The following is a 68,538-nucleotide window of genomic DNA, read 5'->3' as shown; positions in this document are numbered from 1 at the left end:
TAACACTGTGCCTCAGTTTCCCCACAGGGCTAGTAACTCTGGTTTGCTGTGGGCATTAATTAGTTCATTAACAGACAGAGGTTTACAGGTGCAAATGGCAGCACAAGTCGTCTTTCGGCATTGAAAACATGCCAGTTATTAGTGGGAGGAGATGGCTCAGGCACTAATGGAATCGGGAGATTATTTGCTGCTGGATCACCAGCGTGGAACCAGGCCAGGACCCTGCAAGCCACTTCCTGTGGGTGGATTCCCGCGCCCACACTCAGCCCTATTTAAGGCGTGATATTACCAGGGATCCTGCTGTCCACGATCAATATCGGCCTCTAGCAGCTGCTTGGCCATCAGTGAGTTGGGGGCGTGCTGGCCCAGTGGGCCAGCAGCCCCCCCCCAAAGCTGCCATCACAATAGCCGCTGACTGGCCACCACCTCGGGACCCTCCGCAGGGAGCCCCAACTTGGAGTGAGCCTTGGGGGCGGGGGCATGCTGCCCCCAAGGCTCGGGGGATGGTGCCCCGGCCCCTTTCACTGATGCCCAGTCCCTTCTGCAGGGCAAGGACATCTTTGCACTCCCAGAGCGGAGCTGGGAATCCCGAGCACGCCACACCGGACCTCGTCACGGCTGGAACCCGGCGCAGTGATACGGCCACCATGGAAGGGAAGCTGGTGAGGAGCTGTTTGGGCCAAGCTGTACAGTGGCCATGGAGCCACAGAGGATCCTCGGAGGGGGGGAGGGAGGGAAGCCGGGGAGCCGTTTCCTGACTAGGCCGAAGCCTGAGACTCAGCCACGGGTCGTGAGTCTCCTTTTGTTGGCCCCACTGCGCTGCAGGGCCTGGGGCCAGACTCCTCCAAAGTCCCGTCAGGCACTGTGCTGGCTACTTTCCTGGCGCCAGCTCCATGCACCCACCTCCCAGGATTTCCAGTAAGGCCGGGGTCAGGGGGAAGAGCGGAGGAGGAGCTGGAGCTCGCCCTTGTCCTACAGATGGGGAAACTGAGGAAAAGACCCGCCCAGGCTGAGTCAGCGCTGGAGGTGGGGACGGAACCCTTGTCGCGGCTCCCGCTTCTGACCTCGCCCCCGAGCCACCCCGGCATCTCTGATGTCAGAGGGCAAAGGTCGTGGCACTCAGTTCTGAAGCGTGGCCGCCCACGTATCAGAGCGAAGTTCCCAGCTGGCTCCACTGCTAATTCCTCGCCCGTTCGGTCTCTCCAGAGCCCCCTTCTCCATCGGCTTTGCCCCAGCTGAGGTGGAGTGACCAGGACTAACCAGACGGCTCCAGCTCAGGCCACCCCATCGATCCCCATCTGGGCTTTAGGATATTCTCCGAGCTATTTCCTAGCCTGTTCCTCATGCCCCTTCACATCCTGTTTGCATTCCCAACTGCTGCTGTGTTTCCACTGAGTGATGTCCAGGTCACAGCCCAGCAATGCGTATGAACGGCTCAGACTGGTCCTTCCAAGGCTGAAGGTCACCCAGTCGGCTGGGCATTGCTCTTGCACTGGGTCTCAGATCCTCTAAGTCCCAGCGGACGATGCACGCGTGCACACACGCCCCTTGTGATCAGTCACTGGGGAAAACAGCCATTTAACACACACACACCTTGTGACACAATTGGGCCTTTAGTTGAGTTTATTTTCCTTGGCGTTCTCCAGGGAAGGCCTTTTCCTTGTATTTCATTGGCCTACCTGTGTAGCTTGGCTGGGTCCTGGAGTCCCCCCTCCACTGCCCCACTGGCCTAGAGAGGTTGGAAGCCCTAATGCTATCTCAGTTAACAGAGGTAAAGTCCTTTGTCTTTGGAGCGATAGATTCACTTGTGACTGGGATGTCTCCAGCCTGTAGCACAGACATCCCCATCCCCTGACCTGTGCTACACACTTGACCCCCTCCTGCTTCTCCAAGCCCCATATCTCCTGATCTGGAGCTCTGCTCTGGTTTGTTCCTCTCCCTCAGGTCGTAGAAGATATCGAAGAGCTGGATATAGAAGAGGACAAGCGCATGGAAATGACATCAACTGACAGCCATGACGACAGCACTGGGGTGCTGGTGCTAAACCTCAGTGGAGAGGAGGAGGAGGAGGCCTCGCCCGGAGCAGGCCAGCCCATGGGGGTAACCATGGTCCCAAAGGCTCCAGGGGAACATCCGCCCTGGGTCCAGAACGACGACAGCCAGGAGCGCCTCGTGAAGCTGATGTGCCACCTCTTGAAGGCCGCCCCAGTGGACGTGGTGTGGACTTCGGGGGAGCAGATCAAAATTGTGGCCGCCAAGCAGAACGCCGGCTCCGACTCGCCCGCCAGCCACCGGGGTTCAGAAGGGGGAGTCCCCGAGGCAAAGGGTGCAGAGCCGGCCACACGCTCGCCATCTGTGACCTCAACCAAAGAGGCCCTGGTGGCCACAGAGGATGAACTGCAAGCCAGCCTGGGGAAGACCCTAGAGCCCAGGATCAGGGACCAGAGTGGCTACAACATCATCAGGTGCCTGATAGGGGGAAAGAGCCCTTCCAGAGGTGAAGATGACACAGAGAGTGGGTATGAGCGGGACCAGGAGGGGGCGACTCCACAGCAGGGCCCAGCATCACTCGGCGCAGATAAGAAGATTTTGCCTGAGAACGATTTCAATCAGTCGAGAGAGGACGGGGACCTTCTGCTGCAGGAGGGATGGGGCAGCCCGGGAGTTAGAGTGGAGGAAGTGCCACCCTCATCAGGCAGGGCTTCCCGGTCCTTCTCTCCAGAAAGCGTCACCCTCTCCTGGCTGACCGGCTCTCCCAGCTTGGATTCCCCTGGAGCACTGCAGTGCAATCCCTCGCCTGAAACCTCTCATGAGACAAGGACAGAGCCTGAGCCCAGCTGGTGGCTTCATCCCAACCCTGCCTGTCAGCTCTGCAGGGGGGGCCTCAGGATCTTCGGACCCCCTGACTTGAAGGGGCTGGAGGAGGAGCTAAGGCAGCTCAGCCGCTGTCACAAATGGGGAGCAGATGCACATGGGGCCATCTTCTCCAAGGCAAAGAGGCTGTTTTCCAATTACCGCCTCTGCCCTCCTGAGGACTCCAGGGCACAGGCCTTAGCAAGAGAGGTAAGGAAGCCACTACGAAGGCTTTTCGGCATCCGCATTTCGAATACGGCCATCACCATAGAGTCTGGGCACCCTGTACAAACGTAGAGGGACATCATTCTCTCTCTACAAAGAAAACCCCTCCCTCCAGCTGTGTCAGGCCTTGGCTGTTGGCAGTTCTCATCCCTGACCAGTAAGAAGAGGAGGGGAAAGGCTGGATTAGACAGGAATGATGGCCTTGTGGTATAGGCTGGGGATCTGGATTTAATTCTTGGCTCTGCCCCAAATTCCCTGTATGAGCTTGGCCAAATTGCTTAAGCTCACTCTGTGCCTCAGTTTCCACACTTGTAAAATGGGGATAATAATCCTGCCTTTCATCCACCCTTTGTCTTGTCTATTTAGCTTGTGAGCTCTTCAGGGCAGGCACTTTCTCTTATTCTATTTACGTACTGCGCCCAGCACAATAGGATCCCCAGTCTGTGTGCGTGCATGGAGGGCTTTTGTGCCTCAGTTTCCTTATCTGTAAAATTGGGATAACAACTCTTCCTTTGTCTGTTTTGTCTGTTTAGGTTGTGAGCTCTTCAGGGCAGAGAATGACTCATAGTCTATGTCTGTGCAGCACCCCGCACAACAGGGCCCCAGTCCCTGCTGCTGCTGCATATAAACAATAATAATTCCCACAGCAGGCTGAAGAAGGGGGACTAGGAATAACATTTAGTGCTTTCACAGCACCGCCCATCCAACAGTCTGTGAGCCCTTTGCAAACACAAATGGATTTCACCATGGGGTCGGGGCTCAGTGATCACCCCCATTGTATCCAGGGGGAATTCGAGTGCCTCACATAGAAAGTCAGTGATGGGACCAAAAATACAACCTAGAAGTCCTTGCTCTGTCTTGTCGCTTCCAAAGTGAATTAAGCTAAATCCAGAAAAGGCATTTTTATTCCAGAATAGGTGTCCCACATGGGGAGCTATTGCAGAATAGTTATTCTGGAGTAACTATGCCAGTGAATTTCCCCATGTAGACAAGTCCTAAGGAGTCTGACTTTCACAGAGTCCCAGACTTTAAGGCCAGGAGGGACCATTCTGATCATCTAGCCCAACCTCCAGCCTAGCAACAGGCACCTCCCTCAGTGCATCACGCTTGTGGTTGAGCTACAGCATAATGATTGAAAAGGCATCCGGTTTTGGTGTGAAGGCTCCAAGTGATGGGGAAACCCCCACATCTCTAGGTAAATTGTTCCAATGGTTAACTCCCCTCATTGTTAAAAATGTCTTCTTTTTAGCCCAAATTTATCAGCTCCCAGAACCGGTTATGCCTCCTCTGCTAAAGAGCCTATTGGATATCTTCTCCCCCTGTAGGTGCTTGAGCCACCTCTTAACCTCCTCTGGGACAAAGTAAAATAGTCTGATCTCCTTTGGGCTTGTGAGCAATTCAGCCTTCCGAGCTGTAATTGTCTTTCCTCTGGGACTTCTAGGCTGTTCTCCAGGAGAGCGCAGCGGCTGCCCTTCAGAAGATGACGCTGGTCAGCACCAGGCCCTCAGCCCACCTGAGATGCACACCCACCCTCCAGGCTATGACCTCTCAGCACAAGCATGGTGATTTCTCTTCATCGTTCCTCCAATGGGCTCTCCGGAAGCTGAAGATGTTGGTTAAAAAGACAGCCCCCAAATCCTAGCTGAGACTCTCCTCCCCACAGATGGCTGCCACCTCTATTAAAAGATCAGCCCTACCATTAAAGTGAATGATCTCCTGTAGCACGGGGCTATGAAGTCTTGGCTGCACTGATCACAGCAACTGCGACACCAGATGAAACGTTCTCATTGGCTTTTTGCCTCCGGGCCACTAATGGGGGCAGAAGAAATCATTATGACCCACCCTACGCATGGTGCTTCAGGACGCACAGAGCACCTAAGGGAGCTGAAGAAAAGCTGCTTTCATGTAGGCAACCTGAAATGTTATTGTATTGCCTTAGAAAATAACCTGACCTGGTCAGTGGAAATCTCCTGTGCAGGATGCAGAGGGGTGGAGGAGGAGTTCCCATAAGCTTTCAGCGAGGGGAAGAATCTGTACTCACATATAACTTTCCTCCAATGCTTCAGAGTTGAATGTTTAAAAACCTAACGCTGGGGTGCCGAACTCCCACAGCTTAGGAGTTGTAGGTGCTGATCCTCCTCTGAAAAACAGGCCCAGAGTTTTATGGGCTGGAAAAAAAAAAAATCACTTCCTCCCCAGTCATGTTTCACTGTTGCTCTGTTTCTGTAATACAATAATCTCCATAGTCTTAGCAGACACATGACCTGAATATTTAGTGGCAGGAAAACAGGCAGATTTGAAACACCTTTCCACCATTCTTTCCCTGAGCTGGTCACCCCCAGGGGCCATCTCTAGCAAGCCCAGAGCAACACCCTGATCTTTGCCGCACCTGCTTAGTCTCTAAAATGAAGGTCTCCGACCCTGAAGCTCCCACAAGAGGCACTCCCATGAGTTTGCAGGATCAGACCTATGTTTATACTGTACACACCTTAATGGCTGTTCTAGTTACCATTAAATCTAGGCCATCAAGTGCTTACAAAATGGATCCAGCCACAGCGGACTGCTGCATGTTGTCGTACCAGGCTGCATTGCAGAAAGAGGCAAAGATGGTTAATTATATTTGATCTCACCACACGCCCACTTGGCTTTTCCTAGGGAGAAGTCTTGCTACTTTGAATTCTCAGGGAAAACTCTGGTTGAAACTGAACAGTTGTAGTTTTGAAGACTAATATTTGGGATGCATAATATGGAAATCAAGGCAGGTGCACTGGGAAGCGCATCCACTGCCTTCCCCAAGAACGTTCCTAGGCCCTTTCACTTTCTTCCCAGGGTAGAGGCGTACCAACCATGCAGTCATTGCAAGGAGGAGCTTGGCTAGCATGTCCCATCTGCTCTGCATGGATAGCAGTGATCTCATGTGTTACTTGGGACTTTGCCCTAGTACCTTTTCCCAGCATTCCCTCCCCCACAGTGAGACAAGGGAAACACCACTCAGTGCCATGTAGCCACTGCCCCCTTTTCTGAGACACTTGGGATTCTACAGTGTGGAACATAGACTTTCCAGATGCCTGTGAAAGAGCATCGCACGCTGCACAGGTCAGAAATATGCAGAGCTTTTAAAAAAGAAAAAAACCCATGAGTACCAGACTGCAGAAGTGGTGTCATCTGACTAGAGAGCTGGGCTGAGCTCAGACCCAGCTGGAATGGGTACTCTGCACATTTAAAGCTCCTTACTCAAAACTATACCTCTGATTTCTGTCTCCCTCACACTGCCATGCTTTCAAGGTCAGGTTAGGGTCCAGAGAGAAAAGTTACATCCTTTGCATTGAGCTTTGATCCTAAAGTTCTAACCATGGCAGGCTGGGATTTCTAAAGCTGTATTACTCTCGTGCTCACTAGATGGGCTACAGACAGCCCTGCCAACTGATGTGCTCCATTTATGCATAAAACAAGTTTCCACATGCTGCCCTACTAGCTAGGGCCTAAAAGACATGAGAAGAGATTGTCCCTGGCCTCTAATGAGATTGTCAATTGGGGCAATTTGTGATGTAGACACTTCTCCATAGATCAAGACCTGATTTCATACGGATCTCTCATCCAGGAGAGGGGGAGGTACTTGCTCAAACTTTCAGGAATGTTTTAAACATTAGGGTACTTGCTTGGACCTTTCTCCCCTCCTCCCACAGAAACCAGCTCTCCCCACCTTTCCTCCCTGTATATGGCCAAGGGGGCCACTGCCCCCCATTGCACCTATAACACCTATCCCCAAACAGGGAGAAGGGAAGGATCAACCCCAGGAAAGTTGCCCTCTGCCATATAGAGCCCTTAATTATGGTGGCTTGTCATTGGCCTGGCCCTCCTTCCCAGGATGCTCTTTCCTCCTCCGCTGCCTCCTCCTGCCCCTCTGGCTTCTCCTCCCCTGCAGCATGAGGGTCCGACAGGAGACAAGCTGCAGCGATAATTAGTGGGGCACTGGATTCCCTGACCAAGCCTCAGGCTGCAGGTTGTCCACTAGCTGCCCTGCACGGACCGTGCCGGTGCACTCTAGGTACCCAGAGCATGTTAACATAGCCCAGCAGGGTCTACAAGGGAACTGAATCTTGGGCAGGGAATTCAGCAGCACCCCAACCCCTATAGGCAATTGCTGCAGCTTGCCTCCTATCAGACCCTCACTGCAGTCTGAGCATGTGCCACGGGGGTGGTGGAAAAAGAACAGCCCCCCCATGGCCAGTGCTATATGGGGTGTTCATTGGATCCAAGCAGTGGTGTGACACTTTTGCGTGCGCGCACACACACAAAATTAGCTTTGCTTGAAGCCTGAATTAGTAATTTTGGAATTACATGTAAACAAGCAGGAGGATTACTGAAAATGTAGGGAGGCATCTCTGCATGTGTGGTCATGTCTGGAGCGGGGTGGTTTTACCTAGATGTGTCCTGCTGCTTACTGAACACCAAATGCTCACAGGCCAAGTGCACGTCTGAAGCAAGCCCGTTGCCCCCCGTTCCTCAAGACAATCAGGCCTGTAACACTGTGGGTACAGATTCTTAACACTTTCCTTTTCTGTGTATCCTTTACCAAAGTTTGGGGCTGTTACAGGTACCCATTCCCAGGCTTTGGACAAGCTGCCTATGTTCAATGAAACGTTTATCCCCTTGGATCATGCCATGGATAATGAATAGCTGCTTCCCCCTGCCCCCCAAACAGGATTTCCACACACAAAATCCCAGACTGACCTTTGCTTATGAAGGTGCCACTTGGCTCTAACTTTTCTACCTGGTCTGAGATACTACACTGCAGGGATGCAACACTTCCATGGAGGGACTGCTCACACGGGTGGTTTCTACTGCATCTTGCCCCCAGGGTGATCTACAAAGACTTCTCCTTTGCTTTCACCCCCAGCTCAATGATCTTCCTCTGGCTGTGAGTCCCTTTGCCCTGCTCCTAATCCAGAACGAGTCGCTGTACGAACAAGATGCACCCCATAGCGTCCCAACGTTCAGTGCAAGTTATGAGTAACCTGTCCCCAGACCTGTCAAGTAGAAAGTCTGTGTCAGAAGTTTTACTGTATCACAGGAGGCACTTGTACCCAGATGGCAAAAACCCCTCAGCGCCCTGACACCCTCAACTAAACCCTATGTAGGCCAAAGACTAGGTTTGGATGTGGAACGTTTATTAATTCCCTTTGATGGAGAGCACTATGTACACAGAACAGCCACAGAAGGTTACTTCTTGGTTTCCTCCTCCTTGGAGAGAGTCTTGATGATCTCTTCCTTCTTGGCTTGCAGACGTTCTTCACGGCGCTTGCGAGCTTCCTTGGTCTTGGACCTGCGAGCTTCCGCCTGGTCACTGAAGATGAAAATAGTTTTCATGAACATACATGGCCTCAGGCTCAAGTAACCCAGATAAACCCACCCAGCTTTTACCCCCACCTCTATTTTTCTCCAGCCGTAGGAAGCTGTGGTAGAGAGATGAGGTGTGAACACACATTTCACAAACACCTCATGCACCATCAACTACTTTACAGCTGCTGTTTATCAGGTTACTAAGCCCATACACTTCCTCACTAGCGCTTTGCAATGTAACAGAGACATAAGTGCAATTTAGTATCTTGTTCAGTAACACCCCACTGGCCTACTAAGTAATATAGGCAGGCATGAATGGGATCTACCCTTGGCCAGGATTGGGACTGAAACAGGTCCTTGGACCAAACGACAGCACATGGGCTTGCTGTTGTCTTTACTCCTTCTCCAAGGACACCACACAGCAAACTTGTTTGTTAGACAGTGCCCTTGAGATCTTGACAAAACTGGTCAGACCAGTGACTGAAGTTAGAAAGGAAAAGTAATGCATGATCTGCCAGAACCCATTTGTCCTTCAATTGTCTTAACTTCGCCTCTTCTTGAGAATGGATCCTTCAATGGCAGGGTCTTTGGACAACATTCTGCGAGGGAACTTGCCCATCCCCTGAAGATGTGTGTTATTTCCTGGGTGTTTAAGTCACACAGAAGGGCAAAGCTTGTATAAAGGGGGCATTCAGGTCATACTTGGATTTATTTACACCATTAAAACCAAGCCATTAATATCCAGATCTGTCAACATTTATGAAGTATTATTTTGTATTCCACTGAGCCTTAGGCCTTGTCTACGTTAGAAAGTTTTGCTGCTCTAACCATACTGGTATAGTAGAACACTCCTAATGTGAATGCAGTTATACTGATATAAGAGGGCTTATACTGTTATAAGTTAAGATAGTTTGCACCCATACCAAACCTTAAACCAGTATAGCTATAGGAGTAAATAATCCCCTAATTGACAGAGCTATAGCAACATAACTATGACCAGGCTTGGATAGTGAAGAGATGTTAGTGAATTTCATTTGTTTCCAGTCAGTTTCACTTTACAGGATGCCACAATAAGAGAATCAATGTCTTTGTAACCAAGTGCTGAAAGCTCATGGAATCACTTAAACTAGTACTGAGCACTTTTAAAAGCTCACTTGTGCAAAACTTAAGTTTCGGACCTGTACTGAGCTCTAAATCGCTTTAATAATCAAACACTTACGCCAGGAGCTTCTTGCGAGCCTTGTCTGCTTTGAGTTTGTGAATGTGCTCCATCAGAATCCGCTTGTTCTTGAACACGTTACCCTTGACCTTCAGATACAGGCTGTGATACCTAACAAAAGAGAAGGGACCAGGTGAGGTGAGAGAGCTCACTGTGTTGCAGGAAGCAACACTCATTTGTTTGATGGTGCAAAAGAGGAAATACGAACTGTGCAGCTTCCAAGACATCTTGAGTGACTCAAGATAAACAGCAGTTGTGTCTTGTCTGCAGTGGACCACACAGTGACCTTTGTGTCCCAGAGTTTTAAAATTAATTTAACCATTCTTCAGCATCTTAATCTACCACCACACACGACTCCCTTGTCCTGCCCTCCAATTTCAGCAGAGGAGCTAGTCCTGAGAAGCACTCGCTAACATCAAGATCATTCTGCAGCAGCTTTCCAGTGCCCTTACCCACTGCAAGGGATTTATCATTTATGTAAAAGGTGTGTTTAATCTCTCTTAGCTTTCCCCTTTGGCATCTGTTGGTTCAGGTCTAAGGTTATAGAGCCTGCTGCAAAAGCCTTGAAGAGCAGAGGCTGGTGTATCCAGGTGGATGGGGACCCTGTTCCCCACCCACACACACCCACCAGCAAAGAAGAAGCAAGGCAGGATTCATTTGGCTCTCAGACTTACATATGGCGGTCGATCTTCTTGGACTCCCTGTATCTGCGAAGCAGACGTCTCAGAATTCTCATTCTCCTCATCCAGGTCACCTTCTCGGGCATACGAGCATTGGCTGTACCCTTTCTCTTACCTGGAGGCAGACAGAAAGATGTTACAGAGCTGGAACACAGCTAATTACCAGTGAGCATCCTTGCCAGTGTGCTTAACACCTCTGCTTGCCTCAAAATCCAAGGAGTATGATTAACAGCCCAGCTGCTTTACAAGGCCCCTCTTTGGTACATAAGGCAATCTATAAATCCACCCTCAGCAAAGGTCTCTAGAGTTTGACAGACGTTTAACCCCAGTTATCTAGAGCGAAGCCAGCCATCACTTACCGATGCCCATATGCCTGCCCTTTCGGCGGGCCAAGGTATTTTTCCTGCATCGGGCACGGGAGTGAACAGTCACAGGCTTGCGGATTATCAAACCATCCTTGATCAGTTTCCTGATCTGCTGACCTGGAAACCAAAAGAGATGTTCCACGTTGAAGACATCAAATGGAACAGAAAATGGACAGTCTCTTGCCTTGCTCATGCTAACACGAACAAATTTTACTTTTCAAAAGGAGTTTTTGGGATGGATTACAACAACATTTAAGTCTAAAGGAATTTAAGAAGATTTTGACCTTCTTTACAGAGGCCCCTTAATTAAGTTTGTTTTCCTCAGGCAATCCTGTTGCAGTCCACCACAGGCCTACATGAGAAACATTCTCCCAGTCACTGCAGTGTGGACCTGAATGGAATAAACATATTTTATAAAGATGTCCTTTGGGTCCAGCTTCTGCCTCCATTCTACCTGCTGGATCTGCCAGCTCAGTTAACACAAGAGGAAGCCTAGTCCGTGAGAAGGGACAAACTGTCTATTTTTCAGTGCTCGTAGTGAACTGTATCTCATGTATTTCTGCTCTTCCCACTTTTCAATCGTGCATCTCACCTGTTCACCACTAGATATCCCTGTGGTTGGTGTTTGACTAGATAGTAGTAACTCCCGTCCCCCCAAAGAACATCCACACTTGTCATCACATTCTTGTGTGAATTCTTTCAGTGTGGGTTTAGCCGAATTCTAGAATTTGGTCATTTACTGCTTCCAGTTAACAAGGGAAGGCAATTGCTACACGCCTGTAAGTCAGCAAAACCTTTGAATATAAAAAGGCCCAGGAAGAAGGCAATTCGGTTAACTACTATTAAATTAACCTTTCTACTACCGAGCCTGTAACAAAGACAAGCTGAGAACACTGCCTCTTCTGCAATATTCAATAATTAGCAAGGCCCACAAATCATACCAGAAGATAGCACTAGCAAGTCACTGAATTGCCCAATGCCCATGTGGAAGAGAAATGGTTACTTACGAGAATTAGCATTGGCAATCTCATTGGTCTCATTAGGATCCAACCAAACTTTCTTCTTGCCACAGCGCAAGACGCTGGAGGCCAGCCTCTTCTGGAGCCTGAGCATACTGAACAAACCAACACACATGGCTTAGAACAGGCAGCCCCCAGTTTAGTGCAATGGAAGATCACAAAATTTTTCACTGTTCCAGGAATGCTCAAATTGCAGTCTAGCTTTATTTAAATGTATAAAGGGTCTTTCATTGGAGAGATTACAAAGCCTAATGCAAGTTAATTACATATGGCACTGCTGAAATGTCGTCACCTCTGAAGTGAAAGGCAGCAATCACGTGGAAATCCAGCATGTGGCAAAACAGTGTGAGTGGAGAAATTGCGGCCAGTGATGTTGACCAGATCAAACTCTTATTAAGGAGGTTTTCACTTGTGGCAAAAGCTCAGAGCCGAAGGTGGCGGGTGACACATTAAACAGAAGATGGGATGAAGTTTCTAACAGCAACTAGTGATTCTGGGCCCCCGCCACTTGCGGTGCCTCATGCTGGCCACCCAAAAGTCACCGTCACTTTGGGAGTCAGGCCCAGCTCTCAAGTGCCCAGCGGGATCCCCCTGGGGTGGGAACAGTGGGGAGATCCAGCAGAGCGGGGCCTTTACTGGGGCACCAACCCCAGCACGCGCGCGCCCGCGCAGCCCCCCCCGCTCCATTCCAGCCCCCCCAGCGCGCGCCCGCGCAGCCCCCCCCGCTCCATTCCAGCCCCCCCCAGCGCGCGCCCGCGCAGCCCCCCCGCTCCATTCCAGCCCCCCCAGCGCGCGCCCGCGCAGCCCCCCCCTCCATTCCAGCCCCCCCAGCGCGCGCCCGCGCAGCCCCCCCCGCTCCATTCCAGCCCCCCCAGCGCGCGCCCGCGCAGCCCCCCCGCTCCATTCCAGCCCCCCCGCTCCATTCCAGCCCCCCCCAGCGCGCGCCCGCGCAGCCCCCCCGCTCCATTCCAGCCCCCCCAGCGCGCGCCCGCGCAGCCCCCCCGCTCCATTCCAGCCCCCGCAGCCCCCCCGCTCCATTCCAGCCCCCCCCAGCGCGCGCCCGCGCAGCCCCCCCGCTCCATTCTAGCCCCCCCCAGCGCGCGCCCGCGCAGCCCCCCCCCGCTCCATTCCAGCCCCCCCCCATGGCGCGCAGCCCCCCAGCTCCACGCCAGGGGCGCCCCTTATCGCCCCGCTATCCATCGCCCGGGCTGAGGGGACGAGCGACGCCCCGGATGGGGGCAGGGGAAGCGGCTCCTCACAGCTAGGCCTAGGCCCAGGCCCAGGCCCACTTGCAGGCCCGGCACCGGCCGCTCTCCTGAGGCGAGGCGAGGCCAGACGATGCCAGGCCAGGCCAGGCCAGGCCCGGCCCGACGCGCCCAGTCCCCGCCGCCCCGCGCCCCGCTCACCTCATGGCGGCAGCGGCCCTACCGCTGAAAGGAAAGGGGGACAGCAGCGCCGGCCGCTCCCACTATCAGCGCGGGGGTAGCTGGGTGGGACGTACCATATCACCCCCTCCGCTCACAGCGTCTCCCCTCCCCTCCGATCCCGGCTCGCTCCACCCCTGAACGGGGAAGAAGGGGCCAGAGCTCGGTTCCGAAGGAGAAAGTGCGGACGGAACCGGGAGTCTGAAACATATCTCTCCACCCCCCGCGTCTGGGAATGGTACGGCCCGGGGCGCAGCGGCGCCTGCGCAATGATCGCGGAGGCGTGCTGCCCGGACTAGTCCGGCGGAGCGTGCGCCTGCGCAGTGGAGGGAAGCTGCTCAGGGCACCACGTGGAAGGGGGGTGTTGGGTGATCTGCGGTCTGGGGAGGGCTGGGCGCACGGAGGAGCGTAAGGGCAGGCGTGGGGTGGTAGGTGCTAGGGGCCTTGGGGTAGATCAGGGCTGGGGGGCAGTCAGGGGGGCAGTCAGGGGGTAGGAGCTGAGTTCATGGGGTCAGGGGGGGAGTCCTGGGGCATAGAATATCAGGGCTGGAAGGGAGCTCTGGAGGTCATCTCGTCCAACCCCCTGCTCAAAAGCAGGACCAATCCCCAACTAAATCATCCCAGCCAGGGCTTTGTCAAGCCTGACCTTAAAAGTATCTAAGGAAGAGATTCCACCACCTCCCTAGGTAACCCATTCCAGTGTTTCACCACCCTCCTTGTTAAAAAGTTTTTCCTAATATCCAACCTAAACCTCCCCCACTGCAACTTGAGACCATTACTCCTTGTTCTGTCATCAGCTACCACTTGCTGATGTTCTGTCATCAGCAGGCTTAGGGGGTGACAATGGATCACAAATTGAATATGGATCAACAACCTGATGAGCTGAGGAAAAGGCTAGAATCATTCTGGGGTGTATTAACACGCATGTCCCTGTGTAAGAGGTGGGCGGTCATTGTCCCGCTCTGATCGGCACTGGGGAGGCCTCCGCTGAAGCACTGCGTCCAGTTCTGGGCACTACGCTTTAGGAAAGATGAGGGCAAATTGGGCTGAGTCCCGAGAAGAGCAACAAAAATGATCAAAGGTTTTGAAACGCCGAGGCGCTTCCACGGAGGAAGGTTAAAAAAATTGGGTATATTAGTCTTGAGAAAAGAAGACTGAAAACAATCTGCAGGTAGGCTAAGGGCTGTTATAAAGAGGCTGCTGATCAATTGTGCTCCATAGCCACTGAAGGTAGGACAGGTTTCAGAGTAGCAGCCGTGTTAGTCTGCATTTGCAAGAAGAAAAGGAAGAGTTGTGGCACCTTAGAGACTAACCGATTTATTTGAGCATAAGCTTTCATGAGCTACAGCTCACTTCATCAGATGCATGTGATGTAGCTCAGGAAAGCTTATGCTCAAATAAATTTGTTAGTCTCTAAGGTGCCACGAGTCCTCCTTTTCTTTTTTTGAAGGTAGGACAATAAGTAAAGGGGCTAAGCTGCAGCAAGGGAGATTTAGGTTAGAAGTTAGGAAAAACTTTCTAACTATAAGGGTAGTTAAGCTCTGGAATAGCTTCCAGTGGATCTTGTGAAATTCCCATCGTTGGAGGTTTTTAAGAACAGGTTGGACAAACACCTGTAAAGGATGCTGTAGGTTCACTTTGCCCTGCCTTCGTGCAGGGGGTTGGACTTGTGGTCCCTTCGAGCCCTACATTTCTGATTCTGTTCTAGGCTGGAGGATAGCTATGTCAGATTGGAAGTTAGCCGTGGGGTAGGAGCTAAGTTAATGAGGGACAGTAGAGAAGTTATGGGATAAGGTGTGCTAGGCTGGGGGCCTGGGCCAGATCAGGTGTGGGGGTAGCTATGGGATAGGCTATGCCAGGTTAAAGTCCGGCCATGAAACAGGAACCAAAGCTATGGGGCAGGCCATAATCACAGCTTTGCAGGTAGCCATTGGGCCTGTATGTGCTTGTCCTTGACCTGTAGATGGTCACCACTAACCCAAACTCATACAGTGAACCAATGTTAGACCTTGGAATGGTACCCAGGAGTCCTGACTCCCAATCACCTCTTATCCCTGCCTTCTGGCGCTTTGCAAACATTAATTAATCCTCACAGGCCCCATGTGAGGTTGGTAAGTATCAGTGTCACCATTGTCCAGCTAGGGAAACTGAGGCACGAGGGGGCCTAACTCCCCCCTCATGCCATGTCAACCAGGAGCATCTCCATGAAAAAAGGGGTAATGTAAAACCAGAGTCAGATTCAGGCCCAGAGAGAGTCACTGATTTACCCCATGTCCAAGAAAGTCTGATCCAGAAAGGGGCTGAAATTTGTATGAATTTGGGGTGTTCAGAACTTCTCCAGGATCTCAAAGCTTAAGACTTCTTGGAACAAGAGGAGAGACTAACAAAAATATAAATGTATAAATGGTCCTGTTTCTTTAAAAAGTGATTCTCCAATTGCCTCGTTTGCAAAATATAACTGAAGCTCCACTTTTAAACTGATACAAATTCCACTCAAGCAAAAATGTCACTTTTTTTTTTATAAACTAAAAGTTGAAAAGCACCCAAATCCCCACTTTTTGCAGCGTTTAGGCATATTTCCTCCTTTGAAAGTCATGTCTGAAAATTGCAATTGGCTAGAAAATCAGACCGAAGGCTAAGGCTGCTTGTTAAATACTCAGACTAGATTCCATCTCATGGCTCATTTGGAATCTGGCTGGTGTAAAATGATCAACATATGGTAGGAGAAGGAGACCTGACAGGAACAGATTCTTGGTTCATTAAGCGAGAAAAACACAGATAAACACAGATTTAGGGAGTTTAAAAACCGAGTTGTTGTTTTCATAAAACAAACTCCAAACCTGGAAATACCTGCTAAAGGAACGTGTGTTGGAAACTTGGCTCAGACCCACTGGCTCACCAGTTCCAGGATCCTGCCTCTAGCATTGGCCACACAGGCTGATGCCAAAGAGAAAGGCAAATAAAAATACATCCCCATAACACATTTGGTCAGACCCCTGGGTCTGTACAGGGGAGGGGAGATAGTTGCTTCCCAGCTCCTGTGGAAGAATCATGTTTTGCCCTATGCTCTCCAGGGGAATTCCCCTAAACTGGAGGAATTCCCAGGTGGGGAAATCTGGCTGTTTTCTCACATGGTGCAAAAGCACCAGAATGAAGCCTAGAAGTGGGGTTGCAGCATTTATAGAATGCTGCGGGGGTTGGTGTGATATTGTTTATGCCCTTATCTCTCCTAGGAAACAATGAAATTTGCCAGAGGTTCCTGTCTATGTGTTTTCAAATGTCTTCCTAAGCATCTTGCACTGGGTTTTGTTTTCCAGTGGATCATTGCTCACAAAAGGTACTCTGCTCCGCCCCAGAGGTGGCTGCATCTATTTGTAAAGAGCGCTATGGGGGGAAGGACATCTTGAGGTAACACCTTATATTGCTGGCATTTAGGATGGGCCTGAGGCCATCCCTTGCTGCCCCACAGCAGCAATCCACCCAGGGGCTCCACTGGCATTCCACCATCTGCTCGCAGTGTTTACTACTAAAATGTGGAGGTGGTGATTAAGTGCGCCTGGCGGGTGGAGAGGCTCTGGCCATGTAAAGGGAGATCTGTAATTGTGTTATACTCCCATGCAGCTGCCTGCTGTCTGTGTGTTCACCTTCCCTCCAGCAGCTCTTTCCCTTCTGCTCCCCCCCCCCCAGCCCCATCTCCCAATCTATGGCTCCCTCTGCTCACCCATCATCTTTCTCCCATCCCCCCACTCCCCTCTCCCTCCCACTCTTCCTGCCCAGCTTCTGTTCGCTGCCAGGGTCCCTGGGGGGGATTACGGTTGCTGGTGGGTTGTGGGGGGAGGGAAGGGGGGAAAAGCTGGAAAAACAATATCCAGGAAACAGCTGCAGCTGTCCGAGATGCTCAGTGAATTGCTCCTCTCAGGAAGGTTAGCTGGATGGTGTCTTCACAAACAGGCCGACATGGGAGAGGGGAGCCTCCAGGCTAACCCTCCTGGAGAGGCTGCTGCACTGAAGCCCAGGTAAGACCATCTCCCTTGTCCTAGCTGGAAGCAGGATATACAAGGAGTTTCTGGTCTAGAGAGGTCATTTCCAATCTGGCCTGGCATCCCCATGTCAGGAGAGGGGGATGGGTGGGAGTCACATCTGGATGTGTGGGACTGCTTAGATACGGGTTTTGGTCCAAGCCCATCTCTGGGGTCTAGTCTGGCAGGGAGGGGAGAGATGAGAACACAGCCTGCTCCATGCACTGGGAGGGTCATGTCCAGGGGGAGACTCTGAATGGTGGTGGGACTATGTCTGCATGGCCATGATCTCCAGCCTCCCATCTGCCCTTAACTCGGGATCCCTAACTCGGGTGTCTCATGACATCATGAACGTCGGGGAAATGCTGGAACATTGGGATCCTTCTGCAGATGGGAAACCTTGGGAGAAGTCGCGCCCTCTGGGGACTCTAGGATTTTCTGCTTCCAGCTGGGACAAAAATCAAAGGAGAGCAGCCTCCCACCTCATGGCCTGGATGCTTCACTGCCAACTGGAAGCAGGAATGGGACGTGCGGTGCGATGGGTGGGAAGAAAAACAAACCAACCAACCTTGTATCGATTCAGGGCTTGGTTTGGAGTTTGGGACGAAGAGGCCGGGGCAGTTCTGATGTCACTGGGACATTCTGGGCCCAGTGAGGGGTTCTGTCACTGTCTGCCTTAATGCGACAGTGCTGTGTCTCAGAGACCTGACACCATTAGCCAGCACACAGGCCAAAAGTCTCACCCTGGCTTCCAGCAACTTAGTCACTCTTTGCAGGGCCCTTCCAGTCCCAAGTCTTCCCCATTCCATCTACCCCGAGTTCCTATCTACCAGGCGCTCGGACTTTTCCCTTCTGGTTTGTCACCCCTGAAGGTGTGGAAAGAGCCCCCAGGTATCAGTTCACTTTGGCGGACCCACTCCACCCAGTTCACGCACCAGAGACCTGCTGGGGGCAAAAATTAACAAAAAGCGTATTTAATAGGGAAGAAAAAGTCACAGATTCAAAAGTGAAACTGGAAAAGCAAACGCAGACCAGTCACACAGAACAAAAAGAGGCAACTTCAGACTTTACCCTTCTATATTAGACAAATCCCCTTTTCTACTATAAAGTACCTGTTGCCTCCGAATGGTTTCCCAGCATGCCCTGGCCATCATAGAAAGACCCAGCGGTTCAGGGACAGCTTTGCACTTAAAGGCAGCCCTTCAATTTCTGGGAAAAAACCTCAGACATAAACCTGGTTTTAAAAGGCTTTTTTTTCTTTCTTTTCATTCCTGGCATGGTGACTCTTGGGTATTCAGAGTGGGGGGAATTCCCAGTTGTCTCCATGTCTTTCCATTAACTCTAATGGTCCACCATTGTCTTTTCCTGGTTGGACAATGAAGGGGTACTTGAAGTTGGTTTCCTGTAAGCAACTGGCTTGGTGCCCCTCCCCTCTCTGCCTGATCCCTTCACCACCTGTTGCGAGGTGACGCTGTAGACGCACCACAGTTACAAGGTTCTACACGTATACACATGCGATGACACGTACCTACAGTCATACCCTGCATGCAGCTCTCCTGGTGCTCCGCAAGTCCAGAACATCACAAGCTTTCATGAAAGACCTTCCATGATGTATTCATCCACCATCACATTGTATAGAACCAGGTGAGTCAATTGCATATTCTTTGGGGTTCAGACCCCCTTTTCGCCCCTTGGGGTGTCTGGACCCAGATTGTCACAGTCATCCAAGCTGGATCCCCACCCTCCAAAGCTGGGGGAAGGCAGCGTGGTCTAGTGTGGCTAGAGCCTGACCGGATGCCCGGGTTCTATTCCCGGTTCTGCCACCAATTAGCTGTGTGACCTTGGGCAAGTCATTTCTCTCTGTGCCTCATTTTTCCAGCCTGCAAAGTGGAGATTAAATATGATTCAGTGCTTGGGCACTGCCGTCACACCTCAGCCCGTCAGTGATAGATGGGTTCTAATCATGGAAAATCTCCCTTGCATCGGGTGTCCCGTGTTCTTGGACAGTTTGTCTCCCAGCTGCAGAGGCCAGGAAGGAGCCAGCTCCCTGGAGTGAATCCACAGCTCCCTGCAGAGAGGTTCATTTTTAACCTTCTAGGGCCTCCGTGCGGCTTGGGATTGGACCTCCAACCTCCACCCTGGCAGAGGGGATGTGGGTTGATCTGTCCCTTCAGATCCACCCCCTCACTCTCCAAAAGCAAGGAGACAAGACTCCATAGCCACCTCGGGACAAAAGCAAGCTGAATGGGACGGGACACAGGGACCTTCAGCAGTCTGCTCAAATCCAGTCTTGGGCAGTTGTGGTTGAAGCCGATTACTGCCTAATTGCTGAGGTGAGATGAGTGCCATGGATCTCAGCTCAATTCTAATTGGACACACGGGCACTGGTCAGTCTCAGTGTTGGCATGCTCAGGAGAGAAGACAAGCATTGAGTAGGTCGTTCATAGGGAGTCAAGTCAAAGTTCCCCCAGCCAGGGGCTCACTGAGCTCACCTGACCAAGCCGCGTCAGTTTCACAGCCAATGGTACCCAAGGGAACAGCCCATCTCACCACCTTTGCTGGCCCTGCCTTGATGGATCAGGCCCTCGTTTTGAAGCTAGGTGGACTGGATGCATCTTTTCAGTGTGAGATCAAGGGAGACTCGCTCACCATTCAGCCTCCACACCTTATAGGGCGGGTTGAGAGCCACAGACGGACCATGTGGCCAAGGGGAGGATTCAGGCTCTGGGGCTGCCCAGTGGCCCCCTTTCATCAAGCTGGACACAAGGGTTTATTTGCTGCACTTTGGTTTCCAGAGCTGTGCATGTTATCTGGGTAGCCAGCCCAGCCCAGACCTACGTCCCTCTCCACTCTGGTGTTGGCGCATCCCAATGCTCAGGCAAAGCCGCAGCCCAATTAGGAGTGAGACCAGGGAGGGGATGGGGAAGCGCAGACTCAGGTCCCCATGCTTCATTCCTAATTAGCCACAAATCCCACCAGCCATGTGGATTTTCTCCCCTATCGTCCCAGGGACATTGATGCAGCCCCATTTGCTGCTTTGCCCCTGCCATGGTGCCCCCTCTGTGCTGGGATGTAGAGACTGCATGGCATGCAGTTGGCTCTGAGGATCATCAGGGCCTGTTGGGAGCCCCCAATGAGCCCTGGGGCAGGTGGGTTCTCAGGAAGGATCTGGTGGGGGAAAGGGGTTGGGGTGAAAGGAGGGTGCAGAGTGAAGTGGGAGCGAGGTGAGAGGGTTAAGAGCCACAGGGAATCTTGCACTGAGGAACAGTCCAGGAGAAGAGCATTGGAGACCCAGGCCAGCCATCGCTGCACAGTAGGGCCAGCTAAGCAATACAGCTGGTCGCTTTCCAGCAGGCTGTTGAGGCAGGGCTCTGGGAGGCTGTGACCTATTCCCAGCCAAGCTCCCCTGGCTGCAGTCACATCCCGGCAGCGTGGCACCCATGCCTGCACTGACCCTGTGACCTGACGGGAAGCAAGGCAATCCGGCCCAGCGGGGGATCTCCGCCTTGGTGCCCAGAGATCTCTCTCAAGCCACACCAGGTTACCACATGCCTTCCAGCTGGGGTGTGGGTTGGAACTGATATGTCAAGAGCCCCCCCTAGGCACACTGCCTACTAGGGGCAGGGACAAGGCATCCCAGCCCTTTGTGGGTCTGGAATAGCTGCCCAGCAGGGCAGTAAAATACCCATGGCCATATCTGAGCAGGACCTGGGGGAGTCCTAGGGCAGTGGTGTCCTCAACCGCCCAGAGCAAGCTAGAGCCATCTGGGCAACAGGGAGGGGACTGATCGCTGGAGCCCCCCGCCCAGCCATCGCCCTGGACTGAGGGGGCTTTGTGTGGGGGAAGGGAGGCATAGGGCCACCCCCCAGCCAGTCCTTCACCCCCTGGGAGTCCCCACTCCAGAGCTGACCTTCCCTGTCATCTGCCCCCCCCCCGGCACTGCTGGGCAGCCAGGCCCCTCAGTAGGGGGAGATGGGAATCGGGGTGTGTGTGGGGGGTCTCCTGGCTGTATAGGGGCTGGTTGGAGGGGGGGGGGTTGTCTCTCCTTCCAGCCGCCTGGGCGCTCCCTTCTCCAGCCCCTCCCATCGCTCAGCCCCTCTGCTGGGGGAGGGGGGCGCTTGGACCACACCCCCCCCCCCACGGGGGCCGGCGAGCCCCCGAACCTCGCCGCGCCCCCCCTCTTTCCGCCCGCCCCGCCTGCGCATTGTGTGGCCGCCGGGAGGGGCCGGCCGGCGGCCGCCCCCACACGCGCCCCCGCCCCGGGCTCCTCCTCCGCCGGGGCTGGCTTGGGACACGAGTCCGGTGCGAGCCAGGCCGAGACGCCGGGAGCCCGATGGTTCGGGAGGGCGGCATGGCCCGGACACCCCGCAGCTCGACCCAGGAGATCCAGATGGACGTGTTCGACAACCCCGGCCTCCAGGTGGGACCGCGGGAGGGGGGATAACACCCCCCCTGCCACCGCCGCTGGGGGGGCGTCTCCCGCAGCCTGGGGGGGGGGAGCTTTGTAGCCAGAAATAGCGGGGGTGGGACTGGACCCGATCGGAACCGGAGGGCGGGTGGAGCCGGCCAATGACTCACTGCTCTCTGCTTTTCCCGGGGTCGGGGTGAGTCTTGCTGGGGGGGATTGGAGGAATCTCAGCCTGGCTGCTGCTTTCCGCCCTCCCCTCCCCGGGGATCAGCCCTTCCCAGCTGCCCTCGGCTTTCAGTCTTAGCACAAAAGCCCTGTTGGCCCCACCGGGCTCCTCCTGCCCCAGCCAGGCCAAGCGGGGTCCCCCCACCCCATGCCCTACATCCTGCAGGTGTCCCCCGCATGCCCAGAGATCACAAGGGAGGCGACCCCCAAACTTTGCAATGGGTGCCAAAGCTAGCCGAGAGGAGATGGGAGTGGGGGTCCTAGGGGTGCCTCCCCCGGAGCTGGAAGAGTGCGGTCTCCTAGTTAGAGCAGGCAGGGGACGGGGCGTCCGGGCACCTGAGTTCTAGTCCCCGCCCTGCTGTTCGGTTGCTGTGTCACCTTAGTCTCCCCAGCTGGAAATGTGGGGAATGATCCCGAGGGGTTTGTGGGGCTGGATCAGTCCCGCTGCGTAGGGTGCCCTGGGCTGCTGCCATGAACGGCAGCTAGCGAAGGGCAGGTGTCGCTCCGGGAAACTTTGGAACATACAGGATAATTTGGGAAACCCTCTCCGGAGTCACCACACCCCTTTCCCGCCCCATCCCCTTGCCAGTTGGTACCAGGGGACTTTGCCTCTGCTGGAAACAGGCCGTGAGCCAATGTAGCAGGAGGTGGGGATGCCAGCACAGATGGGCCATTGCTCTGATGTACTCAGGTGGGGATCCCAGTGGCAGGTTGGACCTGTTGGTCAGGGCTAGTGAGCGGGGTGGGGAGGGGGACAGGATAGCAGTGGCAAGATGGACCCACTGGTCTGACCCAGCTCAGCACATCCTCCCAATCACGTTGCTGGGTGTTGTCCACACGCAGCCCCTTTGTCCCCCAGCACCAGGCGATTTGGAGAGGCAAGTGGGGAGAGGCTCCTGGTAGCACCCAGACACCCTGGCAGTGCCAGGCCCTCAACACAGGGCTGGGAAACACCGAACCAGCCTCCACCAGCTTAGGATCTGGCTCTGTAAATGGCCATGATTAACCCTTCCCCACCTGGAGAGCCACCAACCCAGTGCTTAATTTGTGCCAGGGCTGAGCCCGGACCCCTCTAGGCTTGGCAGGTTGTAGCCCCAGCACCTCTGAGCTTGCAGTGTCGGTACCTCTTTCGTTACAAATTATGCCCTGCACCAGCCCTCTGGATGGGGGATCCCAGCCGCCCATGAAGGCACAGTGAATGTGACGGGGGAGGGGCCCTGATTGGAAAGATGGGGGTGGGGAAAAATCCTAAAAATACCAACTCCTGCCCTGCTCAGAGACCACGTGTCTGTGGGTTGGGCAGCAACTGGGCCCAGCTGTCCCTCTGGGATGCGCCTGGCTCATTCCGAGACCTGCCCCAACATGTCCTGACCGCTTGCCCTGTGCAGAAAGGCCTCACACTCACTGGGAGCTTTGGGAGGAACCGGTTGGAAAAGGACTGACGCCCCCCGGGCTGTGATGACCCTGCCCGCATCGGGGTGGAGGGAAGCAAGCCTGGGCCCTCAAGGACAGCAGCAGAAGGGTCCAGCAGCAATTGACCTTCTGTAGGGAGCACTGGCTGCGGGTGGGGTGGAAATCTTGGCTACTCCAACCCCAGCCTCTCCCAGCAGGAGGTGCTGTAGAGGATGGTGCAGGAGCGCGGGCTGTAGGGAAGCTCCCAGCTGCTAGCTCCTTCTGTCTAAGTCTTTGCCACCAGCCGGGTATTTGGAGCCTTTGCCAGGCTCTGTTGGAAGAGGAGCCGCTAGGTCATGGGATGACTCAGTAGCAGCAGGTGTGTTGTGTGTGCGTTTGCATGGCTGCTGGGGCCTGCGTGGGTGGGAGGAAGGAGAACACCAGAGCCTGCGCACTAGGGGGAGGAGTGGAGGTGAGCGCATGGGTCACTAGGGAGGTGTTTGGAGTGTGTGTGTGTAGTAAATCGAGTCTGTAGTAAGCTCTAATTGTGTGGGGGTGGGCGTGTGTATAGTAGGTTGTGTGTGTGTACGCAGCTCGTTGCACGGAGATAAGGGTGTGTGTGGGTGTACACAGCTCTCATTGCACAGAGGTGGTGTGTGTTTGTACAGCTCGTTGCAGGGAGGTAGGGGTGTGTGTACAGCTCCTTGCACAGGGTAGGGGTGTGTGTGTGGATCGCAGCCCCACCCTCTTCATCTCTGGCAGCTGGGGGCCTCCCCTGGAGGGTCCATAAGCCTGGGACTGGAACCCCTTCCCTGGGATCAGCCTCTGCCCCTGTGGATCCCACCCCGCCCCTGGCACAGAGGGGACGGCTCTGGGCAGCAGCAGGGTGATCTCTGGAGCCCACACTGCCCCCACCCTGGTTGTGGGGCAGGGAGAGAGTTGAGGGGGCACAGACTGGCTGCAAATCCAATCAGCCCCACATCCTCTCTCTCCCCCCCTCTCCCTGACAACCAACCTGCTAATTCAATCCGAGGCCCCTGAGGATGGCCCGAGAGCTGCTCCATGCTGAATCAGTTGCCTTTGCTAGGCCCAGTGGGTGTGATGTGTTAAACACCCCACACCTCTGCACGCAGACTGAGCCCCACCATTACCTGGGCACAGGGGGAGCTCTCCGGATCTCACTGGAGAACACAGCTCAGGCCCCCACCCCCTGTACATCTGTCCGGAGCTCGGCCCCAGCCCTGCAGCGCCCATGGGGACAGGTGGGCAGACGCCTCACCCCGCCCATCGACACGGGGCAGTAAAGCTGCTCCCAGGCTGTCTTCCCCACAGGGGCCTCTGATGGGCAAGCCACTTCCCTCTTCTGTTCCTTGGTTTCCCCTTCAGCTAGCTGAGCATTTAGCTCCCGCCCCCCCCCCCCCCGAATATGCCATGTGATCGATGGTTACCCTATAAACATGCTGCTGTCTGTGGGGTAGGAGGGTGGGGTCCCCCCCACAGTTCTTGAATCCTCCCCAGAGCAATATGGGGGGGCCCCGGCAGCGGCTGCAATAAAGGCCCACCCCGATCCAGTGCTGTTTGCCCTTGACTGGCGCGCTTCCCTGTTTCCATCGGGGTGAGCTGACATGGCCGGCATTGCAATTAGCTCCCCCCCAGTGATTAGAGCCTGGCTGTGACGCCAGATTGGTTGGGAACCCAGCGAGGCTATTAAAGCCCTGGAGCTGCCTATTGATTGGCACCCGCATCAGGTGACCGTGCGGCGTTCGGAGCCAGCTGCTTCCCTGGAGGGCGACCCCTCCCTCCAGCCCTGCCTCCTGCACTCCCAGTGTGCCGTGTGAGTGCCAGGGACCTGTGGGGGTCACTGGCTCCTTTGTGGGAGACTCAGCAGCCCCATAGGGAAGGGGATCCCATAGCCAGGCCAGGCCCAGGTGGGTGTTTAGATGGGGACATGTCCTAAGGGTCTGCGATCCGAGGGATTTTCACAGTGGAATAGACCATCTCAGACCATCTCAGCGGGATGTGTAGCCTGGGGTCCATCTGTCCCCAGCCGCTGGCCACAGGGGAAGGCAGCCTCCTTGTGGTGTGATATGCTACCGTGAGGGGAGAGATTCCTTCCTGACCTCACGAGCTGATGACCTGATGCCCTGAAGCATTAGGCTTGTCATCTGTATTCAAGCAGCTCACTCTATTCTCAGCCATACGGATGTCTAGTGTGGTCATAGGACTGTTTATAGGCTCAGTTGGAGTGGGGCTCCTGTGTTCTGCTCTCCGCTTTCCCATTGACTTGCTGCGTGGCCATGAGTAAAGCATTTTCCCTTTTTGTGCCTCGGTTTCCCCCCAGCGGTACAGTGGGGGTAATGATACTCGCAGGAGAGGAATGAAGTTTAATTAATTTGTGCTTGTAAAGTACTTTGAGATCCTCCGATGGAAGGCGTGGCAAAGCAGATTTCAGGGTAACTCCTCCATTAACTTTAGCAATGTCCCGCAGCAGGGAGTTCCACAGGTTTCTGGTATGCCATGCAGTTGTCTGCTCCCGCCCCTCTGTAAGCACCTGCATGCTCATTAACCAGGCTGTCCCTCCCTCCTCCAGGGGAAATACAGCAAGCGGAAGAGCAGGTTTAAACGCTCTGATGGCAGCACCTCCTCGGACACGACTTCCAACAGCTTCGTCAGACAGGTAAGGACAGCGGGGTGGGAGCTCCCATAGCCTCGGCATCCCGTGTTCAGGAGAGGGGACAGAGCCCCAGGGGTCCCTCGCCATGAGATGTGGGATTTAACTTGCTTTGCACCATTGATTTGGCAGCTGGGAGTGTTGGAACTAGATGTAATACAGCAGAGTAGGGCAGGTGGTCCCATCGCCCCCTAGTGGCTAGCCCCAGTTGCTGTAACAGTCTCCTCCTTGCTCTCAGTTACTCCTTTAGCTTGAGCAACAGGGTCTTGAGGGTTCAGTGCTGAGGATCCTGGGTTCGATCCCTGCCCACAGCCACAGCATCGTGTTCCCAGCTCTTGTGCTGTTCTGTTTCCATCTGCCAAGTGCCATGGCCGGCCCCTTTCAGTCTAAAGCAGCTACAGAGTGAGGAAAGGAACAAGAAAGAACTAACGTCAAGTGCCCATGGGAGAGAATGGGGGGTGTGTGTGCAGGCCAGTGGAGAATCCACCCTCCCGCCCAAATCTACAGTTCGGTTTAATCTGCTGTGTTTCTTTAAGGGCAGAAATGGCATCTTAGTAAGACCGGTTTGTACCGCTGGAGGGTGATGGAGTTGGGGACGCAAGAATTGCACGGTTCCCTTCCCCTTTGGTACACTGACTCTAGGCCTGTAGGAGAGGAACCTGGGCATCTAGGGGGAGCCCCAAGTCAAAGCTGCCCCTCCCCCCCCGAGTGGGGGAAAGGTCACAGGAGGGCTGGGATCCGTGCCCATGCCCACACAGCGTGGCCATAACCCCTTCACTGCCAGGGATGCTGCCCGCACACATCGGGGGGGGGGTGGCAGGGCGTGCTTGGCTGGGGGAGGAGTGGGGTGGGGGGCTGGCTGTAGCTGGCAGGGTCAGGGGAGGGAAGGGGTTAATGTGCCCCCTTTCCACTGTACAGCACAGCTCTGCTATGACTCTTCTGATGCTTCTCCCATCCCGTTCTTTCTGCTCCTGCCCTGATCCCTGCAGCGCCCCCTGCTGGGGAGACCAGGGCTGGAGTCGCCGGGAGCTCCTCCAGCCAGCCCTCTGGCCCTGTTCCCCACAATGCCCCCCACACCTGGCAAAGGCTCCCCACAGTGCCCACCCCACCCCCAGCAGAGGCCAGGACTGGACCAGCTCTGGTTTTCTCCCCATCCATAAGATGCACAGAGCCAGCGCTCCTCCCCCTTCAGGGCAGGGAGGGGAGCTGGCTATCGATCCAGCAGCGTGGGTGGGACTGGAGTTGACAGCTGGGTAGATCCTGCAGCGTTGTCTTCCCCCAGTCCCTTTGCTGTCACTCCCCCCACCCATTCCAGCCACCATCACTCTGCGTCCCCGTCCCTCCCCATCAAACAGCCCAGAAACATCTCCGAGCCGGAAGCAGCGTGGTCTCCATAGCAACCCCCTGTGCGGGAGGCGGTGGGGGGGGGGGGGGGCTGGAATAGACATTAACTAATGAAACAGCTGAGTCCCCGTGAGATGGATGGTTTGTGGGGGGCAGCATCCCGGGGCCAGGCCGCTGGGGGGAGAGTGGGGTGGTCGGTCCAGCTGGCGCCTGTCTGTCTAGAACCAGAACCCAACGGCTGCATCTGGACAGGCCCCCAAGGACCCAGCATCGAAAGCTTCAGCCCCTGGAGCTAACGGGGTGATCGCCTGGCAGCCCCCCCCCCCCCTTCCCCGGTTCTGCCCTATGGGGAGCCAGCCAGTGGGGGAGACTCCGAGAGAAGGCACTGGCTGGGCTGGATGGAGCTCGATCTCAGGCGGGGGCGAGGTCGTCACCCCCAGGGGACGGGACAAGGCCCCAGTGCTTGGGACGTTAGATTTTGCACTGGACTGAGCCCTACACTGGAGGGCGGGGGGCTGGAAGTCTGGGCTGGGGTGGGTGTGGCTTAATCCCCTCCAGCGCCCCCCCCATGTGTGAAGGGGAAGGGGATAAACAGCTGGAGAGAGGGGTCCTATGACCTGTCCCCCCAGTAGGGGGGGGGGTGAATGGTTCCCATGGCAATGACATGGGAAGATGCTGGAGGTGGCAGTTACCCTGGAGAAGGTTCCTGGAGCGAGGCCCCCATGCAGAGAGAGGATTTAAAGGGCCAGCTTGCCTTGTATTTCCACCCTCCAGAGCGAGAGGGAGAAGGCTGGAGAGGTGCCCTAGGGAAAGCTCTGGGCCTGGCCATTTCCCTGCTGCCCCCTGGGGCGATGATGAGGCTGCTGGGGTCACAGACCTGGGGCCTGGGGGACACGCACCTGGGCTAGCGGGATTTTCCCTGTGCCCTGGGCTCATTCACGGGCTCCCGAAAGGCCCTGAACCCTCCATCCGCCCGAGGGAGGGCTCTCCGCCTGGCGGTGGGCCGAAAGCGGAACCTTCCACCCAAAGAGACCGACCCAGTACCCATCGCCCCTGGATCAGAACCGGCCAAAACCCAATGGAGGCACTTCTCAAACACCCCAGAACTGAGTGGGCCCGTTCTCTGTGGTGCTATCATGCGTGAGCCCCCGCAGTGAGGCTGGGAGGGCTGGTGGAGGGTGGGCTGAGTGGCTGCCTGGGGCGGCTCAGGTCGCCTGTGAAGGGGGTGGGATAGATCTGGAATAGAGGTGGGAAGGGGCGGGGGGGATCTCCAGCTCAGAGGTTGAGCCCCGCTTCAGAGAAACAGCCTCCGGTGGTACGTTATAGCCCCAGCCAGGGAGGCCATGAGGGTGAATCCAGGGGCTACATGCCTAGGAATATCTGATGGGATGAATCTCAGCCTGATTCCCACATCTTGGGGTCCTGGGGGTGCAGGTCCTTTCGGAGAGCCCTTCCTAGCCTTGCCCGGCAGAGGGCAGCGTGGGCTCATTCATGGTAGTGGGGTGGGTTCTCAGCTGCCTGCCCCACCCAGGAACAAGCCGAACCCGATGAGGAGGGAGAACTCCCTGCTGGCTGTGGGGCTGCCCACTGACAGCTCCCTGCGTTGGGGGGCTTGGACCTGGCTGGCAATAACACAGTAGCTTCTGGAGGCTAGTAAGCGTGGAGGGTGATGGGACGGAGGCTGGAATGGGGTCAGCACCTTGCTCCAAGGTCAGCTGAGGTTTGGATGGGGGCGAGAGAGGCTGGTACCTTATGGGGCCCCCAAAGAATGTGGAACCAGGGTCCCCCGGAAGCTCGCACTTTGTGGGGAGGCTGGGAATTGGGTGCAGGGACTGCGGAGGCCCGGGGCAGGGTCTAGCTCTATTTGGGTGTTAGCAGTTGGGTCATTCGTATCTGATCTCCCCCCAGGAGTGTTAATTGGGGGGGGTTCCCAGCCCCCCTCCCCCCCAAAGTGTGTGTGTGTCTGCCGGGCAGTCGAACCTGGCGCTGTGCTGCCCTCTGCTGGCATGGGCTGTGAATAGGGGGTACAGAGCTGTGCTCTGCAAACCCACCTTCTCCCCTCTTCCGGCTTTTCCTCGGGGCTGAGGTCGGTCCAGGCCATTGTCGGGGAGCCAGGACACCCAGGTCCTGCAGCTGAGGGGATCAAGGGCAGGATCCCTGAAATCAGAGGCGCCAGAGGGAGCTGGTACAGTTGGGGGGCAACATATAGCTCAGCTGGGGGCTGCTTTGGCAGGAAGATCAGGGAGCGGGAGATGGGCGGGAGAGGGGGGGGCTGGGCTGGGAGGAAGGGGCTGCTGAATTGGCCCAAAATATGCGGGTTACAGACCCCATTTAGCCTTAACCCATCCCAGAATTTGACCCGGGTCAGAAAGCAGCCCCAGAGCCCTGCTCAGTGCTTCGGTCTCAGACAGGGGTCTGCAAGGATCAGGAGGAACCTTGGCCCTTTGACAGCTTTCCCCCCACGCACCTCACGAGAGGCGTGCTCTGCATGTGCTCCCTGCAGTGAGCGTCTGCACCCCCGGGGCTACGCAGCGTGCCCCTGACTCTCCAGCCGGGGTCTGCTGTGAGGAGGGGGCTAGTTTTGGGGTAGCAGGGGGAGGACTGTGGGTCAGGATGGAGGGGCATCGGCACAGCTGGGGGGCCTGGAATAGCAGGGGGCAGAGGGGCACCAGCACGCGGGTGGGGGTGCCTGGCTGTTTTCAGTCCCCTCCGGACCCCCTGAGATCGCTTGTGAGCAGAGAGTGTGTGCCCAGGGTGGCTATACCCGAGGCTGACCCTTGGCTCAGGCCAGCCCCCCTCGCTCGCCCGCCCCTTGCACTGGGCTAAATATACCCTGGCAGGTTGCGAATGTTGCACTGTTGGTGAAACATGATCCCTGGCAGCCCAGCAGAGCCCCCCCCTCCGTGCTGCCCACTCGCGCCCAGGCCCAGCCAGCGCCGGCAGCATGGAGACGGCCAGCAAAGGGCACCGGCCCGTCTTGGTGAGCGTCCCCCCACCCCAGCCCTTGACAGCTCTCACTCTCTCCGGGGGCCTGGGGTCCCCCGGCCGCTCCCCAACCCTGACACTCTCTGGCAGGCTCGCTGCCCTTCATCCCTTCCCTTGTGCCCCCCCCCCAAACACTTGGGACCCCCCTCAGTATGGGGCCACCCATGTAGCACCCAGCCAGCCCCAATCACAGTGGTTCCAAGGCCAGCTGAGCTGGCAGGGGTTCCTGCACCCCTCCACAATCCCTCCCTCCTGCACCCCCTGCTTCTGCCACCCCCGCAACCTTCTTCTACTCCCTGCTTCCTCCTCGCTCCATTCACAGCCCCCCCCAAGAGCCTCGCTTCCACCTCAGCCCATGCCCCCCCACCCCCTGCTTCTTTCCCACCCAGAATTCTCCATAACCCCTCTGCCCCACTCTCCCCCCAGATGCCCCTCTGCCCTCCCCTCCACATTCCTGTCCATCCATGATCTCAGTACAGAGAACCCCCCACCCCACCCCGGAGCCAAGGGTCTGGTGGGGGTGTTTCTTCTGGGAGGTTGAGGGCTGAGGCTCCGGGTGGGGGAGGAGCAGGATGCGCCATGGCGGGGGGAGGCACTGGGGGGGATTCCTGGTTGTAGGGAGCAGGCTGGAGTTGTCCCTTCTCCCAATGGGTTGAGAAATGGTTAACTTGGGCATCAGGGAGTGAGAGGTGACGGGGCGCTCTTCCCTTCTGGGTCAGTGCTGACCCCAACACCCCAGGGTGGCGCCATGCTCCGGGTGAGGGGCTCAGTAGGAGCCATCCTGCCCATGGAATCAGGGCTGACCCCAGTTCCAGCTGGGCGCTAGGGGGCGCTCTGCTGTTCGAGGGGCTGTCTCTGGAGATGTAAAACCTAGTTCCTGACCACTCATGGCGGGGTTCAGACTCCCCCGTTGCCTGTTTGTTGCTGAGCGCTGTTAAACAGCTGCCTCGTTCCACTCCGAGGTGGCTGCATGGCGGTGGGGTGGCAGGGCTTCCAGAGAGCTTGTGAAACACGTTGGGAATCCTGTGCTGTCAAGGTATCCGTGACCCCTCCCGCCCCCATGAATTTGTGCTGATCTCTGTGTTTCTTCTCTGAGGGGGTTCTCTGGTCCCAGACCAGCAACAGACTGTGTGCCGGCTTCACATTTACAAAGGAATTAGTGGGGCGAGGGGGAAGTTCTTGGAGGGCTGGGAGCCAGGAAAGGAAGGGTTGGGGGTCTAGGCCTCAGGAGATCTACGTTCGAATTCCGGCTCTGCCGCTGAATCTCTGCGGGACCTTGGGCCTGAATTTTCAGGGTGCAGCACCCATGCTGGGGGAGGATTTTCCATAGGGCTATGCACTTGGAAATCTGGTCCTGTGGGGGAGGTGCTCTGTGCCTCAGTTTCCCCCACTGGGTCCTGACTCACCTCTTGGAGTTCATTAGCATGCGGCAGGTGCTCGAATACTCTGGGTCGAGGGGCTGGAGAAGCAAATAAGGGCCGCTGGGGAAGTCTGGATCCAGACAGTTCTCCCTCCCCCTCTCCCCCGTTCCCATTTGTCTTGGCCCCAAGCACAGCACCCAATGGCACAACCAGGGCTAAGTGCCATCCCTGGCCCCCGATCCAATGCCTTTGCTCCGTGGTACATCCCACTAGCTGCTCGCTTAAACCCCCATGTGCCCAGAAATCCCTCTCAGCTGGGTGGGTTGTTCCCCGCCCCCCCGGGGCAGGGCTCCCTCCCAGCCCCCCAAGCACCCCCTGTTCCACTTTGCAGGGCTTCAGAACAGCGTCTTCATTCTGAAAGGGCTGCGACCCCCCGCACACGTACCCAGCTGGGCCACATGCCGGCTGCACTCATATCTGACACTCGCTCGGTCACTGAGCCAATTGCGTCCAAGCCCCACGTCATCCGCTCCTGGCTGCCTGTCTCTCCGCTCCGGTCCGAGGCAGGGGAAGCCGGGCAGCCGTGCCTCATGAGCTTGCCTCCCCCAGCCCTGAGCCAGGGCGGATGGTACCTCTGCGAGATCACCCCGAGGGCCTCCCACCCAGCCCACCCTGGGGTGCTGATGCCCACCCCTGAAGCCCTTGATACTCAGCAAAACTGCGTTGTGGCTTCCCCTCCTTGCCTGCTGGCCTCGTCTCCCGAAGCCCTCCGCCCCTCTGCCTGGGGTCCCCCCTCCCAGCCGGGCTGCCCCCCTCCCCTGTGCGCCCCGCGCTCACGGCCGGGATGTATCTGTATTGGCTGGACGACTCGGAGGAGGTGAGTACGCTGCTACCTTGGCTTCGAACCCCGTCTGTCTGGGTGAGCTGCCTGGCCAGAGTTGGGGGCCAAAAAGGGGAGACCGGAAGGGGGAGGGTTTGCATGTCTCTGCGGGGAGGTGGTCCCCCCTCCAGCCGGCTCCAGCTGAATCATCTCCACTCCTGACTGAGGTTAGCCCAGGCTTGCAAAGATCCATCCATCCTCACACAGCACAGGCTGCCCCCCTCAGCAGGGGTCCCCCCTGCTCCACGCTGCCTCCCTCTGGGGGGGCTCCTCAGAGGATGCCTCTGTGTTTGATCCAGTGAAACCTGCTGGTGTGTTTAAACCCAGCTGGGACCGAAGGGCACCTGGAACGGCCCTGAGAGGAGGCTGGCACGGTTTGGGAGAGGGAGGATGCTCTGTGGGGCTCTGCAGCAGTCCCTCTGGTTGGCCTGAGCATAGCCCCCTGCCCTCAGCTCCTGGCCCCTTGGGGTCGTTCAGTTATTGGGATTGCGGAGAAAGCAGCAGGTTTGATTTAGATCCCGAGCAGTTGAGTGCAGAGCCTGTGATTAAAGGGGAACCCCCATCAGTTCCCCGATCCCCTCTGAGCTGCCAGCCATGGGATGCTGCTCCCCCCATTCCTGACACAGCCGGGAAGGTAGATGAACTCACTGTGTGGGATGAGAGCTGACTAATTAGCGCTGATGTTTCTGGGGCCCGGGCAGAGGCAGCTGAGGGCTGCCATCTCTGTCCCCGGGGCCCGGAGACTTGGAAGCGAGCTGGGAACCCCGCTGCAGGACTGGAAGGGGAGGGACCCCAAGAGAACACGGAGTCCCCAAGCCAGTCAGGGAAATGAGTTTGCTAGTCCTCCCCTTCCCCTAGGATCCCAATACCAACCCATTTGGTGATGCAGGGTCATTAGCAGGCAGTCTCTGCTTTGCGGGGAGCTGGGTCATGATTCAGGGCCTTGGCAGACCTGGGGGGCAGGAATTGGCACAGTGGGGCAGCTGCGGGTCGAGATTGAGGGGAGTTAGGAGAACAGTGCAGGAGGCTTCTCTAAACTGCCCTTCACGGTCAACCCCCCCTTCCTTGGATGCCCCGAATTCCTGAACAAACCCGGCCCCTGAGCCCAGTGCCCACGCTCTATTAGTGTGACTAGGCGAGGCTGGGGCAGCGCCAAGCCCAATGCCCCATGGCAGCAGCTGGGACGCCTTGCACTGATGCCACCCGGAGCCCTCGCCTTCTCTCTGGGCTCCTGCTCCCGCGTTCACTGCCCTGCCAGGGCTCTCCGGTGACTAGGAAGCTCCATTCGTCACAGGCAGGGCCGAGAGCCCGCACACTGTCCTGTCTCCTCTGCACTGATCCCCAGGGGGATGTGCGTCAGGGTCCACCAGAATGCAGGGGCCTGCCCCCACAGAAGACAGATGCCTCCCATCCCCATGTGGTCTCTTTGCCTCCTCCCTTCCCTGAGTTCACTGCCAAGATTGGTGCCTCAGTTTCCCCACCAGCATCGGAACCCCCGAAGCAGAGGCGCCGGGTGGGGGCAGAGCACTTTGACTGCTTCATTAGCAGGCCTCAGCCTGCGGGTAAGCGGCACATGCTGGGGATGTGGGACAGGCCAGGGATCGTAGCCCCACTGGATCAGACAAGATCAGGCCCCTGAGTCTCACTCACCACCCCACTCCTTGTTGGTTCTCCTGCCCCTGCTCCATTTCCTCTCGCTCACAGGCTGCTCCCCATTAAGGATGTGGGTTTCCAGGCCCCTCACCCCAGGGGGACTGTCTGTTTCTAGGTGCCCCCCCTCCCCGCCTGTGGCCCTGTTTCTCTTGCCAGTGCTGGTGCTTTCATGGGGTCTGATGCCACCCCCCCAGCCTGGCACTGCCCTGTCCCATCCCCACTATCACGTTCCATCCCAGAGCGGTGAGAACAGCTGCACCTTGTTCCCTGCCACTCAGTTTAACCCTCGCCGCACTAGGGGGAACCGAGGCACAGAGAGTCAGCGGCAGGGCCCGGAATGGAACCCAGGAGTCCTGACTCCTGCACCATAGCCGCTACATTGGACCCCTCTCCCCTTCCAGAGCTGGCAGAGCCCCAGAGTCCTACAAACCCCTGTGCCCTGCAGGGGCCTAAGGTCCCTTAGGGGCTCGTCTCTCTAGCTCACACCGTGGAGGTTTTACCCCGTGCGCCAGAGGCGGGGGTTGTTACAGCCCGGGATGGGCTGTGCTGGTCAATGGTTTGTTTCTAAAGTGCCCAGAGGCCACGGTGATGGGTCCATAATGAATGACATCCAACCGCCTCTAGCATGGCGGGCAGCTGGGCCCAATGCCAGGCTGCCTGGCCAGCCCCTGTCCCCGCGGTTTCACAGGGTGATCAGTGCATGGGGAGGTGACAGCATCCCCCTGGGTATCTCCTGCAGCTCTAAATGGGCTCACTCGGCTGTGTGGCCATGGCTCTGCCTCCACGGGGGAGGCTGCAAAGCCCACCCGCCTCCGATGTGGGTGCTTGCTCCTCCAGGGCTCCGCGGATTCCTACACCAGCCGCCCCTCGGACTCAGATGTGTCTCTGGAGGAGGATCGCGAGGCGCTGCGCAAGGAGGCTGAGCGCCAGGCCCTGGCGCAGCTGGAGAAGGCCAAGGTAGGTGCCAGGGCTTGTGCTTGGGGGTGGGTGGGGAGGTTCCTGCACTCCCGTTCTGTCTCTGAATCCTCTTGTGCAGGCTGCAGGGACTATGGGTCCCTTTCTGTACCCAGCCCACAGGGTGGACGCTGATCGAGAGGCTGGGGGGCTACGCAGGGAAACACGGGCTGTCCAGCAGCTTGTGGCTGGCACTTTGCCTTCCCACCTGCTAAGCCAGCGTGGGGGGCGGGGGTCGGTTCAACTTCTCCGTTCCCAGTTTCGCCTCAGCCCCACCCCCCAGCGCCAAGCTGCCCTGGTGCTAGGAGTTCATCCCCCAGCTTTCTGGCCTGGCCCCTTTCCCGTCTGTGACGGATCAGGTTGCATTGCTGTGCGGATGCCCTGAGTCGCCACCCCGTTCCAGAGAGCCCCGCTCTGCAGGGGGAGCCCAGTGCCAGGGAACCCTGGCTGTTCCTTCCCTCCCCTCGCCCCGTGCCCAATGTACTAGCTGTTCTTGCTGCAGCTGGCCCCGGGCCCAGCGCCGCCCGTAAATCCCGCAGTCCTGGGACCACCATCAGCTAATTCATTTGGCTAATCTTGATGAAACGTCTCATTGACCCGGGCTGGGCTCGGGAGAGTGCTGGTGCCAGGAGACTGCCGGCTGGTGCTGCCTCAGCTGGCGGCATCCCAGCCCTTCCATTACACCCCCTCCCAGCCAGCTAGCACCGGCTGCCAAGTGGGGGAAGGGCCCCCCACCTCCTCCAGGGACTGCCGCCGCCCTGCCACAGGTGGGTGACAGGGACGCACCCCTGCAGCCATATCCACACGGGGGGTGGGTACGCTCTCTTCCTCTGGTCAGAGGCCCTGGGGGAGGCTATCCCATGGGTCACCCCACTGTCTGAGCTCGCAGGAGGACACCAGGTCCCAAAATCGCTTCCTGAGGCCCTCTCAGGGCTGCGCACAATCAGGGCTGTGACGTTGACCGCTCTGGGAGGGGAGTGTGGACTAGTGGTTAGAACAACTGGTATTTGGGCGTCAGGACTCCAAGGTTCTATTCCCTGCCTGACCTTGGGCACGTCTCACCTCCCCGCGCCTCAGTTTCCCCTCTGTACAGTGAACATCAGGCTTCCCAGGGGCCTGCTGGGACCCTCTGTTCCAGGCTGAGCCTGGGCGGCCCCTTGGTGCTCACCTCTGCCCCTCGTGCTCTTCCCTGGCCTGAGCGCACACCTCTCCCCTGCCCGCAGCCAGGCTCCCTGGGAAGAGGGGAGATGTTGGCCCTGCCCCTGCTCGCTGGCTGCGCAGTCCGGCAGCCATTAGCTAATGAGGCCCCTGTCTCTCCCCGCCCCCCATGGTGCAGTGGGCTCGCACGCTCTGCAGCCGCAGCACCCCCTCGCTCTGCTGCTGGCAGCTGAGGTGTAATGTCCATTGGGAGACGTGCCAGCCCCTCTCCCAGGCAGGGCCAGCCCTTTAGCGCAGCTCTGTGCGTGAGCAGAACCAGGGCACCATGGACAAGGACAAGGCCCTGTAAGGCTCTAGCTACCAGATCGGCATCGCCGGCAGAGCAAAGGCCTCTGTTTATCGCCCGACCAGGCAGGGTTTCCCCATCTCCCCTGGCGCTGGCAGGCCCCTCTATAGGTGGGACAGCTTGGTCGCCCAGGTCCTCTTTTGGGGCAGCCGTTGTGACCAAGAACCACCCGAGTCATTACGCACACGCCTCACCCTTCGCACGGCAACACCTCTCTGCTCACGGCCGACCTGGCCTGGCTCTGGACCGGCGGCCTCAAGGCACCAGGCACCGTAGCCCAACCCCTGAGCCAGCCAGTTCCCGGAGCCGTTCAGCTCCATCTCACCCATGGCTCCTCTCAGGGCCCTGCTTGTGGCCCCCTCCTGGACTTGGGGGACCTGGGCTGGTCTCCCTGCCTGGCTCGCTGCCCCGTGGGGAATTTATTCTTGGGGTGGGGGTCCACTCCATTTCTTGGGGGAGGGACCCCTTTTCCTTGGTTCCTATGGTGGGGAGGGGAGGGGAGGGGAGGGGAGGGAGTTGGCTGGGGATGTTCCGTGTTCCTGGATCGGGGTGAGAATTTGGCCCCGGATTGCTTACCCCCTTCCTGGCTGGTCTCTGCAGCCGCTAGGTAACAGCGTTCTCTGAAATGCCAGAGCAATGCAGCCTTGTGTCTGAGAGACCCGGGCCCCTCCAGCGTCTCTCTCCTCCCTCCCCCGCACCGCTAACCCATCTCCTGAACAGACCAAGCCGGTGGCATTCGCCGTGAGGACAAATGTGGGCTACAACCCGTCCCCCAACGATGACGTGCCGGTCCAGGGCATGGCCATCTCCTTCGAACCCAAAGACTTCCTGCATATCAAAGAGGTAGGGGCCGGCGCGGGCCCAGGCCTGGCTGAGGCTCTGGGGAGCGCCGCGGCAGGGGGACTGGGGCTCGGCACTGTGTTGCTGGGCGTGGGTTTGGCATGGAGAGGACATGGGCCCAGCACAGCATTGATGGGACAGGCTCGGCGCAGGGCGGGGATGGGCACCATGTCTCAGGCCCTTCTTCTCTCCGTCCTGCAGAAATACAACAACGACTGGTGGATCGGGCGCCTGGTGAAGGAGGGCTGCGAGGTGGGGTTCATCCCCAGCCCCGTCAAGCTGGAGAACATGAGGATGCTGCAGGAGCAGAAGATGAGGCAAAATCGCCTGAGCTCAAGGTGGAGCAGCCGAGCTGAGGGGATAGAGGGGGAATCATGGCTCCTGGCCGCATCCGCGAGCAGCCTGGAGCCCTGGGACCCCCCAGGGCTCGAGAGCAGTGTGTTATGGGTAACTGAGGCAGGCCCAGGTTAGCCCTCTGAGCAAATCCACTCCAGTGAGACTGGGAGTGGGGGGAGGAGGATCAACATCCCCTTCCAGTGGGCTCACTACTGGGCACCTTGGGTCATCATTCCCTTTGCTCAGTGGTAAGCTCCTGCACAAGGGGCCAGGCAGGGGAGAACCAGCTCCAGGATCAGCAGTGACACCAGCTGAGGATGCAAAGGGCCTTCCATCCCCATGCTGCAGGGCAGAACCTGAGTACTGGCTGGGAAGGGGTCAGGAGGAACATGCAGGAGTAGATGGACTCATTGGTCTGAACTGGCACAGTAGGGAGAATAGCTGGCTAGATAGGCCCTTGATCGGATCTGGTACATCACTGGGTGAGTGGGAGAGTGCTGGACTCTGGCCCCAGTGGTCTGATCCCAGCTGGGGGAGGGGAATAGGAGATACCAGGCTAGATGGGCACATGGCATTGCCCTGGTGCTGTGGTTCCAGATTTAAGTCTCTCACAGAATCTGGGTGTGGAGGCCAATTCCCCCTTGCTCAGAATTTGCCGGGGTGGGGCCCTTGCTTTCCAGACTGGTGTCGTCCGTCCCCCCCCCCGTTTGCCCCCCCCCACCAGCCCAGGAAATTCCCCATCTCCAGGCACTTACTGCTCCTTGCCTTTCTGCTCCACGCAGCAAATCGGGGGACAACTCCAGCTCCAGCCTGGGAGATGTGGTGACGGGGACCCGCAGACCCACCCCGCCTGCCAGTGGTAAGACCACCCCCTCCCTTTGCTGTTTGACAGCGGACAGCCCCCAGCTGGCAAAGTTTACTGGACCACTAAGAGAGACTGATGGAGAGGGGCTGATTCTGGCTGTGGCCTTGGCAATAACAAAAGGGGCTGAAATGCCAGGTCTCTTCCCCCATTGTGCCCTGAGACCAGCTAGCGCCCCAGTGTCAGAGAGACAAGGGTGCTGGCCTGGAAGTGCCCAGCTTTCTTCTCAGGAATCCTACCGCAGATCCTGGAATCTCCGTGTCCTCTGCAAACGCAGGCCAGGGCTGAGACACAGGTGGATACACAGCACACAAGAGCTGGCGGGGAGCACTGGGCTGGGAGTATGGGGCCCGCCGTTCATGCTGGCATGCACATGGAGAGTCTTGCATTTGTATGGATGAACAACTGGGCACAGGCAGAAGGGCGTATACACAGGCATGCTCCAGGTATGCCCACCGGGGCACAGACATCCCCTAGACATGCCCACTTATGCCCACCTCCATGGCATGCAGAGGAAACCTGCTACCAGCTGCCCTGTCACTCTTGCAGATGGGGTACTTGATGGTTCTCCCCCCACTCTGACCCCCTCTCTACGTTGTCTGCAGGGAAGCGACAGGTTTTTCCCCTTCCTCTCATTTTTCTCTTTCGTTTACTGAATCATTTTTTCCTCCTCCCTTTGGTACATTTTTTCATTCTTTTGTTCTTTTCAGCTGTTCCTTTCTTTTTTCTGTTTTACTTTTTCTTCCCTCCCTCCCTCCCTCCTTTCGTTCATTCGTTCTTTCTTTCTTTTTGTTTTCCCCCTCCCCACAATCTGCCCCCCCAGGTACTCTGGACATGACTAATTTAGCTTATGACCTAGACGCCCTTGACTTAGAGCTGGAGGAGGCCGAGGGCCTGGAGAACCCCCGATCCCCTAAGGCTAGCATCAGCAGTGTCACCACGTCCCCCTCCAACGTCAAGCACATCCCCTTCTTTAAGAAGGTAAAGGAGTCCGGAGTGGGACTCTGCACCCGCCTGCCGCACCCTCGCTCACGCCTGCTGCTAATACCCGTGATTCACCCTGTGTATGGGGCTCGCTGGCTTGGTTGGGGAGCTTTGGGTTTTGGGGGCAGGAGGGGGGGCAGGAAGGGCCATGGTTTGGACGTGGTCCCATTGTCGTTCAGACCGCTGCTCTTGGTCAGCGCTGTGGGGCACACTATGGGGTAAGAGCATCATCTCACAGGCACCAGGGGACCTATAGCCAGGGCTGGATGTCCCCTTTGCAGGCACTTTTGGGTGTGTTCCCCATCACACCAGGAAACCCCGCCTCCAGCGTGGCTTGGAAAGGGGCAGCCCTCGGGGGTGTCCCTTCTCTGGCCTCCCCCCCCATACGTGCACATGAGGCATGAGAATGGTATGTTCCAGTGATCACACACACGGCCCATGAGTTGAGAGCATTTCTGCCAGTTGACACCCTCCCCACATGAAGCATGGGAATGGAGCGGTCCAGTGCTGCCTCACCCCTGTGAAATGCAGGAGTGGAACATTCCAGCGGTTCCAAAGCCCCCAGCATAAAGCATGGGAGTAGAATGTTCCAGCACTGCTCCTCCCCCATGAGACATGGAGTGGAACATTCCGGCAGCTCCTCACACCATGTGAAGGCTGAAGCACTGCCCCCCACCCCTCCATGTAAAGCATGGGAATGGAATGTTCCAGTGTTGGCCTCCCCCATGAAACTTTGGAGTGCAAGGTTCTGGTGGTTCTCCAAGCATGGGAATGGAATGTTCCAGTGCTCCCTTCCCCCCCCCCCCATGAAACTCTGGAGTGGAACATTCTAGCGGTTCTCCAAGCATGGGAATGGAATGTTCCAATGCTGCGCCCCCATGTAAAGCATGGGAGTGGAACGTTCCAGTGCACACTCCCCCTCCCCGCCCCCCCCCCCCCAGGAAACATGGGAGTGGCATCGTCTGTCCCATCCCACCCTACCCCCATTAGATGGTGGGGGGGCGGCTCCCGTCGGGGGCCCATCCCGCTCCCCTGGGGGCAGCGCCCCTGTGGCCTGGAGGTTGCTGCTTGCTGAGCAGCCCGGGGGCTGCTCTAGAGTACACGGGTAGGGGCTGCAGCAGGGTGTTTCCAGGACATTCCTCACCAAGGGGTCCCCAGTGAGCCACAGAGCTGGGGATCAGTCAGGGGGGTGGTATTCAGTGCAGGGCCAGGGGGGCAGCCTGGGGGCGAGGGCCTGTGAGCCAAGGGGGCAGGGGAGGAGGGCATTGCTGCTGCCAAGCAGGGAGGGTGTTTGCAGTGCCAGAGTGTGTGGATTGAAGAGGGCGGGTGTGAAGTGGGGAGCAGGGCCAGCGCAGGGGGGAGCTGCGTAGCACCTGGGGGACACCCGGGGGAGCCAAGCCATCCCCCCAATGTGGCCACACACCCTCCCTTAGATTCTCCTCCCTCCCTGATTCCACCTGCAGCCTGAGCCAGGTTTCAGAGCCCCCTCCCCTGCCCGTCCCCATTTCCCACACACTGCCGGCTACAGAAACCTCCCCGCTGCCGCTGCGTGTCTGCTGGCGTGACCTGTCAATAACACGCATGCCTTGTTTGTCTTCTCTCGCCTGCCCCCTCCCCTGCCCCATTAATGGTGATCACTGGACATAGCCAAGCAGAAGCAGAAGTCGGTGAGTAAAAGGGCTTTACTTGACCTGCCTGTAAAGGGTGGGGGCGGGCCTGGGCCCCCATAATGATCCTTCCCCACCTGGCTTCTCCACCAGCGGTGATGGGCCGTGTGAGTGTACCAGAGCCAACAGCCTGGGTGTTCCCATGCCACCAGCTCCCCTCTCCCAGGACCCAGTGCCACCACCCACACTGGGCCATGAAGGTACGAAGGCAGAACCTCCCAGCTCTCAAGCCAAGGGAGCATCAGCATGAGCTGGGTAGCCTGAACCCAAGAAGATGCCAGCTCTTCCCCCACCCTGCAGGGCACTTGGGTTTTGCAGTGCCCCCGTGGGAGTTGGGCCCCCTGCTCCAATGACTCCCGCTGTGTACATGTCACACCTTGTCTTTTGCCCTCTCCGGCAGGCAGAGCATGTGCCGCCCTATGACGTGGTGCCCTCCATGCGGCCGATCATTCTTGTGGGGCCGTCCTTGAAGGGGTACGAGGTGAGCCCGGGGCAGGTGCATGGAGTGGCGGGGGGGCAGGCTGGGGAGGTGGCATTTTCAGCAGCTTCCCGGGGAGCAGGTGACCCCTGATCTCATTCCCCCTGTTTCACCCATCCCCATCTGTCTGTCCATCCATTCGCTCGGCCATTCCCTCTTCCCCTCCCCTTCCGTCTGACCGACACCCCCCCGCCCCCCCCGTCTTGCCCCATTCCACCTCTGCATCTGCCCACGTCCTCCTCTCTCCATCTCCTCCGGGACCCATCTGCTCTGTCTCCTGAGGGCCTGTGCCAGGGGGAGCCAGTGACATCTGATCTCTGAAATCACTGCCCACCCCTCCGATGTCCATTGCTCTCTCTTTTTCTAACCCCACCCACCCACCCCCACGCAGTCACACCTTGATGCGGTGAATCCCGACTCCCGCTCCCTCCTGCCCCCCAGGTGCCTGACTCCATCGTCACCCTCTCTCCCCAGGTGACGGACATGATGCAGAAAGCCCTCTTCGATTTTCTGAAGCATCGCTTCGATGGCAGGTGCGGGGGCTCCTCAGACAGATGCTGCCAAACACTCCCCCACAACCCTCCCCACTGTGGCCCTTTTTGGTCACCAGGGAAATGGTGTTTTACTCAAAATCCCAGTTTCTGGGAGTCGCCCCATGCAAGCGCCTGGACACCACGGTGACAGGCTCCTTAGGGTCTGACCGAGAGAGATCCCAGCAGGTCAGCCGCACGCTCTCGCTCCAGCCTGATGCAGGACACTCTCTCTCTCCCTCCGCCCGTCCCTAGCCCTCTCCATCGGAGGATCTCCAAGCACTCTGTAAGCGTGAGAACCCAGGAGTCTGGTGCTCTGGCCTTGCGTCCCCTTGCTGGGCAGGCAGCAATGAGCAGCGCAGATGGGGTGGTTCCCCGTATGGGGATTCTGCTGCCAAGGTGCTGGGGTTCACACCCTGACTTCTGCCCCCAGGGCTCCTTTGGGGTACTGTTGCCTGACCCTGGTGGGGTGGGCGCCCTGCTGGGGGCCACAGCAAAGGTCGGGGGCCCCCCCTCCCGCCTTCACGCTCTCTTCCTCTCTCCGTCCCTCTCAGAATCTCCATCACACGGGTGACGGCCGATATCGCCCTGGCCAAGCGCTCCGTGCTGAACAACCCCACCAAGCATACCATCATCGAGCGCTCCAGCACCCGCTCCAGCCTGGGTGAGGCCATGGTGGGGGGGAAGGAGAAGCTGTGGATTTAACCCTTTCCTACATCCCAGCCCTGCTTGGTTATTCCAGGCCTCTTTGTTTTTTGGCTGCCTCTCACTTAGACTGACTGCTGGGCTTTGGAGGTTGAACCCTTTCAAGCCTGCCTGGCTTGGATCTGTATCCACTGGGAGCTGCCCTGGCTTCCTGCATCCTCCCTTCCCTCACCCCCAGCTGGCCCTGGAATGCCCACCATGCCCCGGGGCATCCCTTCCCCTCACCCTGTCTGGAAGGGCTCTCCGGGCCCATGCTCCCTGCCTCCCGCTCCTGGGCAGGGCCTGGTGGCTTGCTTTGCTCTCACCTGCTCGTGCTAGATGGAAAGAGAGGCCCTGGGGTGAGGCTCCTGCCCCGAGGGATGCTTGGCCACACCAGGCAGGGACCCCCAAGTGCATGCTGGGTTGCGACGTGCCTTGACTCCCACTCAACAGGGCCAGGGCGTGTTTTCAGGTCCCCTGGGCACTGGTGCTGTCGTGTAGTGGGGTGACTAACAGGGCTCGTGTGAGCTGCGGCTGCTGACCGCCCTGGGCTGGGCTGGGGCGGGGCCTGACGCACTGACTCCTGGGATGATCAGTTCAATTCACTCCTTTTTTCCCTCCCCTTTTTTCTTTCTCCCCCCACCCCTTCCCTCCGCGCTGCTTCCTTCCTCCCTTGCTCCTGGTACAGATGTCCTGGGTATGTAACCTTTAACCTCTCGGAGACCTGTCCAGACCGCTCCCTACCGTGCTGCCTAACCCCGTGGGATCCACAGCGTGCCAGGGGCCGACGTGTAACCTCCTGCTCCTACTGCCATATGGACTCAGGGTCACTCCAGCAGGGACCACGAGGCGGGCAGCAGAGCAAGATAGCTGCCCCGCCGATGCCCCCTGGCTCAGATCTACAATGAGCTGCTCCGTGTGTGGGGCCGGAGTCAGCCAGGGCAGGGGGCCGGAGTCAGCCAGGGCAGGAATCCCCTCCCCAGGGGTCTGTCCCACATCCGGCCTGATATGAGGCCTCAGGATTGAAGATGAGCTCAGGACACTCATCCCAGATCCCAGTGTCCCCAGGGTCCAGGCACGTGGGGATCTGGGTTTTGCTTTGTCCCCTGCTTGGCGCAAAGTGGTGTGTGTGTCCCTTCCCCACTCTACCGTGCCCCCAGCTCCAGACCCTGCCCCGCCTCGTGGCTTGGTGCTGGATGATCTCTGGTCCATACTGGCGGTGGACCCACCCAGGGCAGCGTTACACGTTGGGCACGCGCCAGGCGTGGGCTCCGCCGAGCGATCCCACTGCCCAGTGTGCAGCACGGCATGAAGGTACCTGGCGTTGGGGACCCAGGAGACACGTCCCTCCCGCCTCAGGGAGGAGATGGAGCTGCAGTGAAACCCATGTGTCTCGTGTGTGTCTGGCGGGAGGGGAGGGGGAACTGTCTTTGGGATGCAGAGACCCCAGTGTATGGCCTCTCCCTGTGGCTTTCCGCAAAGCTGTTCCCCCACATATACCCTCCATATCTCCCCCTTTTCCTCCACACAAGGTCTGCCCCTTACTATACCTTGCTTCCCCTGTTGCTATCCCCTCTGACATCTCCCCCACCCACAACGTACTGTGCCAGGATCCTCCCCACCTGGCCCCTTCCCCCCAACCCCTATCCAGGCTCTGCCCCCCCCCCCGCCCCGGTCTCTCACTGTCTCTCTACTCCTGGTCCCCCACCTGGTCCTTGCTCCCCCATCTCTGAAGGTTTCTCTGCCTCTGCCCCCCGCTCCCACTCCATCCCCTCCCCACAGTCTTTCACTGTCTCTCTACCCCTTGCCCCCCATCTATCACGGTCTTTCTGCCCCTTCCCCCTCCCCCCCAGTCCATGCCCTCCCCACAGTCTCTCACTATCTCTCTGCTCTGACAGCTGAGGTGCAGAGCGAGATCGAGCGGATTTTCGAGCTGGCCCGGACGCTTCAGCTTGTGGCCCTGGATGCCGACACCATCAACCACCCGGCCCAGCTGGCCAAGACCTCGCTGGCCCCCATCATCGTTTACATCAAGATCACCTCCCCCAAGGTCAGTGCATTGGACCCTGCAGAGGGATGGCCCAGCTCTTGTGTTGCTGCCTGGGGACTCACTGCCCAGTCCTCCCATGCTGGTCAGAGCAAAGTGGTGGTGGGGGAGGGATAGCTCACAAGTGCAACAAGTTGTAGGGTCTCAGCCTTGTCCTCTGAGGGACATTTCTCCACATTCAATGCAGAGTGTTTGCTTAAGAGAGGCCCAGGGCTGGGCTGGCGGGGGGCTGCGGGTAGGGACTGAGGGGCATCAACAGAGATGGGGGTTGGGGAAGCCAGCATCTTAAAGGGGCAGAGTTTGTAGCTTTCCTGCCTGAGCTCTGGGCTCAGACCCTGGCCCGAGCCGCAATGATACCTCATTCGCCCTGAGTCAGCCCCCGCCATGCCCAGCCCCTCTCCTCGGGACTGGAGAGGAACAGAGAGCGGGGGACACCCCAGGGGGATCCCTTCCCCTGCGCTCACCCCCCCCCACCCCCTCCCCCTGCAGGTGCTCCAGAGGCTGGTCAAGTCCCGGGGGAAGTCCCAGGCCAAGCACCTGAATGTGCAGATGGTGGCGTCGGATAAGCTGGCACAGTGCCCTCCAGTGAGTACCTGCCCCACAGCCTCGCCCCCAGTTTGCCTTGCCCACAACTGCCCCATGCCCCCAGCTCAGCCAGTGAGTACCCACCCCACAGCCTGTCTCGCCCCCCACGCCCTCTGCTTGCCACACCGCTGCCCCACACCCCCAGCTCGGCAGAATACCTGCCCCGCCCCACTGCCCCATACTCGCAGCCTGGGCCAAGTCTCTGCTCCCCCCGCAGTGAATATCTGCCCCACAACGTGCCCTGATCGGCCTATACCCCCATTACCTCTCACTGCTAGCTTGACCAAGTACCCTTCTTTGCCCTGCCCCTCCCCACTCCCCCAGCTTGGCCGAGGCCCCGTCTTCTGCCCCGCCCACTGCCCCTCCCCACTCCCCCAGCTTGGCCGAGGCCCCTCCCCTCACCCCCAGCTGGACCACCTCACACCCCTCTCTCTCATTGCAGGAAATGTTTGACATCATCCTGGACGAGAACCAATTGGAAGACGCCTGCGAGCACCTGGCTGAGTACCTGGAAGCCTATTGGAAGGCCACGCACCCGCCCAGCAGCAACCCGCCCAATCCCCTCCTGAACCGCACCATGGCGACCGCCGCCCTGGCCGCCAGCCCCGCCCCCGTCTCCAACCTCCAGGTACAGGTGCTCACCTCCCTCAAGCGCAACCTGGGCTTCTGGGGCGGGAAGGGCAGCCTGGAGCAGGGGCTGAGCGCCCAGCCCAGGGTGGAGGAGCACGCGCTGTAGCTTTAAGAGGAGGAGGAGGTGGTGCCTTCAATGAACGTGGAGGAAGAAATCTTCATGGAAACCCCGGCTGATTCCCCGCACCCCTGCCTCTGCTGCTGCCCCCCCATCCCGCTGCCCTGCGCATGGAGGGACTCCCTCTGCCTGCCCAGCATCGTTCGAAGGCTCAGGAACTGGGGGCATCGCGTCCATGGGGGGAACCTGGAAGGATCTGCCCGCCCCCCCCCCGGCAGCGGTGCCTGAGCCTTGTAGCTGCGTCACAGGGAGCCGGGCTTTGCCCAGGAAGTGCCATACAGCCATCGGCCTCCCCCGCCCCATCTGCCCCCCCCCCCCCCCCGGCTTCTGCGTAAAGGCTGCCCCCTCTGGAGAGCTAGGTCGAGCCCATCAGCCGGCTCTAGCTCAGGATCCTGTTTGCACGGGGCTCCTTCCAGTCACCCCTCTAGCAGGGGACCCTTGGCCCTGCTGGGCTCTGCCTCCGGCGCAGTGCATTCTGGGGTTCCCACAGCACCGTTCTCAGAGTGGGAGCAAAGGCCGCTGGGTGATTTCCAAACACGAGGCTCTGCAGTGCAGGATGGGGCTGTGAGGCAGGGGAGTGCTGGGGCAAGGGGGTGACTCCCTCTCCACATCAGAGGGCAGCACCAGTGCAGCCAGACCTGCACCAGAAACCCCGGCACGGCTGTCGTGCAGTGCTAGGCGTCCTCTCGGCTTGTCGTACCACCATCCCCACTAATGTAGGTGGGAGCCATTAGCGAGGAAGCGTCTCACAATTTCCTCACCCTGGCTAGGAAGTTGGACTCCTTCTCCCATCTCCTCCCTTTCGCTGTCCCCCACCCCCAAGGCATCCCAACTCCTGCCTGCAGGCTGCCCCTGGTCTCTGAGAGCACCGAGCTCACAGGCCTCTGTTAAGGGCACCCTGACACACCATGTCTGTGCCCGCTCCTCGGGATCCAGCCTGCCTGGCCCCTCTGTCCGCTCCCCACTGCTGCCTTAGTGAGTGGCTGGTTCCCCCTGGGCACCACCCCATAAGTGCGAGTGGAGGTTCTCCAGCTGCCGGGGAACCTGCCCCAAGTCGTGCCCCGCCCTGGTCAGGTGGGCGGGGCGGTCAGGGCATGTTTGTGTCGTGGTGTCTGTCGTTTGTAATGCTCATTGGATAGCTGAAGAGCTGCGGCTCATGGCCTTCTCCTCGTTTGGGCAGGCAGGAGCCGGGCGTGCTTCTCTCATTCACCACCCTGCCAGCGCCCCTCAATCCAGCCCACAGCCCACCTCTATGCCAGTCCAGGGCTCCCCATACACTGCCCTGCCAGCGTCCCTCATTCCTTCCCCCCAGTGCCCCTCAATTCCACCCACAGCCCCCCCCCCCGCCGCTATTCCAGTCCAGGGCTCCCCATTCTCCACCCTGCCAGTGCCCCTCAATCCCCCCCACAGCCACCCACTATGCCAGTCCAGGGCTCCCCATACATTGCCCACCAGTGCCCCTCAATCCCGCCCACAGCCCTCCCCTGCCCCCCCAGCTGCTATTCCAGTCCAGGGCCTCTCCCGCACACAGCTCTGCAGTTGCTGCTCAGTCCTGACCCTCAGCCCTCACATCCCAGCCCTGAACCCCACCTGAGCAAACCATCCCACATACTCAGTGTTACAGGTATAACCTCCCCCAGGGGCTGGGCTGGGACCCCATAGTTTCATCTCCCCTGTGGCCCGGACTGGGATTGGGGGCCTGGGCTCAGCAGCCCAGAGGCTGCTCTCGCTGCGCTGACAATATATGTGTCTATTAATCGGTACTGAGCTGCCAGTGTCACCCCCTGGTGGCCAGACTAACTCTGCCTTGTCTTCTCCCGTTTGCATGGTTTGTCGCTACTTCTCCTAACCAGAGACCCTACCTAGTGCATGGGGAGCAGACGCGTGAGGGGGAGCGCGCCAGCCTGCACGACTACCCGGGGGAGCTGGTCAACCGCGGCCAGGGGCGGCCAGGCCAGCAGCACGCCCGCCTGGCCAACCGCGGCCTGTCCCGCCAGGACACCTTCGACTCGGAGACCCAGGGCAGCCGCGACTCTGCCTACACCGAGCCGGGCGACTCCTGCATGGACATGGAGACAGACCCCTACGAGGAGCCCGAGCCCCGCGGTGGCACCCCCAGTGCCTACCCCCGGGGCCTGGGCCGCCTCCACCAGCACCAGGGCTCCTGGGACGAGGCCGAGCCCGACCACCAGAACCACAACCGGCAGCTGCGGGGCCGGAGCAAAGGGCGCGATCGCTACTGCCCCAGTGAGGAAGAGGCCATGAGCCGGAACAAGAACGACCTGGAGGGCTGGGGGCGGGACGTTTACATCCGCTAGGGGGTGGGGCATCTGGCTGCTAGGGGCCCTGGGGGGTGGGGCTTCAGTCAGCTAGGGGCCCCTGGGATGGGGTGTTATCTACTGGGGGGCAGGGTTCAGTGTGTCCTGTGGGGGAATCTCTCTCCTCAAGGAGCCTCTGAGCATAGCGCTCCCCTGTGAGGCTGGTGTGGTTCATGCCCCCTAGCAGGTTTGGCCTGAGATTGTATGATGCTCCCCCCCCCCCCCACCTCCATGGGGATCCCTTGCCAGCAGTGCCAGGGGGGCCCTCTGCCAGTGGTGCCCCCCACTCAGCCCCCAGAGGGGCCCTTCTCATCTCCCATAAGATAGTGAAGATTCACCCCCACCTTAAACCCCTCCTGGGCCTCAGGGGACCCCGGGGGTGAAGGGCAGCCCAGTGTTTCTCGGGCTTTCCCCGCCCCCAAAGCTGACCAAACTGGGACCCAGCTTGCTCCCCCCTGCCTGCCCCACTCACGTGCAGACGTGTGGTGTGGGGCACCGTGCCCTGAGGCAGGGCACCTTCTCCCCCCATTCCACCCCGGGGAGGAAAGCATGCTCAACCCTGGTATGTAACCGATCAGCCACCTCCTCCTCGCTCCCTGCCCTGGTTCTGCTCCCCGCTCACCCCCCCATCCCATTGTATTTCCATGGTGCTCTCTATGACCCAGCCGCCAGGGGAGTGGGACGGCCGGCGCCCCCCGATCGCTGGAGAGAGCCCGTCTCCGGCACCCGGGGTCCCTGCCCAGCGCCAAGGAAGCTCCTCTGCGGTCCAGTGCCTACAACAGAACCCAGCCCCTTGACCACCCGGCAGCTCCCCCAGCTCGATTTCGCCTGCCAAGATGGAGCGGGTGGGAGAGGGGGTGATGCATGCGTGTGGGGTGTGCACTGGGGCGTGCCTGCAGAGCCGCATGTGAGTGCTGTGTGGGGTTACCTGGGCACCCTAAGCCTGAACTGGGCTGGGAGGGGCGGGTTAACACCCTGCTCTCTGAGGGCAAAGCAGCCCCTGGGCTGAAATGCCCCCCACTCCCCGAGGGGGGGGAAGGGTTGGAGGGGGCGGCATCTCCCAGCTGGCTTGGGAGGGGAGGTGTTAACAGCTTCTTGAGGCTCAGCTCTGGCCTGCCCTGTTCTCTTGCGCCCACTTCTGGGGTGGGAACCAGTGCTCATGGGCCTGCCTGTTGGGGCCCTTCGCTTCTGGGGTATTTTTATCCCAGCCGGAGCCCAGCCCCTATCCAAAGGCCCAGGCCCTTCCCTGCCATCCCCACTGGGGCTCTCTTCCCCACCAGGGCCTGGGATGGTGGAAGCTGGGAGGAGGGTGGGGTGAAAGGGATCTGGATGGATCAAGCCCAGACCTCTGACTTTCTGGGCAGAGCTGATTCCCCCCGCCCCCACCCCCCTACCTGGTGCCAAAACCTGGGCTGACATGAAATGCCCATGGCTGCCCAGCGCCCCTCCCCTCCCCTATGCAGTGTCTTGCGTCCCTGTGGCTGTCTGGTGTGTGTTCAGTCCTGTCTTGTCCGGCCATGGTGTGTCCGTGTGTGTGTGAGCACGTGTCTGTCCATCCCCCCGTTCCCTCCCCCCCCCCCCCAGTGCCAAGCTGGGACCCGGGCAGGGCCTGGCTCTGCATAGCGCCTCTTGGCTGTGAGTTCCCTGGCGCTCTGCCCATCAGACACCGCCCCCCCCATCACATGCGCGCCTGGAGGGGCCTGCGCCAGCCTCCCCAGCCTGCACGGTGGCTGTGGATCCAAACCCCCCCCGCCCCCCACCTGAAGGGAATGTTAAGCTTTGCTCTTAGTCAGTAAGGGTTGGGGGCAACGCCCCCCCCATTGGGGTATCACTGGAAGCTTCACCAGGGGAGCCCTGGGAGGCACTGCCTTAGACCAGACCCATGGGCCTCCAGTCCCACATCTGGCATTCGCTGTAAACCCTGATTGTGCAGCACCATCCTGGTTTCAGTGGCCTCTTGAGGTTGATTGGCAGCTGTCTGTGATTCCTGCAGTGCCATCTAGTGGTTAGAACAGGGGCCTGGGGTGCCTCAGGTCCACACCCAGCTCTGCCATTTTGTCAGGTCACACTCCTTTTTTGTGCCTCAGTTTCCCCTTTCTGTAAACCGGGGGGATAACAAGCGAACCTCCACTAAGCACTAAGAAATCCGCACGCTCTAGCCACATCAACGTGTTGTCGATAGTGCACTTCATGGCTCTCTGTGCTACTGCTCATAGCTTCATGGTGGTAGCAGGCCTAGGACTCAGCACACAGGCCTCTACCAGTTGAACTACAGGAGAATCTCCTTTGGCAGTATGGGGCCTATGATACACTATTGAACCCAGTAGAGGGTGGCGGGGAGGAGGTGTCTGTGAAATGGACACAGCCCGAATGTGAGCAAAGCCACTTGAAAGCAATGAACTGTCCTGTATTTATGTCATTTAACAAACTATTTTAAAAGCAAATATTTTATTTATTTATTATCGTTCATTCGGGGAGGGGGTAACATTCTCCCATTCGCTTGATTCTTTGTAATAAATATTTCATTGAGACCTCTAAAGATGCTGCTGTGATGGGGTGTGTGGGAAGAACACTAGAGCCATGTGCTTGTGAGTTTTTAATGCCAGATGAGTCCCCTTCCACCCTTATCAGTTGGCTACCTCTGCAGTTGAGTCCATTTTAGATTGTTTTTTCTTTTAAAGTGACAGATCAGCCATGCACCGTTTGTCTCCTCCATCCCCTGTCGTATAATTTGATTCTTCTGCTGTGAAAGCTCCAAAGACCCGCCCCATTACAATGGAAGTGGAACTATTTTGTATAATCAGCCTGCGCTCTTGTTGTGTGCAGCTCACACTGGCCCTTGGTGGTTCTGCAGGGAAGTGTCTGGGAAGCTGCATTTCTGGCCATTCCTGAGCTTTTGGGGACAAGTGATCAAATGTTTTAATTGCTTTTCCTCAGCCCCACTTGCATCATTTTTCAGGCATAGGGAATCAGGACTCCTGGGTTCTACTTCTCCCACTGGGGGGGCCCTAAAGTCTAATGATGAGCATGTGGGAGTGGGACTTGGGACTCCTGGGTTCTATACCCAACCCTTCTGTGTTTGACTTTGGCCCAGAGCCTCAAAGGTTCTCAGATAGCCATGAAGTGAAGGTTTTGAGGCTCTGGGCCTTTGCGACCTATGTCAGGAAGCACGAGATGATACTTCCGGTGCCAGTGTGTGGGTGTGTCTGCAGTGGCCGTGAATTTTCAAACATCTGTTTGCCCCTTTCCTCTATCCAAGCCGAAAATGGAAACAATACTGCACCTGTTCTGGCCCACCTATTGCCCCACAGTTGAGAAACTTAAAGGGACCGTGACACAGTTGGTGGGAGAAAAATTTGCCCTTCCCTTTTGTTCCTCTATTTAATGGCAAATGCCATTCTTCCCTTTCACCCCTTTCTGTTAAGGAAATGGTATTGCCCAGCCAGAGCACTACAGTGCGTGTAGGGGCGCATGGTTATGTTCGTGTTTGGGCCCCTGGGAGCATTGGCCAACGTGTGTTCTCTCTGGGGAGGTGAGGGTTAACGTAGACTTAGCGGTGTGTCCCTGCCACCTGCCGGCTGTCATGGGTCACAACACTCCAACCCAGGCTACGACTCCGCTGTCCTGGGCACTTCTGGTTGCAAATGGCATCTACGTCCTTCGCTGCTGAAATGCAGCTGCCTCTGGGGTGTGCTGTGCTGTCTATGCTTGAGGACATTGGAAAGAACGCCAGGGGATCTTTAAATCATTGCACGCAGTCACAATCTCAGGTACACGTCTCATCTGAAAGACGGCGTGGTGCTTCAGAGAGATGGTTGGGGCTGTTTTTCAGCCTACTTGGGCTCCTGAAGCATTCGTTAAACTTTGTTGCACTTTGAAAATTGGACAGCGCGCTGGACTGGACTCAGGAGACCTGGGTTCTCTCCTCAACTCTGCCATTGGCCTGCTGACTGACCTTAGTCAAGTCACTTCACTTCTCTGTGCCTCAGTTTCCTCATCTGTAGCATGCGGCTAATGATCCTGACCGGTGTTGGAAAGCAGTTGGGGGCCTACTGGTGAAAGTTCTATACAGGAGCGAGGTGCTATTGCCCTGCTACGACTGACAGGGACCCTCATTTCCCCACCACTGCCAGTGCCCCGGATTTATTATGACAAGATTCCTGCCACCAAAGAGCTTGCTGACTAAATACCATCTCCCTCTCCTGCCCCCGTTGGCTACTGAGGACCCCTTGCTGCATCCACTGACAGCAGGGCACCACTAAACTAGCCAGTGCGGATTAGTAATTCCACCACAGAGATCTTGAGCGAGAGATTTTTCTCTCAAGACATCCACGTCAATTTTGCAAGAGTCAAGAGGGGTTGGATTAGGAGCTAAAGTTCTGGGTGCTTATTGGAGGAGGAAGGGCAACCCCTGGGGTCTCCTAGATGGGAGAGGCCCATCTTTCCAGTGTAGATAGTTCCTGGATATCACAATACTGGCTACTGTGGAAATGCTTTTGACAGATTAGGAGACATAAGAAATAATTTGATCTGACTTCCTGCGTGAGAGGCTGGAACATTTCACCCAGTGAGTCATACATCCGGCCCAATAGTTTATGGTACCGCTGGCATGAGCCGTCCACTCTTGATTTTAAAATTCCATGTTATGGACAATCTACCATGATCCCATGGCCAGTTCTCCTCAATGCTAAACATTTCCAGCTTGAATTTGTCTTTAATACTGTAATTGTACCTTCCTTCAGCAGCCAGCCAATGGATCTTACACCTTTGCCTGCTAGATTAAAGGGCCTCTAGCATAGAAATCTTCTCCCCGTGGAGGTGCTTCTGGATCACGATCAAGCAGTCTCCGTCAGGTGATTAGGCGGAGATTAAAGAGAAGGCCCCAATACAGCCACTTATTTCAAAAGCCTCATCTTACAAAGAAGTGACGCTGGCCTAGCTCCTCAGAGGTATTCAGGCGCCTAACTCCCACTGGAATCAGGCATCTAAATAGCTCTGAGGATCTCGTCCCTTTAGCCTTGGTGTGTTAGATGCACAGGGGACAAAGGGGGGTTTCCGGACCATTACAGCACTTTCCGAAATAGCGCAGAGGAAATCCTCAGCCATTACAACACCAAGTAGGTGAACAATTCACCAGGTTCCTGTATTGCAACACCACTCTGACCGCACAAACCCGTTCCTTCCCGAGCAGCGGAGCAAATCATGCTTCTGCCTAGCCAGCGTTCTCTACACTGTCATCGGCCCTGTTCTCAGATGTCACATGGAGGGATTTTTCTCAGTCCAAGAGCGATAGGTGAGGTGAATCATGGGAGCTGTAGTTTTTTCGGGGTCCTTTGGTTGTTATATAGTACTATAGCTGGGCATGGCATATTAGAGATATTTAACAACCCAGGTCCAAATCAGTGGACACTAGGATCCTAAATACCTTGTGGATCTGGCCCATAGAAACTACACTGATGGTAACGTTACAAATACCTAGATTAAAAGTAAGGTGCCCTGCTTTAATCCTGATAGGGAAAAGCCTATAGAATGTCATAGAATATACTAAGGCCTGTCTAGAGATCTTTTTTAAACCGTTCTAGGGAATTTAATAACTCTCTCTCTGCTGTGAAATTCAGTCAGATGGTTCCAAAGACCATTCTCTGTTCAATTCTGTAAGTCTGGAGAGCAGTTTCTTGAGAACTTAACTACATTTCTGTAGCAGCCTAGGGGGTTCCTTGCTCATAAATTTGACAGAACTTTTCCATAAGGAACTTCTAACGTATTTCATTGACAAAAATCTAGAAAGGTTCTGAATTCGCACTGGCAGCCTAATGTCTGCAGACAGAGAAAAAGTGATTGGGAGAACTTTGTCCTCCTCACTGTTTATCCTTCACAGCAGAGGAAAGAGATGGAGGGTAAAATTCTGGCCCTGTTTATATTATAGTAAATGGCAAAACTCCCAGTGACTTCCATGTGGGTAGGACATCAGTCAGTCAGGTTAAAGTGAAATACAGAAAGGAAAGTCTGGTTTCAAGGACACTGTTGATTGGGCTACATTTCTGTGTTCACTTTTTCTTTTTTAATACAAAGACAGGTGTTTTCATGACATTTTAAATAAAGTGAAACGGGGATTTTCAGGAAGGAGAATGTAATTAGTTCCCTGGAATTCCAAGAACACAGTGGACTGGCAGCTTCTCCCTCTCTCTATCTCTGGCTCCCACACACTCACACACACAAGCAGAAATGGATCGTTTTCCTTTTACAAACTGATTCAAATTGTTGCATCACTTTATTTTTCTCAAGCAACTGAGTGTGTGTGTTGGGAACGATGACGACTGGAAACTGACTAATCTTTAGTCCGTTGTTTCTCTCTAACCAAGGACTGTGTCACTGGGGTTGCCAATCCGATCAGGCACCCTGGTGCTGCGGTAATGGACGCTAATACAAAACCATTATACAAGTAGACTGTGAGCAGTTTGATGGTGTGTTGATTTTGCTTCAGCATGTTCTTTGTGGGATATTAAGGGTCTTTGGTGGGATTTCTGAAGTGGGGGAGGGAAAGGGGGGAGAGAATGGGAATCAAGCTCTCAAAGTAATTTTTTAAAGATGCTTTAGGAAGGTCTTCATGAGGAGTGAGAGAACTAGTTCCGATGGTGGAGTCCTTATCTCCACCTCCCTCTGTTGTTCAAAGCTGGTCAAAAAACGGAATAACCAAAAGTGCCAATGTTATTTATGTTGCAGTATTTTAATCAATATTGACTTTTGTTTGTTTGCCAAAGCTTGTTTTTGCGAAACAAAGAAATGTCAGTAATGATCACAAAAGTTGTTGTGACAACAGTGTTTCTAGAACTGTCAATTCAAATACCACAATAAATGGAAACTTTGGATAAAGGCCAATTTTTTGTTTGCAAAAGGTTCCTTCTTCTCTTTTTTAAAGGCTCTACTTCAATTAAGAATGTTTTGTGGGAAAACATTTCTGCCCAGCTCTTTGGCTAAACTTCTCCCCCAAAACTGAAGCAAAGCTCTTCCTGAGTAATAAATATATTTGGTTAAAGGGACACAGTCAGTAACAATCGGAGAGCGGTAATGTGGTCTGGAGGAGAAGAGCCCAGATTATGATTTAGGAGATTTAAATGCTATTCCTCTTTTTCTGACTCACTGTGTGACCTTAAACAAGCCACCTCCCCACTCTGTGTCCCAGTTTCCCCGTCTGTAAAATGGAGATAATGCCATTTGTCAACCTATTTTACAATGCTTTGAGCTCTACAGATTAAATGCATTATAGAATCCAGAGTACTATTTAATCATATTAGTAAAACAAATTCTTATCTGCCTAATTATGAACACGCTGGGGTATTAAAAAACAAAGCTGGTTAGATCTAATTTACTTTCCATACCTAAAGCTGCTTCTTTCTTTCTTATTGTGCTTAAGCTGATGGTACTTAACTCATGGTCAGTTTCACTTCCAGTTGTAGTCAGATTGATTTCCAGGTTGGCTATTCTTTTGCAGTATGTTCTTTTGGGTTATAAAAACACCAGGGGAATATTTAAATCTGACCCAAAAGCTGTTTGCATTGGAGTTTAACAACAAAAATAGAAATCTTTCTGTTCAGCAAAGAACTGATTTTTTAAAACTTTGTTCTTCCTAAACATACATTTAGGATGGTGATGGTAAAACACCATCCATAGATAAGCAGAAAACGCTCTACCTTGCATCAGCTGCTTAATCTCTCTGTGGTTCAGATCCCTGTTTGTAAAATGGGGCTGATGAGCATTCTTTGTTTCTGCCTCCTTAGTCTGGAAGCGGTTTAGGGCAGGGACTGTCTCTCCTCTGTCTGTGCAGCGCCCAGTGCAATGGGGTGCTAATCTCAGTTCGGACAGGTAACAAACAGCCCGTCTTTGTCTAATCACCACATGGCCTATGCCCATGAACGGTGAAGAAGAACAAGGCTGTGGACGACGTGCCAGCTCTTTGCAAGGTTGACTGGGGTTGGTTCTCTCCCTTCATTCAAAAGGAGGACGCATTCCCATGCTGGACCAGCTAATGTAGATTTAAAGTCCTCTCACCTAGGCCTACTGCTCTGCCAGTTCGAGAAGGGGATGGATGAAAGTTTTACAGTCCTGTTGGTCAGCACAGTGGATAGAGTCTGAGAAAGAGCATTTCAGGGAAGCTTGGCTCAGCTTCCAGATATTTTCATTGCTGTTAAATATTTGCCAAGGGGGAGCAGCTCTGGGTAAATCCCCCTATGGCGCTTTGTTTGCCGCTGCGGTTTCTGTTTCAGGAGCTTGTTTTGGGTGTATCAGTTCCTGTAAAGTAAGAACCAGCCTGGACCTTCACCCCCAAATCAAACATCCCTCCTTCCCAACAGGCACCGAAAGGGATTTCATTCTGTTTTCACGCTGCTTCTGAGGTTTCAGGTTGAGGGGGAGAAAATCCTGAAACACAGTGAGCAAAACTTTGCCAACCCACAATCCTGACACACAGTAAGCAAAATCCTGAAACACAGTGAGCAAAACTTTGCCAACCCACAATCCTGACACACAAGTGAGCAAAATCCTGAAACACAGTGAGCAAAACTTTTCTGCATCCTCCGAGGAGAGGCTAATCCGGAGAGATCTGCATCCCAGATCTCTGGACAGCAGAAGTTTGGATAGTCTGGATCAGATGTGGCTGAGCATCAGAAATGTGTGTGTGTGTTTGCGGGGGCGGGAGGAGTGTCTTTCTTGGGGCAGAACCTTTGCCCCCCCCCATTGTGGTTTGAACCATGCTGCTGTGTGTGGGTATAGTTTTTTGCAGTATTATTTGTTTTGTTGCAGCGCCCATGAGCCCCAGTCATCAACCCCAGGCCCCATTGCGCTAGGTGCTGTACAACCACAGAACTGAAAGAAAGCCTGTCCCTACTCCAAAGATCTAGAGATAAGACAAGTGACAAGAGGCGGATACGGACAGGGGGAATACGGGAAAACAATGTGAGTCAGTTGGGAGTCTCTCTTTTCCAGTGCAACCAGAGATTGGCCACAAACTCCAGCCGGAGTGAGACGTCCCTCCCGGCTCAGGGGTAGGAAAAATCCGTGGGTGGGATCTTGAATTTTGGGGCTGGGTCCAATCAAAAGGTCTCCCCTTTGCCACAAGGGCTGGTCGTGAATGAGGCCTGGGACACCCAGGCTGGGGTGGGAATGGAGTGGGGCTAGTATGGGCCTGGGACCCCCAGGCTGGGGGTGGGAAGGGAAGGAAGTGGGGCTAGTATGGGCTTGGGACCCCCAGGCTGGGGGTGGAAGGGGAAGCGAGTGGGGCTGGCATGGGCCTGGGACCCCCAGGCTGGGGGTGGGAAGGGGAAGGAGTGGGGCTGGCATGGGCCTGGGACCCCCGGGCTGGCGGTGGGAAGGGGAAGGAGTGGGGCTGGCATGGGCCTGGGACCCTCAGGCTGGGGGTGGGAAGGGAAGGAAGTGGGGCTAGTATGGACTTGGGACCCCCAGGCTGCGGGTGGAAGGGGAAGCGAGTGGGGCTGGCATGGGGCTGGGACCCCCAGGCTGGGGGTGGGAAGGGGAAGCGAGTGGGGCTGGCATGGGGCTGGGACCCCCAGGCTGGGGGGGGGAAGGGGAAGGAGTGGGGCTGGCATGGGCCTGGGACCCCCAGGCTAGGGAGGGAATGGGGCTAGCTAGAATTTCCTCTCTGCAACCAGCATCAAAAACCATCACCCCCCTCCCCGCACTCGGTGCGCAGCGGCCCCATGGGAAAACCCCCCAGGGGGCGGGGCCAGGCCCGCGCGCTGACGTCACGGGCGGAGGCTATAACTGGGGGCGGGCGCGCGGCCCGGCCAGTAGCTGCAGGCGGCGGGTTCGCGGCGCGGCGGCGCCATGGGGCAGCTGTTCGCCAAGCTCATGAGCATCTTCGGCAGCCAGGGTAAGGGCCCCCCGGGGGGACCCTCTCGCCCCATTATTCCCCCCCCCGGTCCAGATTCGCGCAGCAAAGGGGGCCTGCCTGGGACCCTCCACCCCTCCGTGCACCCGGGGGGCTGGGAAGGCTGGGGGGTGTAGGTAGGGGGCCGCTGGGGGAAGGGGGTTGGGGGTGTAGGTGGGGGGCCGCTGGGGGAAGGGGGTTGGGGGGTGTAGGTGGGGGGCGGCTGGGGGAAGGGGGTTGGGGGTGTAGGTGGGGGGCGGCTGGGGGAAGGGGGTTGGGGGTGTAGGTGGGGGGCGGCTGGGGGAAGGGGGTTGGGGGTGTAGGTGGGGGGCGGCTGGGGGAAGGGGGTTGGGGGTGTAGGTGGGGGGCGGCTGGGGGAAGGGGGTTGGGGGTGTAGGTGGGGGGCGGCTGGGGGAAGGGGGTTGGGGGTGTAGGTGGGGGGCGGCTGGGGGAAGGGGGTTGGGGGTGTAGGTGGGGGGCGGCTGGGGGAAGGGGGTTGGGGGCTGCTTGGGAAAGGGGCCTGGGGAAGTGGGGGCGGCTGGGGGAAGGGGGTTGGGGGCTGCTTGGGAAAGGGGCCTGGGGAAGTGGGGGCGGCTGGGGGAAGGGGGTTGGGGGCTGCTTGGGAAAGGGGCCTGGGGAAGTGGGGGCGGCTGGGGGAAGGGGGTTGGGGGTGTAGATTGGGGTGGAAGGGGGTTGGAGGATCTAGGTGTGGATCCAGGCTGCTGGGGGGGCATAGTTGGGGGCTGCTTGGGAAAGGGTCCTGGGGAAGTGGGGGGGGGGCTGTGGGAGTAGTTGGGGGTGTAGATTGGGGGGCTGCTGGGGGAAGGGGTCGGGGGGAAGACTGCAGGGGGTGGGCAGAGGGCTGGGGAAGGGGGTTGTGGGTGGGGCAGGGGGCTGAGCTGAACAACAGATGGAAGAAGAAAGTTTCTTGCAATAAGGAGCCCAGAGAAAACAAAGGAACTGGGGGGCGGGAGCCCATCTGCTCTGGGGGGCTCAGCAGTTGGCCTCCATGGGAAAGGCTCCCCTCCTTCTGGGGCCTGCTTTTAACACTGGGGCAGAAAGGAGGAGCTGGGGCTGAAAGCTGCCTTCTGGGGGATTTTAGACATGGGTCTCTTCACCCTGCGGGTTGTATCTGAAATCACCCCATAACACTTCTCTGGGGGGGGCAGGCCTGGGCCTGGGCCCCAGGTGGAAGATTTGGGGCTTTGCCAGGAACAGAACACTACCCATAAAGGTCGTTCCCCCCCCCCCCCCGCCCTCCCTGCTGGGGGAGCTGGGATTTGACCCGCTTTCCCCACCCTGGCTTTGCGCTGCTCTGGCTGCTCTCACTTTCCTGCCCTGTGGGCTGCCCCTGTCCTGCAGCCAGGGTGGGACTGAGAACAGCCTCTCTTCCCCGGGCGCTCCAAACTCTGGCCGGCCATACTTCTGGCCTAGGCTTCCAGACAATGCAACAGCGCGGCCCATTGTGTGGGCGTCTGGTCTGGAGAGAAAACAGCTTCTTTTGATTGTGAGCGGAGCCCAGAGGGGGAGATGGCTGTGCCGTCAGTTTCCTTCCCTTCCCCTGGAGTCCCGCGCTGCACGCACGCCCTCCCCCCACAGAAATTATTTTTACTCTGGGATTGATGTGCCTGCCAGGATTTTTCCTGACTGAAGCCGTTTCAGTTCAGAGCCACTGATCTGTGCAGAAGCCTTTTCTCCTCTAGATCAGTGGTTCTCAACCAGGGGTCTGGGGCCCCTGGTGGGACCGTGAGCAGGTTTCGGGGGGGGACTGCCAAGCAGGGCCAGCATTAGATTTGCTGGGGCCCAGGGCAGAAAGCTGAAGCAGCCCCCACCACCTGGGGCTGAAGCTAAAGCCTGAGCAACTTCGCTTTGTGGCCCCTGTGGCATGGGGCCCGGGCAGTTGCCCTGCTTGCTACCCCCGAACGCTGACTTTTGTATGCAGAAAACCAGTTGTGGCACAGGTGGGCCGTGGAGTTTTTCTAGCATGTTTGGGGGGGGAGAGGGGGGGAGCCGCTTGGAAAGGAACAGGTTGAGAACCCCTGCTCTAGATCCTTCGCCTCTCCTGCATGCAGGGGCTGGGTGCCCCTTACATCACAGCTGTTCCCAGATGTTGCACGGTCACCCTACTGTGACGCTCACATTTCATACACTGAGCAATTCGTGCCCAAGGATAGGTGTCCTGCCTCTCTCTCTTTCCCCCTCCCCACTGCCAGCTCCACAACCGCCACTCTCAATTCACAGGCTTGGTTACACACTCAGACTCCAGCGGAGGAACGTGTGTTGGGGAACTTTGCTTCCAAAGGGTTTTGCTTTGGCTGGGGATGGATTCTGGAGAGCACCAAGATCCGGGGGTAAAGTGAAGCATGGGATGGAGGGAGTTTGGAGGAGATGTTCCATTTGCACCAAAGCGTAGCATTCCCTTTGCTACATTGCAGATGGTCCCTCTGTTTCCATGGAGTCGGGCTTATTGGCCTCTTGGCTGGGTTTTTCTTCTTTTCTGCTTCAAAAAAAAAAGATCAAAACCCCTAGTGGATTTGTAAATGTCTGTCTGTCTCAGACGTGGCTGTCTATGATCCTTCTCTGGCCCCCATCACCACAATAGCTGTATTCATCCCCCGACTCCCCTGGAGGGAAGGCAGCGCTGTGGTCCCCGTTCTAAGCTAAATGCTAAATGGCTTTACTCGGGGGCCGGGGTGGGGGTGTTGGCAGAGCAGGGAATTGAACCCAGGTCTCCAAGTCCTAGGCTAGACTCTAACCACAGCACCCACCATCCTTCCTGTTAAACTAGTTAACATTTATCTTGCAATAGCATCTAGATGCTCCACTGTCCTAGGTGCTGCGCAGACACAGCATAAGAGAGAGTCCTTGCCCCAAAGAGCTTACAGTATAAACATACAAGACAACATGGGAGGGAAACTGAGGCATGGAGCGGAGACATGACTGGCCCAAAGCTACACAGCAGATCAGTGGCAGGGCTGGATCCCAGTCCAGTGCTCTATCTACTAGATCTTTGGAAACTCAGTCCCTCTTTAGCCACAGTGCTATTCCAGATGTGCTCCCTGCGGTGATCCCAGCACAGCATAGACGGGAGCCTTGGAATCTCGTGCCGCTCGGCTCATGGATTTTTATGCCCTTTGTGTTTAAAACGCTGCTGCTCAGCACCCCCTTTCCGCTTGTCCCTGATCAGAACCAACCTGCTCATGGAAAGCCATCTGATTTTCCAAGTGTTGGGCGGGAGGATGGGAAGCTGGCGGGGTGAAGAAGCTGGGTTACACCCCGGGTTGGCAGGATTGGCTGGGTTTCTCTGCCTGACTGCTAGTGTCCTTCTCATCCTGACTCTTTGGTTCTACAGAGCACAAGGTGATCATTGTTGGCCTGGACAATGCAGGGAAGACCACCATCCTCTACCAGTTGTGAGTATTCCCATCCCTTCATCTCCCATTCAGAGTCAAACCGCCAGCCAGATGGCTGAGTGGGGAGATGATGTATTCCTGCCCAACCCCCCTGCTGCAGAGCCTCCCCCAGCAGGCAGCAAATGGTCGGAGCAAAACAAGGATGCCTGAATCCCATCTTCGCATTCCAGAAGGCAACCGGGTTAGCATGAAATCAGCAAGGGGGGTGGGGCTCCACGGGGGGAGGCCAGAAGCCTAGTCTGAAGTTGTTTCTATTAAGCCTAGAGGCCCCAGCTGAGATCAGGGGCCCATTGTGCCAGGCGCTGTACAAACCCATAGTAGGAGACTGATCCAAGTACAGTAGAATCTCAGAGTTACGAACTGACCGGTCAACCACACATACCTCATTTGGAACCAGAAGTACGCAATCAGGCAGCAGCAGAGACCAAAAAAACCAAATACAGTAAATACAGTGCAATGTTGAGGTAAACATAAACTACCTCATGCCAAAAAAAAAAAAAATTTGAGGAGGTAAGGAAACTGTTTCCAGTAAGGTGGCTAAAAGCAGCATTGTTCTTCTGCGTTGTAAAGTTTCAAAGCTGTATTCAGTCAACGTTCAGTTGTAAACTTTTGAAAGAACCATAACGTTTTGTTCAGAGTTAGAAACAACCTCCATTCCCATAACTCTGAGGTTCTACTGTAGATGACAAAGGGTGGGAGGAGGGGAGTATTACATGTGGGAAATTGAGGTAGAGAGATACTAAGTCACTTGCCCAAGGCGTCTGTGTCAGAGCAGGGAATTGAACCCAGGTCTCTAGGATCCCCATCCAGGGCCTTAATCCCAAGGCCATCCTGGTTCCATGCTCATTTGCTTCTTGCTAAGCACCTGGTGTGCCCCAGTCGAGGGGGCAAGGAAGGGTCCGGCGTTGGGTTATGCTGGGGCGGCTCTGACACCTGGCCTGTGCCTCCCACAGCCTCATGAACGAGGTGGTGCACACGTCACCCACCATCGGCAGCAACGTGGAGGAGATCATCCTGAGGAAGACCCACTTCCTGATGTGGGACATCGGGGGGCAGGAGACACTGCGGTCCACGTGGAACACCTACTACTCCAACACAGAGGTAAGGGGCCGGGTGGGAGGAGCAGCACCATCTCGCTCCCCTCCCAGGCTGGCTGCGATGGCCCTGTGATGCTCGCCTGGGCTTGATTTGCTTGGCAGATTGGAGAAGCTGGTGGATTTCTTGTAGTTACAGAGGAAGGGAGAAGCTGATTGGCCCCGATGGCTACCAGATGAGTGCGCAGATGCCCCTCAGCCCCGACCCACAGCCCGCCCTGCTATTCCAGTGCTGGGACCCCTGCATGCAGCTCTGCTGATGCCCCTTCATCCTGACCCGCAGCTCCCTGCTATCTCTGTGTTAGGGTAGCCTCCCGCAACTCAACCAATGCAGAGCCATCCCGACCCACACCACCCCTTTCCTGTTGTATTCTTGGGGACCTGCCAGTGCACCTCGGTCCTGACAGGCAGTCCCCCTGTTACTCTAGTCCTTGATCCATAACCAAGCAGTTCCATGTGCTACCCTCTGAGCAAGAGGCTAGCTGACCTCCTCCCTTGCTTTCTCTGCCATGCCTCCTCCTCACACCACAGCCCAGTGTCTGGGATTCCCCTGCTTTGGGATGTGCTCCGGTTGTGGGCACCCGGCAGCAGCTGTCTCTGCTCCAAGAGGTGCTGGGAGCAGGGATGAGTGGCCTCACGCAGACAGGCACTGTTAAATTTCCACTGGGAAAGCTGATTTGATCAGGTTCTGTTGCTATTGCAGACTCTTACACTTGTATAGCAGCATCAGATGGGATTTTCATAGGCGACCAAATCCCCTTGGGTTTGCGTTCCTAATTCCCCACGGGTACTCTGGCAACTCCAGCTTAAGCGCCTGATCCTGCATAGCAATGCTTACTCGAGCGATCACTTCCATTGATGTTAATGGGGCTCCTTGTTGGGAGTAAAGGTGGCAGGATCGAACCCTTCCGTTGTAACTTGATGTTGAATATTGCGCTGCTCCTTTAAGAATGGAGAGGGTGGCTTTGGAGAGTGAACAGATTTTCACTAGGGCAGGAAGCAGGTGGGAATTTGGGGGGGGAAGGACCCGGGGGGGTGCTGCTTCTCTAAACAGGGTGGGTTTTCCCTTTTTGTCGCAGCTTGTTTTGAATGGGATTAAAATACTGTCCCGGAGGGAAGAGCACCCTGGCAAAGATCCCCAGCTGTTTTGGCAGCGCAGAGAGAGGCAGGGATCTGAGTTCAAACACGTCCTTTGTCTTTCCTGCCTGGCCAGCATTCCTGACATAACTCGAGCTGGAATTTCTCTCCCGCTGCCGTTCGGGTTTTGTTTCGCGACTTGGAACAGGTCTTGCCCAAGCAGCAAGAGTGCAAGATTGCTGTTAACTTTCCACCAGCTCCAAAGCCCCGAGCCAATCGAGTTTGGCTGTGACATTACTATGAATTATTTGTACTGCGGTAGCACCTAGGACCCCGTGTGCTAGGTGCTGTACAGCCAAAGAACAAATGTTGGCTTGGCCATTAATGAATGGCTTCCGCGGGGAATCAGTGTGATTCCTGGTTACCATTGAAAGTTAGTCCAAGGGAAGCTCTTAATTATTTGTATTCCAGGAAGGGCTAGAGGGGCCAATGGTTGGGGCATCATTGTGCTAGGCGCTGTACATGTACATAGTGGGACAGTTCCTGCGCCAATGAGCTGTAATGTACAGACAGGCCAATCTTGGGAGAAAGAATTATTCTCCACAGATGGGAAAACTGAGGCACAGAGGGGTTGCGACTTGGCCAGGGTCACCCAGGGCATCTGCGGCAGAGGCAGGAATTGAACCCAGGTCTCCCGAGTCCCAGCCCAAGGCCACGCTTCCTGTCAAATGATTGTTTCACTTCCTTGGAGTCACTGGTGTCATGCCAGTTCTCCAGTCCTCCGCAGAGCTTCTCAGGCTAGACGTGAGCTGAATTTCTGATGTAAAATAGCAGCTGGAGGACATGTTTGTGCAGCATCTAGCGCAGCAGGGTCCGGCTCCTTGGCTAGGGCTCCTAAGGGTTCCGGTAATAACCTGATAAATAATGTGCTGTGCCAAAGGGCCCGAGCTGGCTTCTGCTCCACGTGCAGCTCTTGAGCCAGGCCTCAGATGTTAGCCCAGGACTGGGGTGTTTGATCGACATCTGCTCTTTCCACCCCCCCTTTCCCCTTCCAGTTTGTCATCCTGGTGATCGACAGCACCGACCGCGAGCGACTGACGGTGACGAAAGAGGAGCTGTACAAGATGCTGGCCCACGAGGTGAGTTTGCGGCAGCGTCACCCTTCGTGGCCACGGCCTCATGTCCAGAGTAAAGCCGCTTTTGTCTAGTGAGTTGGAGGCAGATCCCTGAGCGATGTTGCTGGGAACTGTGCGACGCTCCGTCCCTGTCAAGAGGGCCTGATGCGTTAGCGGCAGGGTACCCAGCTGTTTCAGGCACAAGGCCCCAGCCGTCCGTAGCACGGAGCCCTAGCTGCGTTATCCCCCGTGCTCTGTAGAAATCCCTGGGTTCGTTTTGCAGGTAGCCACTCTGCTCAGTGTCTCCATATTGCCCACCTAGGGACTGATGGCTCATAAAGCAGCACCTCTCCTTCCTTCGGGTGCTGAGCGTCACACGAAACAAGTTTGTCGAGACTCAGTCCAGTTCTGACTAGCGTCCGCATTGCAATTGATCCATTCAGAATGGGGTTTAAGGAGTGTTCTGGTTTATTATAGTTGCACCGAGAGACCCCAGCTGAGATCAGGACCCCATTGTGCCAGGCGCCTACAGACCCAGTGCAGACGAGGTCACAGTCTAAATAGCCACAGGGTGGAAGGGGAAACGGAGGAAGTGACTCGCACAGTGTCACGTAGCAGATCTGTGGCAGAGCCGGAAACAGAACCCGGGTGTCCTGACTCCCAGCCCAGTGCCCGGCCCACATGGTCACTGGCCACACTGTGGTGGCTGGATTCATCTGGCCCTTGTCACTCTAGTATCAGTGCGCAGGGCTCAGGTTAACCAGAGCCCTTCAGGGTCCCTACGGTTGCCAGCCCGGCACCTCTAACAAGTGTGCCGATCTCCTGATCTTTTAATAAATTGGGAGCCTCTGTGGTGGTTTATTCCAGTGCTGGGGGTGGAGGCTGAGGTTCCTCCAGTGCCAGGAACCTCAGCCAGCGATTGTATTAGGAACCCAGGCTGGTGTAATGTCTCTTGTCCCAAGCTGTACCACCTTGGTACCTGCACTGCTTCCCTGCCCCTTAGCAGCACCATTGGGCTGGGGGATGTTTGTGTCGGGGGGATCTGAATGGAGTGGGGAGAAGGTTAATGGTGGGATCTCTCTCCCCAGGACCTGCAGAATGCGGCAGTCTTGATATTTGCCAACAAGCAGGATGTAAAGAACTCCATGACTACCTCTGAGATCTCCAAGTTCCTAACCCTCAGCTCCATCAAGGACCACCCATGGCACATCCAGGGCTGCTGCGCCCTCACGGGAGAGGGGTGAGTGCACCACAGAGTAAACTAAGCTGCCCCTTTTGGTGCTTAAGTGTCCTGTGGAACTCTGTCCCACAAGACAGAAGTGAGGCACAGAGCTTAATGGCATTTAGCAAAGGGTTAGGGGTATGGCTGAAAATTTTCTGTCTACACTGGTTTTGGTGGAGAATTGGATTTTTGGTTAAAGGATACTTTTGAAAAGTGTCTGCTTTACGCCTGAACTACATCTCCCATGAGGCACCTGGGCGGCTTTTCCAATTTGAAGTATTTTGGTAATTTAATTGCTGCTGAAAATATACTTTCCATGGGGAGAAACCCCAGAAGCAGCTCTAGGTGGAGACATACAGATAATCAGCACATCTGCTGTCTTGTTAGGCTGCATAGGACTATCTAAGGGCTAGAACCCTCCTGTGCCAAGCCATGAGCTGCTTTCTCCTGTAATTGTTCGCTAGGGGGTTTCTTGTAGCTTCCAGTTCTGGCAGGAGACTGGGCTAGACGGACAGCACAGCAGTTCCTGTGGGCTCCCTTCTTCCCTGGCTTGGCCCGGGTGTTTGGAGGCACCTTGCAGCTGATTAGCTGGGGAAGTGCTTGGCTTGTGGATACTCATGTAATGATCTACTCTGGCTCTACCGGGGGTCGCTCTGTCCTCTCTTATCCTTCAAATGGATCCCAACCCCCTGTGTGTATTTACATGAGCCTGGTGCACCCCCAAAAGGCCCGACAGCCTGACCGGCACTCACCCAACGACAAGCATCGGGCTGTCCTGCTGGCTCCACAGATCCGTAGCACTGAGTTTGGGAAAGAAGTCAATAGAAAGTCAGGTGATTCCTGTAACTGACTAGAGTTGCTGGGGCCCAGCAGAGCTGGCGCTGGAGGGGAGATTCTGGCCGCACAGACGTAGGCAGGGTCCCCACACTCACGGCCTGGGCAAACGCATTCCCAGCCCTGACCTGCAACCACTTGCGTCTAAATGTTCTGGCCACCTCTAAGTGTCTGTCGTGTGCAGCTGGCATCCTTTTACCTGTGAGGCGCTGGGTGTAGTGGTTAGAGCAGGGGACTGAACTGGGACTCCAGCGATCATCTGTTGTGAGGGGAGTGGGGTCTAGTGGTTAGTGTAGAGGGCTGGGAGTCAGGACTCCTGGGTTCCATCTCCATGTCTGGGAGGGAAAGGGGAGTAGTGGTTAGCACAGAGGGATTCCTGGGTGCTCTCTCAGCTCTGTGCCTGAGCGAGTGTGACTGTGTGCAAGGCACTTTACCTCTGACTCAGTTTCTCCATCAGTAAAGTAGGAGCCGCTCCTAGGAGTTCGTCACTTTATTTTTTCCAACCTCTTTGAACACCTCAAACAAAAGGCGAAAGCCTTGTCTCTGCCCGGAGTGCTCAGGTAGTGTGACTCACGCAGCCAGTATGCTCCCAGCATCAGCTGTGCTGGCTTCGTGTTAACACCCTGGGAATAGATGCCAGGGGGCATGACAAGTGTTTGCTCAGTTTGCGCAGACGCACGCTCCGGGGGCAGGTGCGCCTGTCTGGGTCGCCTCCTGGCGGGCAGGCACTGGTGACTGGTGCTCACTGAGCTGCAGGCTGAGTAGCTGGGGCTGGGTTAACCAATGACTCACTGCTCAGATGAAACTTAATCCACCTTGTCTCTAGCCTCTTGTCTCACCCCCCCAGCCTATAAAGGGGCCCTGCCTTTCTCTGTTCTCCTCAAGGCCTTTCCATAGCAGGAGGTTGACTCAGCTGTGACTGTGGGATAATCAGGGACTTCTCAGCACCTGGGAACCAGTGTCTCCCCCAAAGAGGAGCCTGTTCAGAGGCACTGGCTGCTGCTGTTTGCTTTGCCAATGATAAGGACACCCTGGACAGTCCTTGGGGGACTGCTGTGTGGAGAGCCAGGGGCTGGAGCTGCTTGCATTGTATTGAAACAGAGGCAGCGTGATCTAGTGGTTAGAGCAAGAGGGGGTTGGGTTAGGATCTATGGGTTCTGCTTTCAGCTCTGGGGAGGCAGTGCATGTAGCAGTTAGAGCTGGGAGTGGGGTTCTGTGTCTGACTTTGCAAGGGGAGTGGGATCCAGTGGTTAGAGCAGGGGGACTGGCAGCCAGGTTTCCTGGGTTCTCTTCCCAG

The 68,538-nt window shown here is 56.7% G+C and overlaps 4 protein-coding genes across 5 annotated transcripts in view; 2 read left to right on the top strand and 2 right to left on the bottom strand.

Annotated features, from left to right (window-relative positions):
* The window catches only part of LOC144257840 (P43 5S RNA-binding protein-like), an 8,107-nt gene extending 7,765 nt beyond the window's left edge, over positions 1 to 342 (bottom strand). The window contains 1 exon segment of the mRNA XM_077806010.1: positions 290 to 342. Within this exon segment, the coding sequence (XP_077662136.1) occupies positions 290 to 342 (53 nt within the window).
* Positions 343 to 8,228: 7,886 nt separating this feature from the next.
* Positions 8,229 to 13,263, bottom strand: RPL19 (ribosomal protein L19). 2 transcript variants are annotated; one of them, XM_077806362.1, is made up of 6 exons: positions 13,111 to 13,263; positions 11,693 to 11,799; positions 10,680 to 10,802; positions 10,315 to 10,435; positions 9,641 to 9,751; positions 8,229 to 8,425 (listed from the first exon to the last, which is right to left on the bottom strand). In XM_077806362.1, exons 1-6 carry the CDS (start codon positions 13,113 to 13,115, stop codon positions 8,302 to 8,304), a joined length of 591 nt encoding a protein of 196 aa, XP_077662488.1. In that variant the 5' UTR covers positions 13,116 to 13,263; the 3' UTR covers positions 8,229 to 8,301. The 2 variants fall into 2 exon arrangements, with proteins under 2 accessions (XP_077662488.1, XP_077662489.1); XM_077806363.1 differs by lacking the exon at positions 13,111 to 13,263 and adding an exon at positions 11,997 to 12,286.
* An 8,217-nt stretch (positions 13,264 to 21,480) lies between these two features.
* On the top strand, positions 21,481 to 48,603 carry CACNB1 (calcium voltage-gated channel auxiliary subunit beta 1). Its single transcript, XM_077806205.1, has 15 exons — positions 21,481 to 21,567; positions 25,763 to 25,849; positions 34,904 to 35,023; positions 37,245 to 37,367; positions 37,566 to 37,702; positions 38,483 to 38,559; positions 41,194 to 41,213; positions 41,614 to 41,694; positions 42,166 to 42,224; positions 42,776 to 42,885; positions 43,594 to 43,602; positions 44,804 to 44,955; positions 45,442 to 45,537; positions 45,980 to 46,165; positions 48,139 to 48,603. Exons 1-15 carry the CDS (start codon positions 21,481 to 21,483, stop codon positions 48,601 to 48,603), a joined length of 1,809 nt encoding a protein of 602 aa, XP_077662331.1.
* A 9,773-nt stretch (positions 48,604 to 58,376) lies between these two features.
* Positions 58,377 to 68,538, top strand: part of ARL5C (ARF like GTPase 5C) — a 12,032-nt gene continuing 1,870 nt past the window's right edge. The window contains exons 1-5 of the mRNA XM_077806197.1: positions 58,377 to 58,489; positions 61,839 to 61,899; positions 62,853 to 63,000; positions 65,126 to 65,209; positions 66,274 to 66,425. Of these exons, the coding sequence (XP_077662323.1) occupies positions 58,444 to 58,489; positions 61,839 to 61,899; positions 62,853 to 63,000; positions 65,126 to 65,209; positions 66,274 to 66,425 (491 nt within the window). The 5' untranslated portion in view covers positions 58,377 to 58,443. The remainder of the gene's footprint in view (positions 58,490 to 61,838; positions 61,900 to 62,852; positions 63,001 to 65,125; positions 65,210 to 66,273; positions 66,426 to 68,538) is intronic.

This window comes from Eretmochelys imbricata, chromosome 27 (genome assembly GCF_965152235.1).
Source record: "Eretmochelys imbricata isolate rEreImb1 chromosome 27, rEreImb1.hap1, whole genome shotgun sequence".
NCBI lineage: Eukaryota > Metazoa > Chordata > Testudines > Cheloniidae > Eretmochelys > Eretmochelys imbricata.
The sequence above is the reverse complement of the archived record's forward strand: the minus strand, read 5'-3'. Positions and strand labels throughout refer to the sequence as shown.

Bases quoted from the DNA above. Each gene is read 5' to 3' on its own strand.
- RPL19 (XM_077806362.1), bottom strand. The intron at 10,803-11,692 runs GTAAGTAACCAT...TTTGGTTTCCAG, and splicing joins GATTGCCAATGCTAATTCTC to GTCAGCAGATCAGGAAACTG. The intron at 9,752-10,314 runs GTAAGTCTGAGA...CTCTTTTGTTAG, and splicing joins AAGAAGATCGACCGCCATAT to GTATCACAGCCTGTATCTGA.
- CACNB1 (XM_077806205.1), top strand. From the start codon at position 21,481: ATGGTTCGGGAGGGCGGCATGGCCCGGACACCCCGCAGCTCGACCCAG. The intron at 38,560-41,193 runs GTAAGACCACCC...CACTGGACATAG, and splicing joins ACCCACCCCGCCTGCCAGTG to CCAAGCAGAAGCAGAAGTCG. The intron at 41,214-41,613 runs GTGAGTAAAAGG...CCTCTCCGGCAG, and splicing joins CCAAGCAGAAGCAGAAGTCG to GCAGAGCATGTGCCGCCCTA.